This window comes from Ornithodoros turicata, chromosome 5 (assembly GCF_037126465.1).
Source record: "Ornithodoros turicata isolate Travis chromosome 5, ASM3712646v1, whole genome shotgun sequence".
Lineage (NCBI taxonomy): Eukaryota > Metazoa > Arthropoda > Arachnida > Ixodida > Argasidae > Ornithodoros > Ornithodoros turicata.
In genome coordinates, this window is record NC_088205.1 from 48,392,956 (window position 1) to 48,464,410 (window position 71,455).

At 46.1% G+C, this 71,455-nt stretch overlaps 3 protein-coding genes and 2 long non-coding RNA genes across 5 annotated transcripts; 3 read left to right on the forward strand and 2 right to left on the reverse strand.

Annotated features, from left to right (window-relative positions):
• Positions 1 to 2,518: 2,518 nt before the first annotated feature.
• On the forward strand, positions 2,519 to 3,063 carry LOC135395996 (uncharacterized). Its single transcript, XR_010423236.1, has 4 exons — positions 2,519 to 2,559; positions 2,638 to 2,736; positions 2,808 to 2,880; positions 2,937 to 3,063. It is a non-coding gene; the product is annotated as an uncharacterized LOC135395996 (long non-coding RNA).
• Positions 3,064 to 5,355: 2,292 nt separating this feature from the next.
• Positions 5,356 to 6,532, forward strand: LOC135395817 (uncharacterized). The gene is made up of 5 exons (XM_064626907.1): positions 5,356 to 5,423; positions 5,483 to 5,747; positions 5,814 to 5,909; positions 6,090 to 6,263; positions 6,332 to 6,532. Exons 1-5 carry the CDS (start codon positions 5,356 to 5,358, stop codon positions 6,530 to 6,532), a joined length of 804 nt encoding a protein of 267 aa, XP_064482977.1.
• Positions 6,533 to 7,715: 1,183 nt separating this feature from the next.
• LOC135395997 (uncharacterized) lies at positions 7,716 to 8,336 on the forward strand. The gene is made up of 4 exons (XR_010423237.1): positions 7,716 to 7,792; positions 7,852 to 7,931; positions 7,989 to 8,066; positions 8,265 to 8,336. It is a non-coding gene; the product is annotated as an uncharacterized LOC135395997 (long non-coding RNA).
• Positions 8,337 to 10,279: 1,943 nt separating this feature from the next.
• On the reverse strand, positions 10,280 to 12,006 carry LOC135395998 (P2X purinoceptor 7-like). The gene is made up of 3 exons (XM_064627076.1): positions 10,821 to 12,006; positions 10,534 to 10,749; positions 10,280 to 10,451 (listed from the first exon to the last, which is right to left on the reverse strand). The coding sequence occupies exons 1-3, from the start codon at positions 10,895 to 10,897 to the stop codon at positions 10,295 to 10,297; spliced, it is 450 nt and encodes a 149-aa protein (XP_064483146.1). The 5' UTR covers positions 10,898 to 12,006; the 3' UTR covers positions 10,280 to 10,294.
• Positions 12,007 to 26,652: 14,646 nt separating this feature from the next.
• LOC135395999 (uncharacterized) lies at positions 26,653 to 52,450 on the reverse strand. The gene is made up of 5 exons (XM_064627077.1): positions 52,349 to 52,450; positions 48,163 to 48,339; positions 42,134 to 42,301; positions 28,548 to 28,649; positions 26,653 to 26,946 (listed from the first exon to the last, which is right to left on the reverse strand). The coding sequence occupies exons 1-5, from the start codon at positions 52,406 to 52,408 to the stop codon at positions 26,857 to 26,859; spliced, it is 597 nt and encodes a 198-aa protein (XP_064483147.1). The 5' UTR covers positions 52,409 to 52,450; the 3' UTR covers positions 26,653 to 26,856.
• Positions 52,451 to 71,455: the final 19,005 nt, after the last annotated feature.

Below are 71,455 nucleotides of genomic sequence, written 5' to 3' on the forward strand. Positions count from 1 at the left end.
AACGGAGGACAGAAACCAGTCTTCAACGTTGTGAAGACGGCGACGGAACCACCGAAGAGATCGACGACCTGCTTTCTTTTCTGAAGGTGCAAGTTGAAACGCGAGAGGAGGTAGCCCTAAGTCACGACAAGGCGCCCACGTGCCTCGCAAACTCACCAGCCCGTGCAGATCCGTTCCTCTGCGACCAACAACCGCGTCTGCTTTGTCCGCCAAACGACTAGACGCAAAAAAACACTCCGGAGCATTGCAGGTTTTATGCCCGTTATGTTTTTCGACCGAGCATCGCCTGGAGTCCTGTTCCAGCGTCCCACCGGCGGAGAAGAGGAACCGCATCTTTCGTACCGGCCGATGTTTCAAATGTGGCAAGCCCGGCCATATATCCAGACGATGTGGCTCTGCCGCGCAGCTGTGTTGCTCCCTATGCCGTGGTCGTCATCTCACGATCTTGTGTGACGTTCAGAATCCGCAGAATCAACCGCAGACGTCCACCTCTTCTAGTACAGGGAGCGCATTAGTCTCGATCCAGTACGTTGATGACGCCTCGATGCCGCCCAATAGCCTCATCTCCCTTAAAACCGTTGTGTCAACCTTAACCACGAACGTCTGTCCGCGAAGATCCGGAGTCGTCCACCTGCAGACGGCAACTGTATGGGCATCGGGAACTGCAGGGAAACAGCAGATACGGGCTCTGCTTGACACGGGGAGCCAGCGGACGTTCATCCGCCGTGACCTTTTAAGAGACCTTCGTTGCGAGATTGACGGGGAAGAGGAGATGTCCATCTGCTCTTTCGCGTCAAGTCATCATCCGAAGTCATTCCGCTGTGAGCGTGTCCGGGTCCGCCTGCACGCGTTGTCAAATGTTTCATCCTTCGTCGACGTCGAGGCTCTGCATGGAAGACATGTGCAAGGTGTTTACGCCACCTCTGGATAAGACAACCACTCAAGCTATGCGGCTGCATGGGCTGGACTGAGCGGACACGAGTTGCACGAATGAGATAGGAGTTCTTATAGGTTCCGACCACTATTGGAAAGCTGTCACCGGTCGAGTGGAGCGTCTGTCAGACACCCTGACAGCAGTGGAGACTGTCTTCGGGTGGGTCGTGCAGGGGGTAGAGCGGCAGTCCCAAGACGTAACCGCACGCACGATTTCTCCGTGGGCTCCTCTGTAAGCTACGTGGGAGAGACGGTGTCGTACGCGCATGCTTTGTGCGCCTACCGAATGGATCATCCGTGGCACGCCCCGTCCAGCGTCTTTCCCGGCTGGAAGTCGACGTCCAGCCAACCCCCGCCGGGCATGGTGTTAGGGATTGAGAGGAAGCGATGACGAAGAGAGCATGGGGGCACGGGACGGTGGAGAACGGGTCACGCTCGGGGCAGTTACATGTTAGATACGGGCTAGTAAAGACGGTCGGAACCCAGAAGTCTGCTTCTTTTCGTAACAGTTTGCTCACAGAATCAACGAGGAGCTGATCAGTATGGCACGACGCTTGGGGTAAACACGTGAAACCGGTATAAATGGGGCACTGTGTTTTAGGGTACAACCTGTTTTTATCCCCACCCCCCTCCAAATCCCAATTGGCATCATCATCACTTAGGGTAAAACCTAAAAAATGAACTTTGCACAGTGCCAATTGAGCCACCGATACAGGCACTTAAAGGAACTGTAAAGTGAAATTTGCCCCCCCCCCCCTGTTTCTGTGTGCGACCTGGTAGTGTTTGCCCGTGTGATGCTCCAGACAGAGCCTAAGCGTTGAAAGCGCGTTAATTATTACACAAAATAAGTTCGAAAAGTTAAATTGGACGGTAGGTCGCGCACCACAACAGCTAAAAAAGTCATGATGGGAGTACTCCGGTCACGTGGTACTTAATTATTATACGATGAACTTATGACCGGTTGCTAATTACTAGTAAGCGCTATTTTGAGAATCACAAGAATTACCTGGACAATTCTTCAAAATATCGAAGAAGCAGTATCCAAAAATACTGTCGGCGCCCCCATTTGCTCTCCTCCCAACCATATCGCGCAGCGTAAATTGTGTCTGGCGAGGTTTGTGCGTGAAAAAAGTTTTTTTCCAGCCGAAATTGAGCAGAACTTCACCTGACAGCAATGCCAGGTATCTACTGTAATGTTCGGGGATGCACCAACCGTGCTCTTTCGACAAGGGATGTTGTGTACCACAAGATTCCAAGGGATAATGTGAGAAAACGAAAGTGGTTCGAAGCGCTTGGCCAGGACATTCGTGATTCGGGCCGTATCTGTTCAACGCATTTCTCTGACGAGTCGTACGAAGTGGTAACAGCGGACGGTCGAAGACGTCTCAAACCGACCGCAGTCCCAACACCAGTGTTTCTCCTTGCGCGGTCGTGTGACGACGCGAACATCAGTGCACACGAGGTATGTATTTACTGATACATAGGAATAATTGGTTGACTAAATTGAAACGGACTTGTGATGCGTACGCTGCGTTATGTACCAAACGGAATCATTGACTGCAGTTGTATTCATTCCTCCTTGAACAGACGAGCAGTGGCCCTGACCCGTCGCAGGAGTGGTTTCTGGTAGGTTTTGCTGTAGAGCTGGAGCTTTGACTCGTGACTGACCAGTGAAAATTTGACGTTGCTGTGTTCCTATTGCAGGCTGATAACAGTGATTTTAGCAATCTGTGCATGATTGTAGCAGTACCCACGGCAGATGACTGCACATTGGCCACTACATCGGCTGGTAGCAATTCTAACGTAGGTGTCTATGAGTAGAGAACAGTGGTTGGTGAAGAACAAAGGGAAATATAGTTATCTCAATTTCACAGCGTGTTACTGCAAATGAAGCTAGTCTCCCAGAGTGCGATCACACATACTGTAGACCTACAGTGTTTTCAGAATGTAAGTATGAAATAAATTGTGTGGTGAACACTGACTGTATACTTCATTTATATCAGCGACACAGGTTTCCATCATAGCGGACGAGAAAGTGGAAGTCAGAAGTGAAAGCACGCAAACGGATCATTCACCGTCAACACCTGTCAACATGTCTCCAGTGATGGTTTCAACACCTATTGTCCGTACACCATCATGCCCAGAGGTAGGGCATGCATTTGTTTCATTTAAAATTTATTTATTTATTTATGACGAAAACCCGAGACTAGGAAAAAGACGAAAAACAGACGACACAACACAAAGTCTCAAACACAGCTAAAGTCTAATCGACAACCGCACACTTTTAACACATCAGGTGGGGGAGGAGGGACAGTGCAAAAGGCTCGCCAAAGCAGGGCAGAAGGTCACAGACGCTTTGCTGACACAGTTCCCAGCCCCCAAAATTGACAACGTTTCACTCAAAAGCCTCCGACTGAGGTCGGTCTCCCTGGCCTTGACAAAGGTCTCTTCCCATATGGGAGAACAATTAAAGCAAACTTTGAGATGCTTTGCCAATTCCGACGACTGGTCCTCATTTTTCACCTTCGAAGCGTGCTCCCGGAGCCTGTCATTCAAGCAACGTTTCGTTTGGCCGATATAGAAAAAACCGCAAGCAAGAGGTATCTGATACACCACATTTGACTGGCATTGTACATAGCTATTTTTATGCGATTTACAAACTTTGTCACGCTTCTGGAAAGGACAGAGAGCATCAAGTCTAAAGCAGTTTTTAAAAACAACCCGGACCCCAAACTTTTTTGCTACAGCAAGGATGTTATGTGAGACATTGTGAAAATAAGGGATCGCAACACGAATCTCATTATCAGTGACAAGTGGGACACATGGGGAAATTAATCTGCTAAAAACAGACTCAAGAGCGCTAAACAGCATTGCATTAGAATAGCCTGCGAGCCGCAGATGATCACACTGAAAGTCTAAAGAAATACACAACTGATGTACACATGACTTCCTCAAAGTGCTAGACAGGAAGCCCGTGACAACACCACGTTTTACATTCTTTGAATGACAACTGCTAGCGGGTAAAAGTGGCTTAGCAGCCAATTTTTCATACGACCAACACAAAGAAGGTGTTAGCAAGAGCCTCACATCAAGGAACTGTAGTACAGCATTGGTCGGGTGTTCAACAGTGAAGGACAACTCAGGGGATGTCGCTCTTATCAAACGCTCACAGGCGGAAATATCATCTTCAAAAGTAGAGAGCAGCAGCAAATCGTCTACAAAGCGCCTAACAAGCAGTTGAGCACGGGGAACTGTCGACAGATATGATGTAACAGCATTATCAACAGTAGACAAGTAAATCTCTGACAACACAGGTGCGATGGCCGAACCAATGCAAACCCCCGTTTTTTGAATGAACAGACCCTTATCAATGCGAACAGCAGACGATCTCAGATAAAGCTCTAAAACACGTAAGAAATCTGACACAGCAATACCTGCTTTTGATTGGAAACGGACCAACTGTCTAGCACTTTGAGGAAGTCATGTGTACATCAGTTGTGTATTTCTTTAGACTTTCAGTGTGATCGTCTGCGGCTCGCAGGCTATTCTAATGCAATGCTGTTTAGCGCTCTTGAGTCTGTTTTTAGCAGATTAATTTCCCCTTGTGTCCCACTTGTCACTGATAATGAGATTCGTGTTGCGATCCCTTATTTTCACAATGTCTCGCATAACATCCTTGCTGCAGCAAAAAAGTTTGGTGTCCGGGTTGTTTTTAAAAACTGCTTTAGACTTGATGCTCTCTGTCCTTTCCAGAAGCTTGACAAAGTTTGTAAATCGCATAAAAATAGCTATGTACAATGCCGGTCAAATGTGGTGTATCAGATACCTTTTGCTTGCGGTTTTTTCTATATCGGCCAAACGAAACGTTGCTTGAATGACAGGCTCCGGGAGCACGCTTCGAAGGTGAAAAATGAGGACCAGTCGTCGGAATTGGCAAAGCATCTCAAAGTTTGCTTTAATTGTTCTCCCATATGGGAAGAGACCTTTGTCAAGGCCAGGGAGACCGACCTCAGTCGGAGGCTTTTGAGTGAAACATTGTCAATTTTGGGGGCTGGGAACTGTGCCAGCAAAGCGTCTGTGACCTTCCGCCCTGCTTTGGCGAGCCTTTTGCACTGTCCCTCCTCCCCCACCTGATGTGTTAAAAGTGTGCGGTTGTCGATTAAACTTTAGCTGTCTTTGAGACTTTGTGTTGTGTCGTCTGTTTTTCGTCTTTTTCCCAGTCTCGGGTTTTCGAGATGGATCTTAGCCACCAGCTCGCTTGCTTTTTAACCGTTTTATCTGTGTTATTTATTTATTTTACTTTATTTATGAAATACTGCAGACTCCGTTGGAGTCCGAGCAGGAGTGCTCTCTGACACTACACAGACGTGACTACACAGAAAATTTGAACTTCCGCATTCCTTACAGGTGCATGATACGACTATGTTTTCACCAGTGATGGAGCCAGCCGATGAGTCATTCCGCATGTCTGAAGACGACAGTTTTGAATGGTACATAGCCTGCTCATACAAGTTTGCAGATACATACTAAAAGCTCTTCCACTTTGCAGTGGTGTGCCCTCTGCTTCACCAATTGATCAGAAGAAGTACATCGTATTTGAAGCTCCATTGTTAGAACTGTTCGAGAAATGCAGGACTTGCGGTGCGGCGTGCAAAGTGGGCACAGAGGTTCGAGGGACACTTCTCACCGTAAAAGCTGAGTGCCCAAGTGAGCACACTTTATCTTGGAAAAGCCAGCCAGAGGTGAACAGGATGGCTGCAGGAAACATCTTGCTGTCTGGCGCAATACTTTTCAGTGGGGCTAGTGCAACCAAGGCAAGTACTCATAGGCTGTTACGTTGACACAGATTCAAATGACACCGTGTATTTGCTTTCGAGCAGGTTCTCCGGTTACTCGAGTCAATTAATGTTCAGGTGATCTCGAAGGTAGCATACAACACCTACCAGAGAGGGTGCCTACTCCCTGCCGTGACACAGGTAGGACTATCAGAATTCACGGCCATATTGCGGAGCATAGACTGGTATTAGAAATCATACATACTTCGTGCGATTGAATTTCCTGTTACAATAATCTTCCAGCCACAATGTCAACAGAATAACGAATGCAGTGATTTCATTCTTATTCCCGTCATCGCTTCCTTCGATCCACTATGGTAGGTCTCGACTACAGAAAGAGAATGCCTGCTCTCGTCACTTCAAGACAGGAACGTGGACCTTTTGGGTGATGGCAGGTGTGACTCCCCTGGGCACTCTGCTAAGTACCTCACATACAGCTTTATGGATGCAGCATCACAGAAGATCATCAACTCTGTGCAAATTCAGGTCGGGGAGGTGAATTCTGTCAGCTCACTAAATGTTATTTTATTGCAATATTCCTGAACATATCTCATCTGCACCAGTCAGAAGATATTAGATCCAGCAGCCACATGAAAAAGGCCGGGTTCATAAGGTGCCTGGACGAAGTGAAGTGCAAGGGCATCACAGTTGCATCTATCACTACTGATCGCCATCCTGCTGTCCGAAAGCACATGCGTGAGAATGAGCCAACCATTGTCCATGGATTTGACATCTGGCATGTTGTAAAAGGTAACAAGAACTAGATTATAATTGCTTATGATAACCAGTTGCGTCATACAATTGCCAAGCTTCAAAATGCTTATGGGCGATGTTAGCTCACAAGAAGATCTTGTAATGCAGGGATGAAGAAAAAGCTTGAAGCTGCAGCCAATTCCCGTGCATGTGCTGCCCTAAAACCATGGGTGCAGCATATTTGTAACCACCTTTACTGGTGTAGTGGCAACTCTGAGGGGAATACAGAGTTTCTGCTTAGCATGTGGAGAAGTATGAGCTTACGTACTCTAATGAACTGTATCGTCATTCAGGAGACAGTGTATATTAACTAAGAGATAATGCCTCTAGGTTTGACCCGGCATGTTATCAACATCCATGACAGCCATGACGGACCATACAACCGTTGCCTCCACGGTGACCTTGGCGACCGGAGACCCTGGCTGCAGCCTGGTAATTGGAGGGCGTGAGAGTACATTTGCTTTCTAGCCCATATTGACTAATGTGTGCATGGTGTTCTCACTTTATACGTCAACCATGCAGGCACTGTTGTTTACATAAAACTGTGCAAGATAGTGTTAGACAAAAGGCTACTGAAGGATATTGAACAGCTCTCTACAGTGGGGCAAACATCAGGCCTGGAATCCTTCCACTCCTTGCTTCTGAAATTTGCTCCCAAATCAACGGCATACACTCCAAAAGTTATGCGTGCAAGGTGTGTAACACTCAGTGTACATGATTTTTGTTTTTTTTTATTTATTTCAAGCATCACTTGAACTGTATATTATTAATGTTATTATCATGATTCAGACAGGTACCGCAAACTTTGGCACATAGGATACTTGTTTCACTGATACTGATAGTGCCATTTTTTCCCTGTGTCATTGCATGAACCTAGGACGCAAATCGCTATCCTGCATTTTAATGAAAATGCTGACCGCCCACTTGCACGTCGAAAGGATGGTGGTCTGATGTACAGGAGAAAGCTAGTTAAGACGAAAAAGGGCACGGAAGTAGTTTCTACCATGAAGACAAAAGCAACACATAGTGGGTTTCGTTTTAGTATACATAGTGTAGGGAAGAGATTTAGGCATGACCATATTTCCTTTTCTTGGCAGGGTATGTAGACCATCTTTTGAGGGAAGCAATGACAACTTGCCAAGATGTGAGCTACAGTGAAATGGTAGCAGCCTGCAAAAACCCTGAGCCTGCACCGATGACTGCACAGTACGAACGGCAACCAAAGGAGGTCCTGATAGCTAGAAGAATGCTGCGGTTCCCAACAGAGTGAGGTAATGTCCATTCATCACTTCATGGGTTCTCGTAGCAGCATAACTTTGTGATTTTCTAGCTGACTGCTGCCATGACGTGTGCCTCTAACTGGAACTTAGCCTGATTGAGAAAAAAAGCCCCTCCATCCATGAGAATGAGGTACTGTTTTTTCATCACTTCATGGGTTCTCGTAGCAGTATAATGTTTTATTTTTAGCTGACTGCTGCCATGACGTGCCTCTAACTGGAACTTAGCCTGATTGAGAAAAAAAGCCCGTCCATCCATGAGAATGAGGTACTGTTTTTTCATCACTTCATGGGTTCTCGTAGCAGTATAACTTTGTGATTTTCTAGCTGACTGTTGCCATGACATGTGCCTCTAACTGGAACTTAGCCAGATTGAGAAAAAAAGCCCCTCCATCCATGAGAACGAGGTACTGTTTTTTCATCACTTCATGGGTTCTCGTAGCAGTATAACCTTGTGATTTTCTAGCTGACTGCTGCCATGACATGTGCCTCTAACTGGAACTTAGCCTGAGTGAGACAAGAAGCCCCTCCATCCATGAGAATGAGGTACTGTTCTTTCATCACTTCATGGGTTCTCGTAGCAGTATAACTTTGTGATTTTCTAGCTGACTGTTGCCATGACATGTGCCTCTAACTGGAACTTAGCCTGATTGAGAAAAAAAGCCCCTTCATCCATGAGAACGAGGTACTGTTTTCTCATCACTTCATGGGTTCTCGTAGCAGTATAACTTTGTGATTTTCTAGCTGACTGCTGCCATGACATGTGCCTCTAACTGGAACTTAGCCTGATTGAGAAAAAAAGCCCTCCAACCATGAGAATGAGGTAATGTTCATTCATCACTTCATGTACGTGTTCTCTAGCAATATCATTTGTGTGATCTTTCAGCTGACCACTCCCATGACGCAAGCTTTAGCAGTGAAATGAAGCCTACTTGCAAATACTTGATTGCCCACAATGACCTGCCTTCGTTTCAAATATAAGAGGGAAGTACCAATAACTACACACACAGTGCAGTAGGCTCATACTGTATATGGATGTGTACATTCTAACATGCCTTGTTAAGTAATTTGTTTGGCGGCAGATGCAGTCACATGTAGATGCAGTTGTTTGTACCGAACAGGTACAACCTGTTAGTTTAGTTAGTACTTGTTAGTTTGAGTGACTGAGCCTGATTTCTCTCTGAATTTACCGTACTGGAAGTCCTTCCACTCAAATTTGCATAAATTCAGAGCACATGTTTGTTTATTCTCTTTGTGCTCCACAAACCTAGAAAAAAATTCCCGAAAGCTTTACGCTGTATTCATAGCCCCAAAAGCTCCATAAAATGTGAACCAGTAATGAAGCCCTGTGTCATTTCAGCCTGCATGCAGACCTAGTCTCCATCACGGAAGTTTTACAGGATGGGATATGACACTAGCCATCAGGGAGTGTTTGGCCATCCTTGTAGGCTCTTCATTTGAGGTATCCTGGTTACTTTGCACTGCTCGATATCTAACTCTCTGATTGAAGATGCTACTGTCCTTGGAACAGCTGAGATACATTTGCCTTGGCAATTTTTCTGGTGGCCAGGTTCTAGCATGGTGTGCCAACAACCACGCCATACACTGTATGCAACGGGATAGGATGACAAAAGCGAAGGATAAGTAGCCTATATGAAGTCCGTGGCCTATGGCATGGCCACACGGCTGCGAACAGGTGTGTCACATGGCAAACGTGCATTTCCTAACATACTTCTTTCTTTTTGGCAGGGCATTCATGAGTGCAGAAGTAATATGCAGATGCAGCTGTTGAAAGTCGTATTTATTCTGCCTTTGTAGCTGTACAAATCTACATAGGAATTGGGCAGCTATTAAGGAAACCATAAAAAATTTATAATTAGAAATAGAGAAAGGGTTGCAAAGATGAATGTGCACAAAGAAGGTGTACTATTTTTCCTTACATGCTTGTGGAGCCAATGATGACAGGGATGCGTCTGAAGAAAAGCCTATGTTGATGTCACTGGCATGTCCCAACCTGAGGCTCTTCTTATACTAATAAAGAAGTCATGGACTTACGTGGGTACTCCTGTAGAGCTTATGGACTAGGACACGTTTGTGGCACACATCTATGTACTGAAAAGGAAAACATCATGCATTCATTTGTTACTGATCGGTGGGAAGTGAAACTATAGCAAATTGATATACATCTTGTGTCTGTTTCTTGTTATCGGTCATGTGTTCTTTCAATAAAGCAATGTTTACATTCTTCGTTGTTTGTAGACTGTATTTTACTGTGTAGTGGCTGTTGGGTTACTACAGTACGGTATGTGCCCGGCCCAGTATTCTGTGTCAAAGGGATAGTGTTGTGATTTTGCAGTTTTCACGACCAAACCATCCTGTGTACCTGTCTACGGTGCAAACATTGAATACTGTCCACAAACACCTGAAAGAAAAATGAAAGTTTCACCTCAGTGAAAGGGAATGAATAATACACATTGTCAGAGAACACCTACTGCATCACACATCAGGAAGGCGAAAGCCTTTGTACAGTTCGGAAGGAAAATTATCCCTTATGGCATGTACAGCACATGCTGGGAGGACCTTCCTGCAGTGTTTTCCTAACGGTCCCCAGAGCCACCTGGTCAACTGCCTGTAGGCGACGTACCTAAACTTCCTGCATGTTCCATAGGCAGGTATAAATTATGACATGTAAGTTTCTGATAACAGAAACTGAACGCGCACGTGAATGAACTCACTTGTTTACTTCGCTGTTCCGGATAACGGCGTAGTCGTCGCTTTCTCTCACATAGCAGTAGGACACCTGGAGCACCTCAGTGTCCAGGCACAGTATCTCAAAATACTCATTTCTTGTTATGCAACCGCTGCGTTGCTTCTGTACCGCCTCGTTCACTTCGCGGCAACAAAGGCATTCCTCTGCTGTCGGCATCGGTACACATTTGCCGCAAGTACACCTGAACATGAAGAAGCAATACCGAATTTCCACTGTGACCCTCTCAACGGTTTCATTGCACATGTAACTAACCAAAGACTGTTCCCAACGCGGTCAGGCGACGGCGATGGAGGCAATTCGTCCTCCGTCGACGACTCCGCGGATGGCATCGTGTCGTGTTGACTCTCCGGCGTGCTGTCATACGAACAGAAGTTTTGCCGGCGTGACCGTTCGATTATCCGAAGCTCGAGGGCACTCAGGTTTGGTATGCTGGATGTTACGTTCCTTCTCGAAGGAACCCAATAGTCCAAAACTGTGTCCTCTTCTTTCTTCCTCGTGACCCCACCCTCTCGTCCTCCTCGTTGGCACCTTACATAGGCCCCGGGGGTCTGGAGTAATCCCTCCTGGGATTGTATTTCAGACTATTGCTGATAGAGGCAATGTGCAATCGGTCGTCTTCCGGAAGTCTGTATCCAATAGTCTTTAGTACCCCCTGCTTCGAGGCGGTTTGGACCACCACGAATGGTCCCTGTGGCGGCGCCCTGTCCAGTGTGCCTTTACGAATGAGGACGAGGTCGCCCACGACTATGTCTGGAATGCGGTGACTGTGACGGCGATCGAAGTGCTCCTTCATAGCCTGTCTGTATCGATGAATCTGTGAGGGTGTCCTGCGTTTCTCGTTCAGAGAGACGTTGTCGGCGATGCCCAGCAGTCGGTCGGCCTGTAGGACAGGTGAAACACCGTACATGGCAAAATGTGGGGAGCAACCGATTGCTTGGTTGTATGAGCGGTTGTGGTGGTGCGTAGCCGCTTCCAGGCAGGTCTTCCATCCTCCGGGGAAGTCTGGATATAGCTGAACGAACTGCTTCACGTCCCGAATCGCGCGTTCAGCCATGCCGTTTGCCGCGGGGTGGTACGGGGCTGTGAACTTCAGCTGGATGCCCTTCTCTTGGGGCCATGCGGCGAGGCGTTTGCTTGTGAACGCAGGGCCGTTGTCACAAACGATCACCTTTGTGTTCTTGAAGATATCCCTTGTGAGCAGCGTGATCACACTGACTGAGTCTTCCCCCCCTGGGCGGGTGTTGACTATGCGGGTGTGTTCATCGATGGCCAGTAGGAACGCTTGAGTTTTCCTTACGATGTCGGATTTCTTCCTGAGCTCGGCAAAATCAAGATGTATTACTTCGAATGGCCGGGATGAATGCTCTGGCAAGATCATCCGGTCAGCTCTTGGGGTGTACTTGGCCTTCATTTTTTGGCACATGTCGGCATTGCCAGGACCTACCACAAGCTCTGTCAACGCTTTACGTGGCCGAAAATGAAGACTGACGTCAAGGAATACATCTCCTCCTGCGCCAATTGTAACGTTCCTTCTCGAAGGAACCCAATAGTCCAAAACTGTGTCCTCTTCTTTCTTCCTCGTGACCCCACCCTCTCGTCCTCCTCGTTGGCACCTTACACTGGACATCGCAGGACGCGTCTCCCAAAACACTTTCGGTTTTGCCGCAAACCCGGACGCGGATCACTAAGCCGAAAGTAGCCACAGGCTAGCTAGCCGACACGAGCCGACCCAGTGTTGTTGCGAGGGAGTACTCAGCCTTTCGTTCGAATGCAATCTTTGAAATTCGATTACTCAAAGAAAACAGCGATTCCAAAAGAAATATTTCGGAACTGAGATGTGCAGTTCCTAAACTTTCAAAAGATCATAAGGTTTCCCTGGGTTAGAATTCACTTTACAGTTCCTTTAAGAACACTAAGCATTGGACTTTCAGCACAGCAGTTCTGCATCTTATGTCAATCTAAAGTCTGTGAATCTCTCTTTTTTTTATTTCCCACTGGAAAATCTACTTTTCCACACGATATTACCTGATTTTACCCTGTTATACGGCTCCTGAATTGAAACCCGATTTTTACCCCCGACACACACACACACACACACACGGCCTTAGGTACAAATGACGTGAAACGACGGATTATTCAGCTTCAGCATGGACGCTCCCTACCAGAACCTGGGCCAACTACGTAGCCATTGCTGAGCTGAAAAGGGGACTAGTAGAATGTCATAGGATCTTGTACACATTCCTGTGCAGCAGCCCTTCTGAATGGTCACCAAGAATTTGCTCATAGAATCAATGTGTAGCATGTTGCTCGAAGACTGGGAGCAAATACACTCACCAGATACAAATATTCAATGAGAATTAAAAATATTTTTGCAACAAATTCATGAAGCAGCATGAACATACTACTTTGGGAAGCACACAACACAGTGATTGCTAACACGGCAGATGCTTCTTTTTTTTCTTTTCGCCGTAATGAGACTGTCTTCTGTGATAATGAAACACTTTCGGCCGTAATGAGATACAATCCTCACCTCAGGGGTTTCAGGTTCCGCTGAGGAATTTACCTGTAAACCTGAAAGTAGATGAGTGAAGAGAAAAGAAAGGATACATATGTTCAATATATTATATAAATATTCTGTTAAAGTCTGGTTTTTAAACCCATGCTAAACGAAGTCTGTTTCTATCAACAGTGCACCACCTGAGTTTAGTGACTAGATTCGGTAACTTCTATTTTGTGTGTGTGTGTGTGTTTTTTTTTTTTTTTTACTCTCTATCTCTTGTGTGCCATAAGCGGCCGCAAGGTTCGAAGTCACGCAGATGAGAATTCACCCATTTACGCAATCCTGAAATCTGTGATAGCATTTAGATCACTCGGACTGAGAGATCTTTGCTAGCCCCAATAACGAAAACTACTCACATTTCTGCGCCGTTTAGGTGGATGTTCTTTCCCCGGTGTGGACAGGTACTGTGATGGCACTACACCTTGATTCAAACGACACTGAGCTCGGTATCCAGTACGTTGAAGAGACTCAGCGTCCCCTTCGTAATCGCAATCATGGAAATGTTCCATACAAACACGAGCAGATGGCACCGCACCGTCTTTCCATTCCGTCGGTCCGATTGCTTCGTGGTCTAAAAGCTCTCCGTCTCGTCACTGGGAAGCATATGACATTGGATGCCCGGCGAATGTTGACGTGAATTAGGGCAACCAACTATCCAACATCGTCTCGGGATGTCGACGGAAACCACTGGGTGCGACTGCGATAGACTGCGACCATCGTGCGGAAGCTGGCGTCATGGAGATTTCCACTCTCGATGAACGCATACGCAGGATCCTACGGCGCATGCTCCTGCCGGGACCGGCCGTGGTCCCGTCAAGTTGCTCGCTGTGCCTCCGCGCGGCACCTGGGGCCACGGAGCGGCGCCAGCTGTACTCCCTTCGGCGCTCCGTTCAAATTCGCTCCCGAGAATACCCCTCGCATGACTAAGGTAATTTCAAGCACAATAGGGAAGCTAACTTGGATATGCCTTATTCCAACACGAGACATATTTAATTCATCAGTTTATTATTACGTGAATAGCGCACACGTAAGAAAACAATTCGAATCAACACAATACAATCAATAGCTAGCACTAATAGAGAACCAAAACCGACGCATCCTCCAACATGCAAACAACAGATACATGCAGGAAAATAATAGCGAAACGATACTCAAACAAAATGACAAACATTACAAATTCCAACTTACAACTATGACTAGCACATACTTAAGGCTGAAGAACAAAGGAACGCAAACAATAGCCAGCACTAATAGAGAACAGACAGCAACATCAGAGCGAACTAGTTTCTCCAAGCGGCGCATTACCCAAAACGTAAACAACAGAGGGAAATGATCTATCATTGAACCACCATAAAATCATCCTCGTGACATAATCAAATCAAACACTATACAATGTTCATTCTAACAGACACTACAAAACTTACTTTGTTTTATGAATCAACTGGGGATATCCAACACACAGAAAATAGACATGGTACAATAAGAAACAACCACGGCAGCTACCTCTCGCTTTTCCTCAAAGCGGGGAGACCTTATCCTTATACTTGTTTCAGATGTTCACTCGATTGATATTAATAAAAATATTATCTGAGTTGAGAATTATGTATGCAGGATGTATGAGTTGTGTCTGTTGATTTCCTCTGTAGAAAACTTTTAAATATTTTTTGCTTGGTTAGAAAATGATTGCCTGAAGTAATTATTGCCTTGTATTTGTTTCAGGTGTTCACTCGATTGACATTAATAAAAGTAATCATCTTGAGTCGAATATACTCTGAGTAAGGAAAGCCTCATATTTCTGAGTTGCATTTCAGATGTGTTGTGTATGTGTGGTTCATCTATGTCCAACTTTCTGTTGCAAGATACCATAAAAATTCGAAGTAAATTAATTAAATTTGCAATGTTTCTCGTTTTGATTGAGTATTGTTTCGCTTATGACAGCATAATATTTCTCACCTGACTTCGTTGTCTTGTCAGGCACATAGCATGCATTGCGGTTACGTAGCGCTCCGCAATTTGGACGACGCATCCCTTTTGGCGCTCTTAGAGGTTTATAACACGTCATGGAGGGATGGGCAGGTCCCTGCCGCGTGGAAGGAGGCACGTGTAGTCCCCATCCTGAAACCAGGAAAACAACCCTCCGATCTGGCGTCTTTCCGACCCGTAAGCCTCACCAGCTGCTTAGGCAAGGTCCTTGAACGTATGATACTGCACCGGCTCGAGTGGTGGCTGGAGCGAAGATCTGTTTTTCCTCAGGAAATGGCGGGTTTCCGCAGGCACCGTAACTCCATGGATTCGGTGCTCGATTTAGCCTCTTCGGTCGAAGAAGCGAAGGCGCGAAGGAAAATAGCGATGGCTGTCTTCCTGGACATCAAACGGGCGTACGATTCCGTAAGCCATCCCTGTGTTATTCATGGGTTGTTGCAGGGCCAGGTGCCTCATAGGGCGCTGACGTGGCTCTCCGACTTCCTCCGTCAACGGAAGATTTTCGTCACTAGAGGCGAGGGGGACACGGAAAAGATCACTCCGGCACAGGGAGTTCCTCAGGGAAGTGTCCTTAGCCTCCTGTTATTCAACATTGTCTTGATGGGCCTCAAGGAGTGCCTTCCTCGGAGGGTGCATCTGTCCATCTATGCTGATGATATTTGCGTCTGGACTGGTGGCAAGTCCCGCCCTGCAATTCAGCGTCGGCTCCAGAGCTCACTTGATGCCATACATGCCTACTTCCTGAACGCAGGGATAGACATCTCCTCTGAGAAAAGTGCTACCCTTCCGTTTACCCGGAAAGAGATGCACCGGTTCCAAGTACACATAGGGGGGTCCCCGTTAAGGCAGGTCAGGCACCACAGGTTCCTCGGTGTTGTGTTGGACCGCAACCTGTCGTGGGCAAGACACATTGACTATCTCTCTTCAAAGGCGCAACGTTGGGGAAATGTGATACGTCACTTTGCCGGCTTGCGCTGGGGATGTACTGAGCGGGACCTTCTTGCACTCCACAAAGCGCTTGTTCGTGGCTCAGTAGTCTAGAGCCTTCCTGTGTTGCACGGACTATCACGGACGTCCGAACACAAGCTCCGTTGCGTCTTGGCGCGCAGCTTGCGGACCTGTCTTGGCGTTCCGCGTTGCGCTGAGACGAGGATGGTGGTAGCCGAGGCCAGGGAACTCCCAATTGGCGTCCTCCGCAAGAGAGAAACTTTCCGCCACTACTTGCGATTGCGCGCTCACCATCGCCGTCACCCACTGGTACAGAAGCTTCGTAAGCGAAACCGCAGCAAAATCGCGCAGTGTGCGCAAGAACTAACGGACCATATACCTGCCTTCACTGTTGCCCCATCCGCTTCTTCAGTAGCGCCATGGACACTGCCGAAACCATCCATCTTGTCTCACATCCTGGGGATCAAGGGGCCGAAGAGCCAAACCCCTGCTCCAGTCCTCAAGCAGGCTACTCTGGAGTGGATGGACGCTACATACGGAAACCAAACCGCTGTATATACGGATGTAAACAATGGCAAACCTAAAACAAAACTTCCAATTGAATGCTGGCAGTTGAAGCAAAAGGCACCAGCAGTGGGATTCGAACCCACACCCTGTGATTGATTGTCAGAGATGCCTGCCATCTCATGGGCAGGAGGCGGTCGCCTCCCCCCCCCCCCCCCCCCCACCGAGTTTTGGCTCCGGGAGGCCCCTTGGCCCCTCCCCCTGAACATTCGCTCTGAGGGTCCCGCCACCCCATCTTTCATCCGTAACTGTCGTCGGAGACAGATTTACTTTCATCTCTGTTACCGCAGAACGAAAATGAACACCGGTATAAAAAGTAGAAGATGCGATTAACCCGAGTAGGTACAGGTCCCGACAAAAGTTTACGGAACACGCGAGCGGTGTATTTTCTCCTCGGTACGACACCCTAGCGGCAAGCGGAAGCTGGCGAAATCAGGCCAGTTCACTGCCTCAGAGGGGTGGACGACTGCGCTCTTAGCGACACACAGCGGGAGTTTCGGTATGATAACTGTTGTATATGCCCGCAAAGTGAGTTGGATTTAACTGTTGTGCTCGTCAACAACTCGTGACTCACGTCAGTTGTTTATCAATCAATCAGTTATCAATGTCAGCGCCAATTGTTTATGAGCACGTCACGCGTCGTCCATAATAAAGCAACTGTTTACCAGATACCTTTCTTTCTCTTGTTACATATCATGGCTTTCCAATAAAAGCAATACACTGTAAAGTGTTGCCACTATGATTCATCCGTGTTATCACGATGATAGCGGCGAGCTCCCTCCCAAGCAGCAAAATGTACTGAAAGTCGAGTGCAATAGGGGTGGTCGGTATGTGTCTTATCAAAGTGCTTCAGTTTCACGAATCTGTTCAAGGCCTTCTACCTACCCGTCCACCCCTATTGCACTCGACTTTCAGTACATTGTGCTGCTTGGGCTGTCTCAACAATCGTTGAATCACGTGTTGTTGGCGAGCACAACAGTAAAATCCAACTCACTTTCCGGGCACATACAACAGTAATCATACCGAAACTACCGCTGTGTGTCACTAAGAGCGCAGTCGTCCACCCCTCTGATGCAGTGAACTGGCCTGATTTCGCCAGCTTCCGCTCGCCGCTAGGGTGTCGTACCGAGAAGAAGATACACCGCTCGCGTGTTCCGTAAACTTTTGTCGGGACCTGTACTATCCTCCAATTATCCTACGTGATACTGTATACTGTACTGCGATCTTCCACGCCAAGAGTAGCGACACGCCATTCGGTACCCTTGCGTGGACTGTACAGGAAAACGCAGATTTGCTCTCCTGCAAAGGAAGTCGCCTTGTTTTTTATTAACGCAAGGAAGCATTCGTGGCTAGAAAGGGAAGCTCTTCTCATGCAACGAGAGTAGTATACATAGGTGTCCAGTACGGACTGTAGGTGCCTGGTTCGAACCCCCACAGCGTCTGCGCCGACTTTTTTCGCAATTTTTTCCTGCGTGCGGCGGTCGGCGCGTGGCCGGAGGGCTGCGTGTGGGCTTACCCTTGCACATTTTTCAGCCTGGGCCGACTTCTTTCGCCATTTTTCTGCCTGGGTGGACTTCACTCGCAAATTTTTTCACGCTACAACAGGTGTGCAGTAGGCGGTTTACATGCAAGCATAGAAGCAAGGGATAGCCATACACAAAAGTACAAGTTAAAATATATTTATTAATGCCAGTGCTGTAATGCCAATCTGTGAATAGGGGAAATCTAGCCGCAAAAGCTGAAGCAGAAGAAACACAATACAATACACTTAATACACATCAAACACAATATTTTTTATTAATGGTAATCATCATGCACACAAGTTTTTAATGAATGGGAATAAAAATGGAGCAGCACATTTAATCAAAGAAGACATTCTTAATCAATACGATTACAATCAAAATTACAAGTTTTATTATAAAAAGTCTAACGTTCCAATACGTGAGCACCATCATTGCAATAGTGGAGCTTTAATCGCAAGTTCTGTTAGATGTGCATAATTTCAATAGCTAAGTTGAATATTCCAACATGACACAAATTTAATTAATCAGATTCTTATGAAGTGATCGGTGACCAGCACGTTGGCGGAGGACCGTGCGTTCATTTATCATCGCACATTTTTCAACCTGGGCCAACTTCTTTGGCAATTTTTCCGCCTGGGCCGACTTCGTTCGCAATTTTTTTTTTCAAGCGCGCGGTGGGATGGCGTGCGGGTGAGGGGCTGCCCGGGTACCTACCAGCGGGCGGGAGAGCTGTGCGTGCCCTTATCGTTGTGTATTTTTCACCCTGGGCTGAATTCTTTGGCAATTTTTCCACCTGGGTCGACTTTGTTCGCAATTTTTCGCTACAACAGTCGTGTGGTAGGCGGTTTACATGCAAGTAGGGACATGCACTCTGGAAACCCCACCAAGCGATGGTGCCGTCACAGCTGGGCCGACTTCATTCGCAATTTTTCAGCCTGGGCCGAATTCATTCATATTTTTTTTCACTACAACAGCCGTGTGGTAGGCGGTTTACATGCAAGTAGAGACATGGCACACTGGCAACCCTATCAAGCGACGTTGCCGTCACACCTAGACCGACTTCACTCGCATTCTTTTTTCGGAATGGGCCGACTTCATTCGTATTTTTTCCCGCTACAAGAGCTGCGCGGTGGGCGGTTTACATGCAAGTGTAGACATGCACGCTGCCAACACAGCCAAGCAATGGTACCATCACACCTGGGCCATCTAGATAGGTATTTTTTTCTCTTACAACAGCCGTGCAGTGAGCGGTTCACATGTAAGTATAGATATGCAAAGAATAGCCATACACAAAAGTACAAGATGAAATATATTTATTGAAGCCAAATAGTGGCAGGAATTATATTGTGACTGCGTGTGAAGGAGGAAAACCCAGCCAAAAACATGAAACAGAAAAAACACAATACAATACACATACTAAAGAATATACTTACTTATTACAGGTATGAAGCAATAGCATTGAAGTGGTATCACACATCAAGCACAATATTTGTGTTAATGGTAATTATACAAGCAAGTTTTCAATGAATCAGAATTAAAATGGAGTGGTACATTTAATCAAAAATCAATATACGATTACAATCAAATGGCAAATTTTATTATAAAATGTCTGAGACGCGAGCACCGTCATTGCAATAGTGGAGTTTCAGTTATAAGTTCTGTTAGATGTAAGTAATTTCAAGCACAATAGGGAAGCTAAATTGAATATTCTAACACAACACAATTAATCAGTTTCTTGTGAAGTGAATAGTGCACATGCAAGGAAATAATGAGAAACATGATCAACAGCTAGCACTAATAGAGAGCCAAACCCATGCATCATCCAACACGTTGTGGGGAAAAGAGAACGAAGAAGTTGGGAGGCTGGAAGACGACGTTAGAGACAGGTAGTAAAAAGGAGGACGACGAAGGGTTTCGACACAGTGTGGACGTGGAAGCGGACTGTAAACGGGCCTTAAACAGTGTGGACGTGGAAGCGGACTGTAACGGACCTTAAGCAGTGTGGACATGGAAGCGGAGTGTAACGGACCTAAAAGGAGCATGGAAATCATTTGGAACATATATTTTTTCACCGCTTGATATGAACATTCTACATTCATAAACTGTCACGCAAAATATTTCCTTCGAAAAGCGCGAATTTCCTGAGAAAATTTGTTTGAAGAATGTGCTCCGCGGCGACAGTCTCCCCCAAGCCGAGTCTGCCGTCTGGTGACGTCAGGCGGCCGAGCACTTCAATGGCTGCCAGAAGCGTCCGCTCAGAGCCAGAATCGTCTGCTATCTCCGGAATCGTGGCGACTTACCGACTGAGATGCTGTTGCTATTTATTTGCGTTTGACATTCACTTGCGTTCTTACATGATTTGTCTCGTACGTTTTGCATAAAACAAGACTGCGGGCAGTGTAAAAGGTGTGGCTAGGCCTCTATGTTGCCCTGACGGCCCCGGTTGGTGGGTCGTACGCGGTTGTGGTTTCTGTTCCGATTGTGCTGTGGTGTCGTTAATTAGTGAACAGTATTGTGCCTGTGTGTGCAGCATACAGTACATACATGAGCCAAATGCGCAAAATGCGCCAAATACCAGTGAAGACTAGTTAATTAAAAAGTACATGGTGCAGGACTAAAATTTGAGTAACTGTTAAATTAGTATTTAAAATCACAAATCTTTTAAGAACCCAGTATCTTTAAGAAACCTATACACGTTCTCAAAAGGAACAAGGCTGTCATCACCCAGCAGAAGCATTGGGTGAAGGGGCAAAAAGGTTCTGTAAAAGGGAGCAAAATGATGTTGACGAAGATGTTGATACACTGGACACATGATGAGGATGTGAATGATCGAAAGCTGTTTCCCACAGTGGCTGCATTCCGGTGGATCTTCTCCTCGTAGAAGAAACCCATGCGTCAAGTATGTGTGTCCCAAACGAAGGCGGGAGGATAGCACTTCATATAGTCGATTGGACATACCAGGTGAACTAAAGCCTACATAGGGCTTGACACTATGTAATTTATTATTGGTTTGCCGGTCCCAAGATGTTTGCCGGTCCCAAGATGTTTGCCAGTTATTATTGATGCATCTTTTTAGACGTAGTTTGAGATCTTGATATGGAATATCGAAATGGGTTATGTCATCTGTTAATGCAGCCGTAGCAGCATGATCAGCTCGTTCATTGCCACGTATCCCGACATGACTGGGTACCCAGCAGAAGAGTAGCTGATAGGCCCTATTAGCTATAGTGCTTGCAAGGCTCCTTGCACGATCAATTACCAGGTTTTTAGTGGGGCGTGTGTTACAAATAGCCTGCAGAGAACTGAGAGAATCTGTGTACATTATTGAGCATCTTATGTGGTTTTGTAGGATGTAGTTGAGGGCTAGAATTATTCCATACACTTCAGCAGTGAAAATAGACATGGTGCTTTGTAGCCTGTATGAACGTGTGACAATTCCAGTAACCATCGCACTTGAAACCCTAGTATTTGTTTTCGATCCATCTGTGTACAACGAACTTCATGAACATGTAGATGGTGCGAGGGAAGACAGAGAGAGGGGAATAGGGAATTGAGGACAAAATGAGTTCTGTCTGTGTCTTCCCTCGCACCGTCTACATGTTCATGAAGTTCGTTGTTATCAATTAAACGTCTTGCTGGTTTTGAGCCTTCGTGTTTGTGTTTGCTTACGTGTCTTGCCCATCGCTCAGGCTTGCCTATCCTGGAATTTATCCACCAGCTAGCCTGCATTTACGCCATGCTGTCAATGATAGTGTTGTCCCAACTTGTACCCTGAAAGTTGTACCCTGTAAGAAATTGGTAATACATTGGAACATTCTACCACGTATACCAAGTGCATGCAAGTCTCGAAGGATACCATATCGCCATGCTGTATCGTATGCCTTCTCTATATCGAAGAACACAGACATACAGTGCTGTTCCCTGACGAAGGCTCCTCTAATGGTAGCCTCCAGACGCACAAGTTGGTCGACTGTTGAGCACGCAGCTCTAAAGCCACACTGATATTTATCTAAACAATTATTTTCTTCTAGAAAATACATAAGATGGTTGTTGACCATGCGCTCAAAGGTCTTCCCCAGACAACCTGTCAGCGCTATGGGTCGGTAACTGCACGGGTGCGAGGGATCTTTTCCTGGCTTCAGCAGTGGAACTATGGTTGCCTCCTTCCAGCCAGAAGGGAGAACACCTTCTCGCCAGACAAAATTAAAGAAGTCCAAGACAGACTTTAATGAAGTTAAAGACAGATGTTTAAGCATGGCGTACACTATTACACTATGCGATCAGGTCCAGGTGCAGAGTTTTTAGGGGATGACAGGGCCCTTTGTAGCTCCGCCCTTGAAAAGGGTGAGTTGTAACCACACCTCTCATCTAACCCACTATAAAATGTTTGTCTTTCAGCAGGTAATTTAATTTTTATGAAATTTCTGCTGTAATGGGATGAACTTGACACTTGTTGGAAATGTTCCCCGAGGGCATTGGCCTGCTCCTCCATACTTTGACACACGGTACCGTTTATTTGTAACAATGGTACACAGAAGCTTGTATAGTCGCCCTTTATTTTCTTTAGTCTGTCCCATATTATTTTTGATGGAGTCGTAGCATTTAAGGATGATACGAAATTTCTCCATGATTCTTTCTTTGCTTGCTTTCGCGTCCAACGTGCTTTCGCTCTAGCTCTCCTGAAAGCAATTAGGTTTGTTGTAGTGGGGTGCCGTCGAAACACACCCCACGCCCGGTTTTGTTCTTTGCGTGTGCTTCCACAATCGCTCGTCCACCGAGGCTTGGAGCGCTTGGGGAGTCGGCCAGATGTTTGTGGAATGGACTGTTCAGCGGCATTTATAATTGTATGACTGATCAACTTATTTGCCTCCTCAACATTCAAACCCTGAAAAGCAGAAGATGGGAAACTGCCTTGTCTTTCAAATATTTCCCAATTAGCCTCTTGTAATTTCCACCGTGGTGGACGTGTTCTTATGTTGTTAGTGTGACCACGAAACCTAATAATGAGCGGAAAATGGTCGCTACCTCGGGGATTCTGGTCGACTGTCCAGTCAAGAAACTGGAAAATGGATGGGCTGCATAGTGAAATGTCTATGCAAGAAAAATTTTGTGTTGAAGAGTTCACATAAGTAGGTAGCCCAGTATTCAGAAGACAGAGTGACCCCCCGTGCATCTAGTTTTGAACTTCCCCACAAAGGATTGTGGGCATTCAGGTCGCCCAAAATCATAAACGGCTGGGGGAGTTGATTGCATAGATTTTCGAGATATCTTTACTCTATTAACACTGATGGGGGCAGGTAGAGTGAACATATTGTCAAACTCCTGTCGAGGCACACTTCGACTGCTACTGCCTCCAAGTCTGTAACGAGTGGAAAGTGTTTTGCAGGTATGCACTGCGGAAGGACTACAGCCACGCCACCAGATGCACGTGCGCTGTCTGTGTGGTCCTTTCTGAAAACATTATGGCGACGGAAAGGGTTTATGTTTTCTTTGTGTAGGTATGTTTCTTGCAGGCAGAAGCAGACAGCTCGGTACTTTTCAAACAGATCGTGTACATCATCAGTGTTACTGTAGAGGCCTCGACAGTTCCACTGAAGGAATACCTGTCCCATAATTAAGGAAGAGCAAAGGGACTGTGCACATTGTGTGTTAAGGGGGTGTGACCCTCGGCAGGGGAGGCCTCTGTTTCTCTCTTGACTTGCCTCTACCTCGACCTCCATATTTTTCTCTTTGCTCCTTCCCTTGGGAAGGAGCTCTCTGGTCCAGTGTACTTGGAAGACTTGACGATGATTTCTGGGACATGCAGTCATCATCGTCAAGCTCCATTGAGTGTGTGGCAGTCTGTGATGAGCTCCCAGTGAGCCCATCCCAAACTGAAAGTCCGCCATCAACCTCCGCAGAGATTGTGGCGGGAGCCGGCGGAGGCAAACTCTCCGCAGACGTTTCTTGTGTTTGGGGAGTGTGGAGTGGATGCCCACAGGTTTGGGTCCCCACGGATACTCTGAGCGATGCCACTTTCCGGCGCACCGCTTCAGAGAAAGATCCTCTTTTCTGAAACTCCATTTGCGTCTTCGCTGCTTTGTATGTCAGCTGCTGTACAGTTTTAATTCTCAAGATTTCCTTCTCGTCGCTAAAGCGTGGGCAACTTCTTGAATAGGATGGATGATTGCCTTCGCAGTTGACACAACGGAAAATGTTTTTACACGACTCTGGAGTATGGTCATTGCCATCCCCCGCGCACTGGGGCAGATCAGGTGTCCACGGCATAGTTGGGAATGGTGGCCAAATCTCTGGCACTTGAAACATCGACGCGGGTTAGGTATATAGTGTCGGATATGGCAGCTTACTTACCCAGCCTTTATTTCTGTGGGAAGCGTGTGAAATTGGAAGGATAAGATGATGTGCCTGGTTGGTATTTCTTTGTTTTCCCTGCGGATGAATATCCGTTTGGCACTGACCACCCCTTGGTCTTTTAAACCCTCCTTGATCTCAGACAGACAGAGAGAGGAAAAAAGGCGAAGAAAGCAAAATATCCGTTTATGCATTTATCGGTACTCTTAGACGAAAAAGGCATAAATAGTAAAGGAAGGCAAAAAAGGCAGGAACAATATATGCTTTAAACACGTCCTTTTCAACCTGATGCGTGCTTAAAAGTGTGCACGGCACTATTTGAATGTTCCCCGACATTTGCTTGAAGATCCGCTCTCTTGTGGCCCTTTCTCGGAGCTTCCTCACTGCAAATGTATCGATTGCCGACGTCACAGAGCGAAGGTGGCGAAGGCGAGACAAATTCATCACATTCCAATACTCTTTGTCGCCAAAACGCCTCAACAAGTCCAGAGCTTCTTCGTAACCTGCTTCGATAACCTGAAGTCCTGCAATGGCTGCTGCAGCCGATCCCGGGAGGAAGGATCGTAGGTAGTGAAGTTCCTCTGTCAGGGATGGCATCACAAAATTGCTCCCAAAAAGGTTACCCGGTGCATAAGTTCCCACAAAACTTGGTTATATCCAGCTTCGGAAGTCTCGCCCGACTTCTCCGGTGCTCTCATGAGACTTCCCGACATCCAGTGTAAACTGGCAAAAATGCATTAGATGTCGCGGCCCCCAGGGAATGCAAAGCAAAAAACCAAGATTGAAAACATAATAATAATAATGCAATGGAATGGAATTTTTATTCCAAACACACACATAATAATAATAATAATAATAATAATAATAATAATAATAATAATAATAATAATAATAATAATAATAATAATAATAATAATAATAATCAATGGTTCTACGTCACGAGACAACTATGATCATGAGCGACGCCACAGTGGCCGGTATGTGTATCAATTTTGCCCTCCTGCCTGCCTGCCTGCCTTTATCGTACGCTGAAATCTCAACACACGGCACACCGTATTTAACGTCTCGGAACGTAACGGAAAACGGCGTGCCGATAAGATGGACAACAGAGCGTAAATTGGACATCATTTTGTAGCGGTTCGCAACGCGTTCAATGCCTGCAGGCTGTAACGAGACCAGTGTTGTACCCGTTACCGAAATATGGTATCGCGACACCGATACTCGTTACTTGAGTAAAAAGTATCGAAATACCGATATCGATACTTCTTTTTTAAAGTAACGGAGTACCACTACCGTTATTAAAAAAAAGTAAGCGATACTTTGCGCGATACTTTTGTTTGAAATACGAAGATGATGCACATAGAAATATCGCTTTACGTGAACAGTTTTGCAGTAAAAAGACAGCGTATTTCATAGGTAGCTCGGACACGTTATGCTTGACTTTTATCAATAGCTGGTTCTCGAAGTTGTCTTCTGCCATCCTTGCAGGCCGTGATCTCTCCGGCAGCTGACAGAGGTCAGTGTGACAATTACGTTAGGGTCAGGCCCACACATACCGTGGAGTCCAATGACCAAGGAATCCTATATCCGAAGTTAACAATGCCACTGTATATGTGAGCATAACTCAGTGCGACACGTCAGCTTAGCAGTGGAATCCAGAGCGCATTGTCAAAGGCTTGACCGCTGTTCATTGACCTCAACTCTTTTGTTGAACACAGCCTGGTTATTTCCTCGTTTCAAAAAAAAACAAAAAAAAAAACAGAACATGTGTTTGGTATAATTCCATAACTCCCGTTACTGAGCACGTAGGTGTGTCCACAGGCTTCTTGTCGAGGGCTAGGCGGACCATTGACAATGAATAAGAGTGAGAAATATGGTCGGTGAAGAAAGGGTTGGGCATTAAAAAGTATCGGTATCGGTAACGATACAGAGATCGCGCTACCATAAATTTGTAACGGAAATACTTTTCCGATACAGATTTCAAAAAGTATCGCGATACGCACTCCGATACCGAAAAAGTATGGATTACTGTAACGGCGATACGTACAACACTGAACGAGACAAACGACATGATACTGTACGTTTCAAACTGCTTTCAATCGAGTACGCGCAAGGAAGCTTGGATAAATGCGTTCTGAAATAATGAGTCGGGATGTATTTTTAAGAAATATGTTCATTCATCAGGGCAACTACATTTCGTACAAGAGAGTTGGGAATATATCTGCAGAGAAGCGCACCAAGTTTCAATGGATTTGTTGCCAACGTGAGTAAAAAACGGTGATCGTCACATACAAAAAAAAAAAAATCAGTTTGTCGAAAGCGTAATAAGCCTCAGAATAAACCGCTTCATAGTTGGAGGCTATGCAACATCTTCCCGTTGATCGAAAACTCGTCTGAGCATGCGCCTTCCATGGATGTAGTGGCAGCCGCCAGACAGGAGGCCTAATATCTGTAAGAAAGAAATTGCAATGCACGAAGTCAGTGTAGTCAATTTTTACACAGACAGTCGTACATTGTGTGCCTTGCGTGTGTGATTCCTTAAAAAGTGTCACGTAAACTACCTGAGTTTTAGAGATGCCGAACGTCTGAACCATCCAATCAACGACAGCCGTCGGGTGGAGCAGGGACGCTTATGGGTGTCTGTGTGATTAAGCTTTGCGGTGGAATTCGGTGCGTCGGGGTTATGAGAATTACTGCCGTGATTCAAGTAGTATTCTGATATATCTGTCTCGTCATTTCGCTCGCTCGCGATCCAAGAAACGCCTCATGTGAGAGTTTGTTTTGTAGCGTGCGCAATCGCCTTGTACTCACACTGCGCGCGCGCTGTAGGCAAAGACACATTCGTCGCATGCGGAGTACGCAACCGCCATTTGCGTTGCGTACGCAAAGCGATTACGTACGCATTGTCGTGACGCATTAATGCCTGCAGGAAAGGGGGGAGGGTCATCTAAGAAATCGAGAGCAGAAGGTTGTTGGCAACAGTGAGCTACTCGGCGGGGTCGGTTGACGGCAGTCGGCAGTTGCTCTGACCGTTTTTTTTCTTCGGTTTGTCAGGACGGTTTATCTTTTAAAACTTCGTCGACTTGATCTCCTTACGAATACCTCATGGATGTATACGGGACCTCATTTGCAACACCTATGGTACATCAATGATTGCTTGGCTTGTGTGATTTCAAAAGGCAAATTTTCAACGGTTTCGGTTTAATAAATGCAGCACCTTCCTTCAAGCAAATACATTCCTTCCAAACAGAAAACGGATACTGTACATTGGTTGTTATGTGGTCTTCCGTAAACTGAAGAGTCCTGCTCGCCTCTGAGTAAAAATGAAGGGTAACGTGTCTAAGTTTAATTGGATTACGTACGCAAACAACACGTACAGAAGTGAGGAATTGCTAGGGGTGATAACTAGCTCACTATCAAGATAATCTCTGTTTCTTAGTGGTTTGACTGATTTTGGTTTGAGACATTCAGAGGTTCATCGAAAGTCGAGCTTGAGCAGTGCTACACGAAGGCGCGTCTCTTTCTCTCTCGCAAGAAATTCTCCATGTGACATCGCGTCCGGGACTTCATTCGGAGAATCCTTGAAACAGGAGCATGAGATGTCTGACGGACATTTATTGCCAGATGGACATTGGGATCTACTATTTCGGACATTCACAAGGGAAAGTGTTCCCTCTCGGAGTAGTTTGGGGGCCACAGCGGGAGACACGTAGATTGTCCTATGTAGTCCGTTTTTAAGAATGAAAGCCTTCTTCATATAGAAATATAATACTAAAAGAAACATATAGAAATATAATACTATTATATACTACTATTATCGTTCAAGCGGTATACAGACTAGACTAATAGACCACTGAATTAATGCGTAGACAACGTTGGACGCGCCATCCTGCACAGCGAGCACAAACGGGGGGAGGAAAAAAGACACATTACCCTCGTGGATACGGTTATAACACTCAGGTCACTCGATTAACTGCGGGCACACGAGAGCAGACAGGAACAAGCGACAGCACAGACCATTAAAAGATGCTTCCAAATCAGAGCACTTACAGCTCCTACTCTAGAGAAGATGTCGTCATCGTTCGCTGCATAAAGTAGCCAGGCTGCACTCATAAAGTATACTGTAGACGCTGCAAGATGGAAGAGGAAAACCTGCGAAATATTCAAGTACAAGAACTTTATGCTGCTGTATGTACAATATCCTTCCGCGCTATCCTATCCTATAGCGCTTCCGACGTCCGTGACAACAGGGGCGAGTAACTGTTCCGCGCGTTGGGGCTGCTCGATGTATCGGACGAGGCGAAGTTTTGATGTAAAAGTAGAGAGATAATGAAAGAATTGGGCTCAGAGTATTATATAGTTGGAAGTCAGCGTTAGCTTTGAAATACCAGCATATCAGAGTGACACGATCTGGACTGTAACGAAATCAGAATGAATCAGGACACAGTTTATCAATGGTGTGCATAATAATCTCAACATGGATGTTCGTTAAAAGTTATGGGTGTCTATTATCAAGCCCATGAAACCGCTGAAGTACAGCTAAACAGTAACATGTGTGTAACTTGACTAGAGTAATGTAACAGTAAGTTTTACTTTAACCACGAGCGCTCTCTCGCGTTTCGAAGGGCTCAACAGGGAAGTGGATTTCCGGCGACCAAAAGCTTGTATGACTGAGGAATGGGAGCAAGCAAAGAAGCGTGCGCGAATGTGTGTGCCAGTGCGTCTTTCACTGTTGCGCATCTCGAACGTCCAACAGCGTGTTGTCCACCTGTACCAGCACTACTGCTGTGCTAGAGCTAATTCTGGCCGATCTGTGCACCATGAGCTGGTTGTGCCCTTATGGAAAAAAAAAAGAAAAAGAATGATTACTCTTCGTCTGGGACGTTGTCCGCCGGCGCGTCAGGCTCACGTTGGGATAAGCCTGCACTAAAGTGCTTCCGCCCGCGCCTCACAGATGGCACCTCAGTCTCACGTTGTAATGTCGGTTCCGTCCACGGTGTAAGATAAAGGTAAGAGCTGATGACACACTCTTGTCTCGCCATGCGAAGGCGGCGTCCAGATAATGTTCGCTTTCCAGGACCCGTCGCCTGATCGCCATCTGACGGTGCGCAAGCTGCCGCACATGCGCACAGCTGCATAGCTGCACGGTGCGCATAGCTGCCGAGGCCAAGAGCACAAGACATTCGCTCGCAACGCCAGGAAAGGCATAGGTAACCTTTGGCGGTCCTGTCAGTCCTACTGCGCGGGGGGGGGGGGGGGGGGCGACGTCTGCGAGCCAGTCGCTTTCCATTTGGGTGCGAGGGGGGGGGGGGGGGGGGTTCTGGACACAGGCTCAACCTTTTCTCGCACGAAATCCTATCAGTGGTAATCCATTTTAGGTATAGTGCCCAGCATAAAGCCTGTTGTACTCTACCTGGACCGCACCTCTACCTCCCGTCTGGTGTGTGTTGCGGTCCGCGGGAAGGATTGGTTTGCTAGACGATGGGAAGTCTTATGAGTAACAAGTTTGGGGATGCGCCCTCTTCGCTCTCCTTAAGAGCATCACAGGGAACGAGACGAAAACTGGACCAGGCTATGCTTTTGGGAGGGGCGACCGCCCCCCCCCCCCCCCCGCCTTGGGACCGCCACTGCGTGGAGCATGTGTTTATAGGTCCCAAACGTCGCAACACCAGCACTGGACAGCTGTTTCGGCCTTATTGGGCCATCGTCAGCAGTGCGCAGGTGTTCAGTGCTCGTGTGGTGACGTTTGGGACTTGTAAACATATGCGGTTGTTACGGTCGTTGTGCCGTTGTGCGATGAGTTGTCCGGTTGAACGTTGAGACGTGTTTTCGTGTGCTTCCTCATCCGTGTGCGTGTCTTTTCTGTGCTCCTCATGCCCAAGGAATATGATTCTTACAAGTTGACCTTTCATGCGTCTTCTTCTACAGTTTGGAGGCTGCTGCATAGACGCGAGATCTACGAAGCCATGTACTACATAGAATCATGCAAAGTACGCATAGTAGCTACAATGGAAGAAAATCAACGAAATGTTAAGGGAAGAGCCTCATGCACAACCATAGCAGATAAATACACTTGTCATTTGGGTGGTTCTTCCGCCCCACTGTGTGGACAGGATTTTTTTTATTCCGTGTTAGCGCTGCGAAGCAGCTGTCGCTATGAGCGGCGTACAGACGTGGACACATGAAGGAGGGGGGGTTATGAGTCATGGGCCGACTTGAAAATAATGTCACATTAATTATGCTACACGCAACACGTTCCCTGTAAGCAGGCAGTTGTTTCTTGTATATTCCATTCAAGTAGTCCCTGTTATCTTTAAAGTAAATAAATAGATAACGGGTCATGTATGAACGTCTGCACCAACATTTCTGCGGCGGGAAGAATGCGAAAGCTGCAAGAGCACTGGTGCGAGCGAGTTGGCCTGGATCAAACGCAGACATGATGCGGAAAGACAGGACGGTACACAGACAACCGCTTTGTGTGCTTTGTGAGCTGTACATTACGAGTTAACGCACACACTTCCGTCTATACCCAGTGTGTGCCACCATGTGGTCGCAAGAGTCACGTTCGTCACCGTACAAATGCAACATGCCACCTTTGGAAGTTTTTGAGTGTGGAATCATTTTTCGAAGAGGCGGAGAGACAGTGCACCCCAGCTCTATCAACACCACCTAGATAGGGAAAGCATGCTTACTCGTTGACGGGACGTAGCAACTAAGAGTCAGCCAACAGGATCATGTTTTACAACGGCGGTAGCCAATCACGATCGTGTTTTCAACGGCAGTAGCCAATTACGAAGTGCTTTCAGTGGTCGTCGCCATGGAGACGAACCACCGACATCTGCAGGTATAGCGATTGTACGTCCCCTATCCCCCACTCCTTCCTGCTGTCCTCTCATAGCACTGTCCTAGCGCTGTCCTCTCACGCCGCTCATAGCCACAGTTGCTTCGCGGCGCTAACACACAATAAAAAAACGACATAAGGACACTGCCGACATAACGAGAAACGTTCTAGAATGAATACGTAGCACATGAACAGAAGAATAAATAGAGAAAAGAAGCTACTGTCCACATCGTCGTGGTCGTTCTCCTTTTCCACTCATTCACTTTTCGTAACGTCCTCCCCCCGGAAATGAGCCACTGAACTAGCTACTTTCTAACAGGTTCCATTGGGTACAGTAGCTGCACTGGTCGCCTCGTGGTTCTACCCATGGGTAACAGGACCTCACACGCTCTAATGTGTCCATCTCTTCCTCGATACGTCGTTGTGACTCGCAGAGTCTTCCACATAAGTCGGGGATCTTTTCTTCATGCATAAGCATATCTCCTTCCTTGATTTCGTTACAGCCGGTAGGTGATCAAAAGTGGGCAGGTCTCAACTGCAACAAATATTCCGATCGCCAGCGCTTCCAAAACTCATCCGCCATTGCGCGGCAGCGAGACCACTGTTTTGTGGGAGCATCGGCTGACGAATTCGTGCTTTTCGTTGTCGATGAATCCAGGAGGGACGTCATGCGTCTGCCGATTAGAAGATGTGCTGGCGTTAGCGCAGTTGGCTCGTCAGGAGTATCCCATAGGTAAGTTAGTGGACGTGAGTTTGGCTTCAGCGTCCTGTAAAGCTGTCTGTAGTTGCTCAAAGCCTCTTCTGAGCGCATTTTCGACGCTTTTCACAAGTTTCTCCCACCAACCACCCCACGCATTTCTTTAGCGGCACGCTTGAACGTGAGTGCGTTGTCCGTGTATATGGTAGTGGGAACACCTCAGCGGGAAATAAAACGACGCAAAGCGAGCAAAAGGGAGCCCACCGTCATGTCCTACATTAGCTCTAGGTGTATCGCTCTAGACACAGCGCAGGTGAATAACGCTATGTATGCCTTGCTGGTTCCGCGCCTGTTGGTAGTGTGGAGCGGTCCAGTAATATACCGACGATCTCGAAAGGATAGTGGCGATTGATGCGGTCTCGTGGAAGTGGTGCTGTTGGAGCTACTGCCGGCTGTGTCCGGGTTGGCACGCCTTGCAGTTCTTGATCACTCTCTTGACCAGTTGCAGAGCTTGTGTGATCCAGCATTTGTCTCGGATGTCGTTCAGCGTAGCTTGAACACCTCCATGTAAGGTTTGACGATGTGCGCTATCGGTAATAAGATAGTTTCTCAAGGGAAACATTATTGTTGCGCGATCTTGGTCCAGAATTGCTCGGCACTTTGGATGTCTTCAGCAGTTAGGCATGGTGAAGGTGCAGAGTTAAGGGTCCGATATCTATGGATGAACCTTGTGACTCATGCGGTGACTCGAATAAGATTTGAGTAGCTGCTGATGTCGTCGAGATTGAGTGGGGGGCCCACCTTGTTTAAAGTAACTTGCATGACACGTGCTGAGTTCTTGACAGCCTCGACACCAATTTCCTCTGACCGATGCGGTGGTTCGAAACATGGCCACTTTGATTCCTCGCAACTCAGCCATGATGCTCCTTTCCACCACAGTGTAGCGTTCCGAAGGGCGTTGACGGCCATGCCTCGAGCTAAACAGGCAGCAGGGTTTTCCTTTCCCGCGCAATACCGCCACTGATCTGATTCCGTTGTTGTCTGAATTTCGTTTACTCGATTGCACACGAAAGTCTCTCACGTTACTGCTGGCTTCTTTATCCAGCTCAGCGCGGTGCAAGAGTCCACCCAGAAGTACGTAGGAAATGCAGGCATCTGGATCACTTGTTTGACGAACGTGGCCACCCTGGCCGCGATGAGTGCTCCCATAAGTTCCAATCTGGGAAGAGTTTTTTAACGGCGCTAGTCTAGTCTTGGAAAGCAGTAAGGTACATGTAAGCCTCCGTCTGTCGTTGTCGTTGAATACTGCCGACCGCTGCACATCTATGTGATCCTGTACTTGTGTGGAATTTGGTGCCCATTTTTTCATTGGCATGGCGGCGGCGTTCATTATCGTTGTCGCTCCATCGACGACGCGTTTCGCTTCTTCCACGGTGGCTGCGCCGGTAAGCAGGTCGTCTACATAGAATGACCTAGCGATTAACCTTGCTGTGTCTCGTTCTGCCTCTGCCACGTTCTGAAGATGATAGTGGATGGTTGCCCCCAACAGGAAGGAGCTGGAGGACGCGCGACATTCTCCACTCATCAACGGGTGGCCAAGGTTCGCTCGCTGTTGGTAACCGCTGGAACCAAAGGAAACGTAGAGCATCTCGGTCGCGATCTGTGACGGCTACTTGCAGAAAACGCTTTATATCGGCAACAAGTGCCACTTTGTAAGTGCAAGAGCAGAGTAGCGTCGAAAGGACATCCGAGTTTAGCTTTGGTCCTGTTTGCAGACAATCGTTGAGGGATGGACACCCTTCGTGCGTGTGAAAAAGCATCAAAAACGACTCTCACTTTCGTCGTTGCGGACTCTTGTAGTATAACCGAACGGTGAGGCATATAATACGACCTCTCTCCTGCTGCTGCTCCTGGTCGTACTTGCTCAGCATGGCCATCGTTGACATTGCGGATTGCTTTGTCGTATTCTTCGTGATGTCCTTCTCTTTGTAGTCTTTTTAGCAAGTTCTTCAATCTGCTATCTGCTATTTTGCGGTTGTCTGGTAAGTGGATGTTAGACGCTTTCCAAGGTAACGCAACAACGTACCTTCCATCCTCCTTGCGTACCGTGCTCGAGAAATGTCTCAGCACACTGTCGTCAGCTTCCTTCTGACATAACGGGTCTTCTGCGATGCCGATGCTGTCGAGCTCCCACATTTTGCGCAAGGAATCATTCACTGTATCTTCATAACTAGACTCTGTTCTTAGGACGCAAGTCATTGCATTCGATGTTGTACAGTTCGCGTCGTGGCACGAAGTTCCCCCAGCACGTCCACCCCAGCTTTGTCTCGATTCCGACGAGGTTTGCCGTGTGATTGCAACGATCTATTTTGCCCGTGACGAAATTCCACAACTGATCTGAGCCCAGAAGTAGGTTAATGCTTTGTACGATCCGTACGTTAGGGAACAATAATTCGTCGACCACGAATCCACCGTTAGCGTGGACCCTCTTGATTAGATCGATATTCATCGGTGTTTGAACGGTATCCTTGCAGATAAGAGGCACGACGACTGCTTTGAGTGAGTATTCTGCTTGAGTGAACTGGCTTCGAAGTGCGCATTCGACGACCGCGCACCGCGGTGGCACTTCGGGTATGCAGAATTGTCGTCGAAAGCGTTGAGAGTGAGCGTGACGTCGCCGACTGCCTTCAGGTTTAACTGCTCAGCTAAACTCTTACTTATGAATGTCTGCTGGCTGCCTCCGTCGAACACACCCCTGACATAGATGCACTTTCCGTTCGCTGTCACCCAGCACCGAAAAGTTCGTAAGACTACGGTGGCCCTCTGTCCGCAAGTTCGATCTGGAGCCAGTACACTGGTGAGTTCTTTGGTAGCGGTACTTGTCGAGCATTTGCTCCCCGGCGTCCAGGAGGGGTCACACATGACAGGAACGTGCCTACCGTTGCATTTTGTACAGCGCATCTTCCCTCTGCAATCCTTGGCGCCCCTAGTAGCACATATTGTGGCCTCGACGTTGCAGCAATGTTGCGAATGTTGTCCAATGTGGGGCAACGTTTATCAACATTTCGCAACGTTCCTGCAACATTATCAAAAGTGGACCAACGTTACTTGACATTCAGCAATGTTCAAGCAACATGGAAGGTCAACATTTGAGCAACGTTGCGGCCGAACGTTCCTGCAGCATTGTCAGAAGTGGACCAATGTTACTTGACATTCACCAATGTTCATGCAACATTGCAGAGCAACGTTGGAGGAATATTGCGGCTCTACGTTTCCTGAACGTTGTTTATTGACTTTCCAGCAACATAACACTGCGTCACACTCTTACCCACAGAGGAAACCTACCGGTTTTACAGCTCCAAACAGTAGGTAATTACATTAGAGACGAAAGCTTGAATTAAAAACGCAGTACATGACAGGGAGGGATGTCAAAAATGTTGAGTGCACTTGACTCTTGCAGATGCAAGGGCTAACTACAAGGACGCATCCTGGTCACCGTTGCAAACGTTGTACGCACTGCTACACTTAATGAGCATGCCCCCAACACTTCGCATTTTAGTATATGCCTCATCCTGTTCGCAAATACAGCCTACTGCTTGATGACAGTATCTCTATATCCAAACGGGATACCTACAGGGATACCCAAGCGGTCTCCCCTAGCCCCACTCCAGTATAAGTGAAGCGGAGATTTGCAGAGCTCAAGTCGGCTAACAGTGGCGTGCAAGTGCTTGCAGTCAGTATGCATCTCTGATCCGACGCAAAAAAGAAAAGTAAGAAGAAGTAGAAATAATAGCGCACAAATACCTCCGCCAACCTCTTGCCAATATTACCTAAATGTTGTCATAACGTTGCCCTTATGTGGAATGTTGCAGTTGTCATGTTGCCGCAATGTTGTATAACATTTTCTAGCAACGTTGCTAGAACGTGGCCTGAAGAGGACATTAGCGACGTCTATGCAACGTTTGAAGAAAACATTGGGGCAACGTTTCGGCAACATAATGTGCTACCAGGGGCTGTGTCCCTTCTTCGTGCAACGAAAACATCGTTTATCGCCAGCTAGCTTCTTCTTTTTCTCTTCTAGAGCTATGGGTGCATCGAAGTTCGCAGTCAAGTGAGAAGCACATTTGCAGAAGAAACAGACAGGTAGCTTCGCGGTGGCAGTCTGAAGTACGGCCGCAGAAGGAAGGCGACGATCTGAATCGCTTGAGCTGCCCCGCCGTCCATGATTTTCACCATGCCTGTCAGAACTTTAGTCGGATGGTCGACTTTTCCCTCGGCTTTCGACTTCGATTTGAAGAAACCTAAGAACATTCTGCAGTTCGCTTGTCGGTCCAACTGGCGCCGATTGGGATGCTAAGTTTGGGCTCACCTCTGCCGTCATGCTATCTTCGGCTGAAGTTGCCACGTGTTTATCGTATTGAGCGGTGAAAATCGACTACCACGTCCGAAGGGAGAGTTAACAGTATAATCTCTTATAGCATTGCAGAATACGTGTCGCCCCTCACGCCGAGTGAGCGCAGCCATCGTACGTTGGTCTGCACGTAGTCGTAGAAGGACCAACGACGTCATCCTGACGCACTGGTTTCAAACTCCCGAAACTCAAACTTACCACGTTTGACGGCAATCTGTGTGAGTGGCACGGTTTTTGGGAACAATTTAAAGTCACAGTGCACGATAACGAAGATCTAAAAAAATCGAGAAATTTCAGTAACTCCGTTCCTTAGTGTCGGGAGAAGCAGCGGCCGCTATCGCAGGGCTACCTGTTTCCGAAGCATCTTACGACAACGCCACAGAAATCCTGACTGAGCGTTTTGGAGACAAGGAAAGAATCGAGAAGCAGCTCTTGCGAAAGCTCCGCAACCTCCCTGTGGTAAAGTCACCGAACGACGTCGCGGGATTTAGACGCTCCGCCTGGGTGCCCAGTAGTCGTTGCGATAGTTGAGTTAGAAGTTATCTGTAGCTGGGACAGCTCCCAGTTCAGGTTGGCCATAGCTTCTGTCACTTTATCTTCGCAGTCGAGAACTGTATTGCATTCAGTTTCGAAGTGTTCGTCTTGTACAAGGGGTTCTATTGCTGCATTGAGCGCTAGGAGTTCGGTGTGGCTTGCCGTGAGTCGTTGAATGAGTGCATTCAGCACTTCCGGTGCAGCAGTTCCGTCTTCCAGAGTTGATGTGACCTCGTTCATTCAGAATTTTCGTGGTTGAGTTCGTCGGCTTGCACGTTTTTCTTTCAGTCGAACCATGTTTGCGATGAAGGGCTCTTCGTCGATCTGGACACGGTTAGATACGATGCTGCAGACTCGTTCCCGGGTTTCGGCACCGGGTTTCGGTATGATCTGGTAGCGATCAGCGGATCAACCACATCCGATTAATGACTGCGGATGTGCGTGCCCGAAGAAAGAAGGGACGCCTTATTTACTTAAAAGACCACAAACACTTTATAATAACAGACTTCCATGCCTGCCGACATAACCAAGAACGTTCTATAATGAACACATAGCACATGAACAGAAGAAAAGAGAAAAGAAGCCACTGTCCACATCGTCGTCGTCTTTCTCCTGTGTCACTCATTCACTTTTCGTAACATGGGGTTGCGTAACATGGTTTCGTAACATGGGGTGGCGGGCTCTGGTTCCTCCATGTTGCTGAGCCCCCCTCTGGATGCACTCCACCGTTTTTGTAGGTCACTTTCACACTCGCACAAGTCGAAGATGCCCCGCTGGTAGAGGGTAGGGGCTCGGCGTGCGCGCAACCATTCGAATTTGCCTCTGCCGCTAACCTTCTTCGGCGCTCCCGCAGCTCTCTCGATCGCTCGGTGCTAGCTCTCGAGCCGCCCATTCTTCTCATTGGCGTTTCCTTCGATTCTGATCACATTTTAGTTTCATACATGCCGACAATCTGGTCAAATGTTGATATTTCAACTTTACAAATTTATAAAATTTTTGTTATTGTTGTTGAAGCCTATATCACTTAAGGCCCGGGCAGAACCTCTCCAGCGCTTTCCAACGACACCTCGATCGGCGTCCCAGCTGCACGCGTTTGCAGATAGACTACTCGCCAGGTACGCGTGCCCCTATATTTCAGTCTCTCTCGCACGCGCCCGCCACACCCAGAGGTTGCGTCTGCCGCCGAAATGACCTTGTTAACTAGAAACGTACACGTGTAAAATATCTTGATTTAGCCGGTTGGTTCCTATAGGTTTCTTACCACCGAGTTTTCGCGTCATGACATTCGCACAATTTCGTTCCATCGTAAATTTTGACCTGGGTACCAAACCGAACTTAGACGTTTCCACGGCAATAAACACTCCTTGACTGTGACCATGTATATTGGTCGGCGGCCGATAAACACGCGTCTCGCTTCTTATGCAGTTCCTTCTCTGCCTTTTGAAACGCGTGTGTGAATTATCCTTTAGTGATAACACTGGCGTACGACTAAATTCAAAGTTGCCGCATAGTAACAAAAACACAATTTCACATTCAAACCATCGTCTCGCCCAAACGAGACTCATGTTTCATTTCAAAATTAGCACATAGTAAATTTTAAAAAATCCCATTCGAAACTTCCACAACATGCAACATGTAGAACAGTACACGCTCAACCCCATTACCGCGCTCAACATGAGAACAGCTGCTCTGTTCAACGTCTTACCTCCTGCTCATTTGTCAGCGATTGCAGTCGGGAAAACAGCAGACGAACGCGCAGCAGCAACGTCTTGCACTTCATTCCCACCCAAATTGTGCACGGATACGGCACGGAACGCTTCCGAGCAAGCTAAACGTCACACTGCCGATGGCATGACAGTATTGTACAGGGGTGATTTCATCTCAATTCAGCAAGCCCGTCCGTCGAGGTCCTTCGATTTTGTTACATATTTTTTGTGTGAAAGCCACATCTTTGTGATGAACATTGGCACAAATTTCGGACTCCAAATTGGAGCGGATGCCGGGGAAAAAATTGAAGCGTGCACGACAGTGCCTGATCAGCGAGCACTCGGGCCGAAGTTTGAGACAACCCTATGCGCCCTATGTGCAAGTGACGGGGGCGACATGTTTTCTACCCGTTCTCTACATACTGGACTGTAACTCTGTGGCAGAGCCCGATACCTACTGCTGCCCGTTCGCTTGAGAAAAAATTGCAAAAACGCCATAGAGCACGATTTTGCGTGAATTTTGTAGCCTTCCTGTCGGGGAAGTGGACATTAGACCAAAGTGATTTTTACACTGAAAGATAGCCCATTAAGGTGAGGTGCTCTTTCTAACGGTATGCTGTTAAAGATTGTGAATGATAAAGCTAAGGCGGTATGAGGGAGCAAACCGGGATCCTCCTTGAAAAATACGCCGATTTCACGGATCGATTTCTCGGAAACCCCACGCTTTGTTTTCTCGAAAAAAATATCATTCATTCATCATTCTATTGCCTTTCAAGTGGTATAAAGTTTGTAGGGACTAAAAACATTTGACAACCACAGGGGAGCGAAAAGGCGACACATGATGCGCAGTGACATCTCACAGGCGTACGGCTGGATTAATACACCACAGGCGTGCTCTAACGTCTGTATACCCACTTTACCATTTATTTCCTGCGTTCGCACATGCAAGCCAATAATTACAAACTGTTTCTTGTACCGTCGGGCGTATCCCCATTTCCGCAGCACGAAATATCATGTTAAGAGGACACAGGTTGACAGACAGCTATTTAGTATTTATTCTTTACATGTATATTACTCTCTGTTCCGCGTACTAAATGTATTTCACATGACACGTACAAGGTGGCACTGGACATCACGAGGCTCGTGCGTCTATGATTTCACGAGGCAAAAGATCACAAAATTGAAGTAGATGAGCTGCGTGTATCACGAACCAGCGGGTCCGGACTACGGAATGTTCGGGTCCTGAAACCAGGCCGAATTACTCAGGCGGATACATGTCGACGACACTTCTTGCTAGCAGGACGTCTTCATTGCCGGACCTTCTGTTGCATTTCTTATACCACACGTGGGAGGAACGAATGCCTGGGACGGGTCGGACCGTCCCCCACTCATCCTTTCTTGCTTCTCGAAACGCCGTGATGTCGCTCGACGGAATTTCCAGCAGGTGCGTTAAGTGATTTTTCTTCGCTTCGCTTCGCTGACAGGGTGTCCCCTGTACTTCTCGGGCATTGCCCACACACCGTGCTCCGTCCTTAGAGGTCTTGATTTCTCTATGACGTGTTTTGTGGCTTCTGGAATTGGTCTCAACGCTTCTTAGTCTGTCATCCTTTCGTCATGAAGTGTTAGGAGTTGACACCGCTGTTGATGTGAGGTGCACTTCTGGTACGCGCTTCTGATATTTTGTACGTAGGTAGAGCAGCTCGAACAACTTGCATCGGACGTTACAGGCTCATCCACATTAAATGCCTAACTGATTTTGCGGCTTATTGTCTTGCTTAATGCGTCGCCAGCTTCTTTCTTTTTACGCGAAATATGCGACGCTGCTCGTTCCCGTTGTACTGCCGTTGGCTTCCGCAGTGGAGTGACATCAATATTCGCAGTGGTCTCGTTAATTTCAACAACAATTTCTGCGCTCTGAACGTACTCTACGTGTGGTGGAGATGTGGGAGGAGACCACTGAGAAAGTTCACCTATAGCTGAACGGAAATACCATGCGCAGTTCTTGCACAACTGGTCTTCATCATTGACTGCACCACTTCCATCCGAGCCGAGGGCTTGCTTCAGTGCATCGATGTCGAGGCATGAAACAGACACGAAGCCGCGCTGCTTGTAGATCCTCCTACGATGTCGTCGCGCGTAATCCGCACAGTAGGCACGTTCCGTACTGTGGACGAGTCGAGACATGGTACCATATCGAACAGGGACACGGAATAGATCACTTCGGACACAACCAAGAACACGCGTTTGTTTCAGCTCGACCCGCTCCCCTGGTGATTAGTAGCCACAAGGTAAGATGGCAAGGTCATATTCGTTAGCACGTCTACGAGCACACAGGAAAGGAAGTGTTTGGTTGTAAAGTACAGCAATCCGGCGACAGACCTAATGAAAACGATCTCCCAAGACGTGGTTTTGGAAGCCGGACGTGTGTTAGTCAAAGATGCCTTGACGCGCGATAGGTGGATGAATGCAAAGCGAAGCGAAATGCAAGGAAGGAGCCAGAAGGCTGGCAGCATCTACTTGGACTTTTCACGTGAGATCTCTTTTAGTTAAAAAATATAAACACGCCTACACGGTGACGGGATATACACACGACGACAGGAAATAAACGGTAACGTGGATATACAGACGTTAGCGCACGCCTGTGGTGTATTAATCCAGCCAAACGCCTGTGAGATGTCACTGCGTACCACGTGTCGCCTTTTCGCTCCGCTATGGTTGTCAAATGTTTTTGTCCCTACAAACTTTATACCGCTTGAAAGGCAATAGAATGATGAATGAACGATATTTTTTTCGAGAAAACAAAGCGTGGGGTTTTCGAGAAATCGATCCGTGAAGTCGGCGTATTTTTCGAGGATGATCCCGGTTTGCTCCCTCATACCACCTTAGCTGTATCATTCACAATCATTAACAGCATACCGTTAGAAAGAGCACCTTAATGGGCTATCTTTCAGTGTAAAAATCACTTCGGTCTAATGTCCACTTCCCCGACAGGAAGGCTACAAAATCCTCGCAAAAACGCGCTTTACGGCGTTTTTGCGATTTTTTCTCAAGCGAACGGAGGCAGTAGGTATCGGGCTATGCCACAGAGTTACAGTCCGATATGTAGAGAACGGGCAGAAAAAATGGCGTCCCCGTCACTTGAACGTAGGGCGCATAGGGTTGCCTCAAACTTCGGCCCGAGTGCTCGCTGATGAGGCACCGTCGTGCGCGCTTCAATTTTTTTCCCGGCATCCGCTCCGATTTGAGTCCGAAATTTGTGCCAATGTTCATCACAAAGATGTGGCTTTCACACAAAAAATATGTAACAAAATCGAAGGACCCCGACGGACGGGCTTGCCTGAATTGAGATGAAATCACCCACAGTATACGCGGTAAGTGTATGGCAGTATATATCGCAGCATCGCGAGTATACAGTATGCACGGCTCTGGAGTTTGCTATACCCTTACATAAAGGCAAAGCGTCAAGTAGACCTCTGTGAAAGGTGATATAAGACAGGAGGCCAGGACGACGGTGGACACATAGCCAAAGGCGAAAGTGGTTACAAAGAGAAGGCGAGACGCTGTGGTGTCCAGGGGGGACAGAACCAGTACCAGTAAGGCACACGTGGGGATCACCTGCATAACGAACATAACGAGTCAGGGTTGTACGAGATACTTAAAAAAAATACTTCAGAAATCGCTGCACAGATTTCCGTTGAAACGCGGGCCTCACCGCGGGCATGTTCTGTGGCCACAGTTTTCGCTTCCGCAACGAGCTCATACTGCGCACATTACTACGCACCAATTTGTGCCGTAATTTTGTTATGTGAATAGTAAACACCGTTTCGTTTTGTAGTACGTATTTTTATTAAACTGGTCGAAAGTACTCTGCCCTATTGAAAAAAGAACTAGAATCATTCTGGTGTTTTTGGTGGCTGTGATTTGGGACATTCCTGGTGCTTTCTTCTCTGATGTTAGCACCAGAATTCCCTGGTGTTCCTAGTGTCTGTTCTCTGATGTTCCACACCAGGGCCTCTGATGTGTGTGCTCTGGTGTTGCACACCAGGATCCCTGGTGTTCTGTGACGCTCCACTGTTGAACATTATGATGTCTCATGCGTTCAATCCCGTGATGTACTTGGTCCGTCAGGAACCTCACAATGCACTAAAAGCTGTGCATAGCTGTAGACGTGTGTGTGTAAGAGAGAGAGAGAGAGAAAACGCAGGACAGTGCAAGCGCGGCACCACAGCACGAACACGGTGTTAGTGCTGTCCTGTTTGTTTTTCTCTAAGCGTTCAAAACTATGCACAGCTTTCAGAGCCTCATGTGGGCGCTGAGGAGCCAAGTACCTCACGAGATCGAATGCGTGAAACAGCATAATGTTCAATAGTCGAGCATCATAAAACACCACGAAGGGATCCTGCCATGCATACATGAATGTGCAACATTCAACCAACACGGTCTGCTCGTTATTCCGGTACTAAACCTGCTTGGGATGTACTCATTAATGTTAGCGACTCATCAAACCAGTCAACAATACAACAAGATATCAAAGGTTTCTTTCTACAGCAAAGGTGTCCCAGCTGTTAGCAGGCTACTAATTGTTTGCATAATGTATACTGAGAATCAAAAATAGGAACAGCCAAGCACGTGTAACAAAACTGTCTATATTACTGCTATCATTGATGATACACATTTAGGAGAAGTATCCACTCCACACTATAAAAGTACAAAAAGGAGCAATGTTATTTCTTCTGCGAGTGTGAATACATCACGTGCGGCACAGTTATAATTTAGAAAACCATACTCGATCAACTCTTCAGTCATTTTCCGTCCTCTCTTCTTGTAGTCCGTATCCCATGAATAATCAGTTCACATGATGCCGGACGAAACGCACATTCAAAGACGTCACACCAACGACCAGTCGTCACATCTTCCCCGAATGCATCTCTTGTATTTTCTCATACTTTCACTTGTGCACAGGTTGGAAAGCAAACTACGACATATAATGCAGAACTTCAGAAACACATATTCAAAGTTGTTCACATTCGTGCGCAGTTTTTATGTTGAAAACCAGGACGGAACGCTACCTCAGCCACCTCGGCCAGCTCGTTGAGTTCAAAACAGACACTAATTCCGATGGCGCGGTCGCTGTCTTAGGTGACAATGAGAGCGTAAAGTTTCGTTTTCAAACTCGAGTGAAAGTCGCAAAGCGTGTCAATTTCGACACTCGGGGGAATTATTTGCGATGCGAATTATCATTCCTTTGGAAAAGAAGTTGCGCTAAGGAACTCATGATCATTGTAAATAGCGGTTTTCATGGTAACAACCTGTAGTGCTTGTACCCTGGCGCCTGTAGGTCTGGTGTCTGTGAACCACACCAGACCGCTGTAACGGTCACGTTAAAACACTACGTCTGTCTAGTGCGCACACCAAGCATGCTAGAAGGCACCAGAATCATTCTGGTGTCGTAGTAGTCCACTCTGGTGTTGACATCAGGAGAACTCGACAGCACCAGAATCACCCTGGTATCATGCCAGAAATTTTTGATGTGCACATTACAAACGCCAAAAGAGTCCAGTGTTAACGCCAGGAGCATCAGGAAACACCAGAATAATTCTGGCGATTTTTTCAATCGGAAGGGAAGGTAAAACAGGTTTACACTTAGTACAATTAACATGAACAAGACACTCGTGCAGAGTCTGCACTTCATCAGTACGATGAGTATGCCTTTTAACGCCTATGTATATTCGGAGTTGCGCATAAAGCCCACATGACTGGTTCCATACTGATGCCAAGGTTCAGGGGACAAACCCGGCCGAGAGCGCCAGAAACTTGATGGCGGGATACAAGTTGCTTCGGCACGCCGTCTTCCGCAAGGGACGCTAAATACGGTGTGCCATGCGCTGAGCTTTCGCCGCACGTCAAAGAACCCTCTGGTGGAAAAAGTTAAGCCACAGAACGACCACTGTGGCGTCGCTCATGATCGCAGTTGTCTAGGGACGTCAAGCCAACGAGCAGGACTTCTAACCCTTGGATTGCGTTGTCCTTGTATTACCATGATAGGCAAGCCTGAGCGATGTGCAAGACACGTAAACAAACACAAACACGAAGGCTCAAAACCAGCATCATGGAATTTATCCACCAGCTAGCCTGCATTTACGCCATCGCACAGTTGTCTCCACTGACACTGATCCTGCCACCACCCCTATGTAATCGTCCTGCAATATTTTTCGTCCCCAAGATCTTACTTAACTTCGTCTGGCACGCCCCCTTAGCCTCTCGCATTTTAGTGGTAATGACAGTTGGTAGCTTTACGTCGGGAGACAACTGTGATCATGAGCGACGCCACCGTGGTCCGTCTCGGCATTGATTTTTCCTACCTGATGGTTCTTTAACGCGTCACGAAATCCCAGCGCACGGCACAGTGGACTTAGCGCCCCACGCGGAAAACAGCGTGTCTAAGCAATGTCGAATGCTTCATCTATTTAAGTGGGAACCGCAGGTGCTCCGCTGAACCATAAAATAATCGTGCATGATCATATTTAACCTTTCACCGGGGAGGCTGCGGCTTTCACTATGAAGAAAGCTGTGAAGAAAGCCTTTTTCAGATATCTTTCTCAGTGAAAACTAGGGAAAATGTCGAATTAATTAACACATTAAGGTGGCAACAGACCAGCTTAGTGGGTGCGGATAACGTGCCTTAACCCGCAATACCCGCGTACGCATCCGGGTACACACGCATTTTACCTACAACTCGCAGCAACACTGAATTCCTACCCGCAAATAGGAAAACTGCGCGGGTATACCCGCACTCAGGTCCTGCTCTAGTTTGCGCTTGAAATACCCCAAGCCGCTTGTCTTTCATGATGTGCGTGATGTGGGTGTGCCGCAGGAGGGTGGAGCTAATGTGAACTGTGTTATTGATATTATACAGGGCGTTTTTTTTTTATCCTTTACAGACCTTCTGAGAACAACGTAGATGTCGTTTTTGCAGTTGAGTTATACGGCCAGGCGGATATCATATCAAAGAAACTATGCTCATTGAAAGTATACTGAAAAGTTGACTAAATTACCTACACTTAATTAACGCTTTAATTATGGGATTTCGGGTAAAAGCGAGATAACATAATGGGAGGCATTCTTCGTTGAAAGGCATTCCACGTTTAGAAACTACTGAAATGCGCACGCGCGTTAAAATATATATCCTCGAATTTTGATATGCAAATAAGCCGAAACCGAAACCGCGGCGACCGGGAGTGGAGGGAGCACAGCGCTCATTTCATGTCAGAAGGTCACGTGCTTTGGAGCAATAGAGATGATTGGAGCGGGTGCTGATCTGCTGGCCAGATCAACCACTTTCGGGCCCAGATAGGCCCCGGTCGGCGCCCCGTCGGCGTCCTGATACGCGCTTTTTCAATTTAAGCTCATTGTATAGAGAAATTAAGTTATGGATATTTCACGGCATGCGCTTTTTTCTTCATTTTTAAAAGAGACAATGGCTATCAATGAGGATTGTCTCTAATTCTGCTATCTCGCTTTCGCCCTGAATTATCTAATTAAAGAGTTACCTAATGGATGAGGTAATTAGCCATCTTGTAGTTACATACTCTCTTCCAGAGGATGTCCGCATAGCCGCATAAGTCAACTGCAAAAACGGCGTTTACGCTGCTATCATAGCTTTTTAATAAAAACTCTGTACAAGATTAAAGAAATACGCCATGTATAGCGAATACAGAAAGGGATAAAATCAAATCAAACAACTCAGGAAACATGTGCTGATGTGCAGAACTCGAACCAAGACCGTCCTAATTCCCAGTCAGTGATGCTACCGTTACACCACGCCCAGCAGGAACCCTCATGTTGTCTACCGTAGGTTAAGTGGCCCATGTCAAGCACCATAACACGATTTCGAAGAGTGCCGCTTGGAGTAAATATTGGTCAACAGGAGAGATATGGCTATAGATGACGCAGTTGTCAGCAAAGAGACGTACTGTTTAGAAGAGATCAGTGGGAAGGTCGTTAATGCAGATTAGGGGGAGGGAACAACAGGGGACCTAGGACAGACCCCGTAGAGACGCCTGACTTTACCAGGAAGAGAGAGAGAGGAGATATCACTAGCGAACGTGAATTGTTTTCGTGATACGAAATAGTTACTAGCCCACAGCAGAAGTGTGCCAAGTACAGCAACTGAATAATTTTGTTCAATTAAGATTTCCTCATGCCCGCAAGGGTTGCTGTAATCGCGCTCAGGAACGAGACCACATTTTTTCCAGTGTTATTATTAAGGTTGACCGGAGCTGTACATCTAATCAAGAAAGATTAGTGATCAGACATCGGTGAGGGCCTAAGAAGAAAACATCACTCGGTGTGCCTTTTTCTAGCTGGGGGAAGGCGGTTATGAATGAAGGCTGTCCGATCAGCAGACTTCAGCAGGCTGGCTACGACGGGGATTTCATTGCGTCTAGGGCTTCACCCAGATACGCAAGCTCACTGTTCCCCGAAGAGATGACTGCGATGGATTTTCACGAGTTAACACCGCCATCATTCCCTATTATCACACTGTTTTTCATAATATTCTATCGGTCGCTAAAGATTTTGGTGTAAAAATTGTATTTTCAAATGCTTTCAAGTTGAGCAGGCTGACTCCCTTTAATTGTCTGTTTAAAGGGTGCACTGTAAACCATCGGAGTCCCCTTGTAACATGCTCCAACACTGTTGTGCACCATATTCGTGTTGTCTATAGTCTTATCATGTGGGCCAGTGGAAAAGCTGTCTGAATGAACGCCCACGAGAACATAATCTCAATACAGGAAAGAACCACATCACCGGCGAGTTAGTTCAGCACCTTCGTGAATGTAACAATTGTCAGCCACGTTTCCATGAGACGATGGTTTTATTTAAAAAGAGGGACAAGTGAAAAAGGACTTTGAAGCAGTCAATGGAGATACTCAGACGCGGGAACGTTGTAAATAAGCCGTCTTTTCTCCTTCTCCCTCCAATTCAGATTGATAATTTGTTGTGTTTGTGCCTATTTGTCCGTGTCTCTCGGTTTTTATACCTTCCTAATCATGCACCAGTTAGTCTGCCCGCTCCATATTATAAGGCTGAGAGTTAGGATGTACAGGAATAACCGTGACGAAAGCCATGCTGGAGGGAAGGACTGTGATTCAAGGAAGTCAATAAGATGAGAAGAGATTACGCGTTCCAGTAGCTTGTATGGGGTACTGATCGGTGTTATGGGATGATAGCTAAGCGCGCATAGCTTAGAGCCCCCCTTGTGTATTGGAATTACCTTCCCTATCCTATCGTATTCTATCCTACCCAGGAGAAATAATTTCGGGTTTTAGTTTCACCCGTTGGTCATGCATGTCAGCTTGCACAGCCAATACAGTCGCTCCCATTGAGAAGAGCAATGGGAGGTACCTGCTTTGATTCGTACAACACAAACAATATGGCAATAACACTATCAAATTTTGACAGCTCTACGGGCTTACCACTTGTACAACGTTGAGCGATCCGACGTAGGTTGTTGTGTACCAGGGGTTATAAAGGAGATAGTCGGAGTCTTCACTTGCCCAGAGAACCACATCTGGTGGAATAATTGGCTCCGTAGACGGCTCAACTAGCGGAATGCTGGATTTTCTTTGTGCCTGTTGTTTGCTCGCCGTAGCCTATAATAGGAACAGCCCAGTGAATCCAGAACGCTTTCTTCATAATTAAACACGGAAGACGTAAAGGGACGGTCGCATCCGTCCCAGTCGATTTCGAAACTATGCCGTCATTTTGTTGCTCGTTGACGACTGACCACGGTACCGAATATCCCACGCGAAACAGTTGCGCGATTTGACTGCTATTCGTTGGAATACAAGACAAGAGCACGCCGGATGTTGAGAGTGTGCCGGAATTCCCCTTCTGGAAATAGGCGAAAAGATTATTCCCTAGACCACCAATCAGAGCAGGACCTTGAGTAAAGTGATGCCGCGGCGGTGCAGGTGTATGGACGGCACCTTGCTCGTCTGAGCGAGGCCCTCTCACTCCTCCTGCTATTGAGTGACGTCACGTTGATGTCGTCCTCGCCAGAGCCTCCGCAGCTACAGAAGCAGCGTTGATCTTTAAAATTCGTTTATTTAATATCAAGGACTTTCTGGACGAAAGCCAAGTGGATAGTCGGCGATGCCGAACAGAGCGGTATCTGTTACATAGATGGGTGTATATCAATGCGACAATACCTTTAAGGAAAAGCGGACCCTCTGGAGAAGTTGGACGAATTTGATACTCTAGAGTAACCTAGAAGTCCTTGCGCATCGTAGCATTGTATCCATCTGTCGACGCCCACGTAAGTTGCGTACGCAGAGTTATTATGACGTAGTATGTTCTCTACTGGGCACGTACGTTTTCAGAACAGCATACCATGTGCTGTGATGTGCTTATGAATGGCCTTCATTTAACAGGAGCCGTATTCCACGTACCATACCACGAAAGTCACGCGGACACCATCGATGTAGAGCTTACCGTTCTAGACTTGCGTGACTTATGTGACAGATGGTACACAATTCCTGAGAGACTACGATTGGTACCGCTACACCGCACCGATTACCTTATAAATGAAGTCACTTGCGCCACTTTACTGGGTTTGGAGCACAATGTCATTCCTACAGCGTGCATACATGAGCTCTAAACACCGTATAACACGCTGCAACCAGCACTCGGAAACCTGTTGTTCTATATTCCAATTGATGAAAACGGAAATATTTCCTGTAACATTTTACGTGTACGCAAAGTGTCAAAAAATGGCGTCAGTGAATCAGAAGACGATATCATTCTTGATATTGCACTTGAGCGTGTACGTTTTGTCTTTTGGGGTTCAGAACATATAAGGTCCGTCTGATGTGGTCGACAGCGAGTGAACAACTGAAAATAAATTGTATCCAGCCTTTTTGTGGTTTTAGCGCTGCCGACAGAACAGACTGTGCAATTGCACCTCTAAAATTCGGCTTCAAAAGCCAAAACATTTGAGAGCATGAGACAGCAACACAGAAACCTGTTATTTTGACATCGTTACGTTGTGGTATGCGGACTCAATAGGCCTGCTCGGTTCGGCCGGTCAGTTCGCTGCCCACAGAGCCGGTCGCGCCGACGTTTGTCAACTCTCTCAAGTATAAGGAGTGTGGGGATACACGAGGTGCCGCGATGGTTATCATATTTTCTTCGCCACACATTTTGCGGGTGTTTTACGCGATCAATAAAGTTCAAGATGTTGAAGTGATTTCGCTACCGCAAATGTCTAGAAAGGAAATCTGATCCAGCGTGTTCTTCCAGCAGAAAAAAAAGTGAGTCACGACGAAATGACGTAAAGTGCGAGTCTGCGAAATGAAAGTGTGGTTTACCACCTAGACGACATCAGACAAGCTTCTCTCTCTAGCTTCTTCACTCTCTAGCTCCTGTTGTCAAAGCAGTCTACCCGGGCACTTTCCTGTATTTGGATGTTTCATTAAGGTAACCCAGGGTTGACAGAGTAATATTTTATCTGTTTCTCTCATTCTACATTCGATAAAACTTAGAGGTCTGTACGTAAGCTATGGGAGCTTTAATGAATATAAGGATCTGTATAGGACACCAAAACTGTACCACATAAGTCATACCAGTCAATACGGCATAGTTTTTCCGAAGTTGGAGAACAACAACTTGCCAACAGCAGATTACTCTCTTGACCAGAAAACTGTTGTAGCGATAATATTGTGACCTCCTGATTCAGTTACATTGCAGTGGCTAAGCGGGAAAAAGAAAGAACGCTCATATAGGTGTGATCCTCGTACAGCGGTACGACCCAGAAATGTACTTAACATAAAGTACAAAGCAGGCAAAGTATCATACTTCAAGTATTCATCAATTAGCTGTGTTACTGTAACGTATCATTGTGCAGCTGACTTATGATTCTACCCAGCGTGTTCTGGTGCTAATCTTTTATACAAACAACAACAACAACTTTATTGTGAGATGATGAATGGGGAGTTTCATCGCCAGGGGCTCTACCACATTACTGGTGGAGCGTTTTAACACAAAGACAGAACAGGTTGATGAGACGCAGTATGTGCAACATTTTAGCTCAACAAATCATGATTATACCTCGAACAGTTGTTGTTCTTAAGGCGTGGAAACGGCGTCCACACATGCAAACGCAGGCATTGTGTATGTTGCACAGTTGTAAGGATAGCCCGGTAGGGGAGAGAGCAGCGCTAGCGTCGCATTCTCCAAACTCGAGCCAAACGAGCCTATAGCCTCATCGTGTCCATCCGTTGCTACTTGTGTGACGGACATGGTAAGCGTCCCTTACTACATATTTTCATGGCAATCGGGATTTTTTTCAGCCCCCTTCCGCACCCCCTAATGCCCCAAGAAATACTCGGCAGAAAGCCCCCTCCCCCCGATTATCCCTGATCGGGGAATGTCGAAACCCCAAGCCAAGTTCGGTCAACACAAGTGATAAAAAGATAAGAACTTTTTTTTAAAAATCGTTTCATTAGATATTTTCATGTGAAGCATCTCACTGTTTACATTTGTACTTGCCCTCGAGTGGCAGCACGTTCTAAAAGCACCATATTATTTCGAGCGACACTCCGTGGTGTCGTTTCTGATGCAGTTGTGTTTCTACGCTATATTACGAGCACTGGAGGCGACCGCGGATAATATTGATAGTATCGGCGTCCGCGGGGTTTCAATGCATACATAAGATCGGCGACCGCGCAAATCGAAATACGCATATTCGCGTCTGCGCGGATATTGAGTATAGCCGCACCTCCGCGGTTACTATATTTGTATGCTACTGAACACGTGTATATGACTGGATACTATTCTTAGATGGGTCACCAGGGGCATGGCCGAGCGGGATAAGGCGTCCCGCTCGTCAGTGGTAGCCAGGGTAGTGCTGAAGACTGGAAGGTGCATGGTGGGTTCAAATCTGTGCTGTCTGATGTTTCGCTGGGTTTTCAGACGAATGTTGGCACAGTTCCCCCTGAAGTCAGTCCAAAACGTATACTAGCACCCCACTCCTTCCTGCTGTCCACAACTGTACGCCACTCATAGCTACAGTAGCTTCGCGGCGCTAATATGAAAAAAAAAAAAAAATGATGGTTCAAATGACCTTCCTATGTGCTCGAGAAGACGGCTAGAAGCCATTTATTTAAAAAAAAACAGAAGGGTGTGTTCTTTGAGCCGAAAGGTAACATTAAAGGACGAAACATGCTCAAGTGGCAAATAAAGGTTGCATATCTGCTAATAACCGCCGCATATCAGTGCCACACCAAAATAAAGTAGTTATTATTGTTGTTGTTGTTGTTGTGGCGATTCGACCGCTTCCAGCGCGGTACAGCTAGCCGTGGCGTCAGTATAGCAGGAGATCTCCCTTATTGGCGGACTGCCTTGGAATGCTAGCTCGTTCGGAGGACCGAGGAGCCACTCGAGTCTGTTTTCGAACTGCCCCCAGTGGAGTGGAATGTGGCCATTCTCTGACGAGAACTAGACGTTTACGAGAACTTCTTTAGCGCCTAATCCGACTTCCCTGTGAGTAAGTTCTCCCCTCACATTGAAAGTGTGCCCTTGTAGCTCACACTAGTTACTTTCCGTACAATAATTCCAAAATTAGTCTAGATATACCGCGACAACATATCAATCAAAACCCACCGTTGGCTGCCGTGGACTGCCGAGCGATTGAGCGGTTGCCGACCGATTTCGTTTCTGCATTCTTTTCTTCTACACGTTACGTTCCTCGTCACAGGAAAACCACACGCGCCCAAAATACAATTGATACCGATGGCAAATTGTCTTTTCGAAAATTGTCCGACCAGTAACTGAAGCGCTGTTGAAGCATACACAGTGACGTATCGTGAGGTGGGGGGGGGAGTAGGGCCGTCGCCCCGGGCGCAAGACTTTCTTGGGGCGCAAATTATTGACAGAGAGAGGGAAAAAAAGTTCAAAATAAAAATTGTAAAAATCTCAATTTTTTAACGTAGGGCGCTCTTGGAACGATCTTCTGGGCTCCTCAAAGACGGAGCCGATTGAAGCGAGGTTCGATATAGCACGCCGGTGTAAAATTGCATCCCATGGGCTTCGGCAGTAGACTGTGTGCTTGAGAAAGCAGCGCATATTCTCAAACTAAAGCAACAGAAGAGCAAAGTTCATGAAGCGCTTCCTGCTGAATGGGGGAGGTGGTGGTTGTGATGCATTCCTGTTACGTGTCTTGTTTGGGGGAGGGGGGGGGGGCGGTCGATACTCGTTTCGTCCCGAGCGCTAGGAACCCACGCTACGGCGCTGAGCATACATGGATAGATGACGTCATTCCCACATCGTAAGTAAAAAAAGAAAACGTACAGACTAAATTGAGATTAACTATTACTTTTACCCTCTCTTTACTCTCTTCCCCCCGTCTTTCACCCCGCCTTACACTTCCGAGACTCACTTTGCTCTGCCAAGGTCCCTATTGCACATCGAACTCGTTAAGAAGATACACTTGAAGGACATGGAGATGCGATACGGGAACTGTCGCTCTTTTACACTTTTCTACGCGGGTATGCTCTTCTCTTGCGCTTCTTGCTGTAATTCACACTTCTGAGATTCCTATTCGTAGTCTGCGATTCCGAAAAGTCCTTTAGGCTTTGCAATCCATCGCACGGATTTTTTTCTTAAACAGCGCCAAACGTGGTTGTTTCAGTAGATACCGTAATTAGACAGGCAACATGATTTCTTTCAAAGTCAGTTCCTCCCGACGACGCGCTTTGCTCCTTTCAAATTGAGCCAAGATAAATTGGTATATTATTCACTGTTGTGATTGCGCCAATGTAAAAGTAGCCTAAAACTTCGCTTTAAAATGCACACGGTTTCTAGATGTATCTTCTAGCACATGTTCTGAAATGTTGCTTGCGGTCTAGCTGTCGCAACATAGGACCGCTTCGTATGAAGGTGGTACACTGGCTGGGCAGTACAGTAGCAATGGCACAGTAGGAGGCTCTACTTTGAAGGCAGTTTAATTATTGTAACAGCTGCATTGTTCTACACGCTACCGAGACGAAGTAACGAACTATCCCTACTATTCATATATGAAGTAACGCAATACCAGCGTCGTTCCGAATTTGAAAAAGTAACGCTTTACTGCTACCAAATGAAAGTTACGCAAATACTGTTCCGCTCTCTTCCCGCTACTATACCTTCGTCGTTCAGGCAAATCATGCTCTAACGTATCACACGAAAGTTCACTATACTATAGGTTCCTTCGATTAGCCAAGATACAGTCAATATACGCCACAGCCTGGAAGCTGTTCTGCTGTGTGCAGTGACAGTTCTTTAAGTCTTAAAGTTATGTAGTTCTTCAGGAGAACCTTAGCTAAGGCTGTATGCTATGCTTAGCTAAGTACAGGCAGTATGTTTGTCCATGAAGTTTTGAAACGCACGTGTGACAAGTGTATGCACAGCATCACGTGTTCTGATCTTGAATGCACGTTCACCGCAGCAAAGAAAGGTTTAGCGCAAACAAAGAAGGATAAACTATGCTCTCACCGGCTTTCAAAAAACGAAACACGCTCCTCTCGCTGTTGTCAACAATGGTGTCAATGCACCCTGAGCAGGTAATTCGTTTCGCGGCAGAGGTGACAAACTGCCCACCAATGTATTTGAGGATTTCAACACTAAAGTCTGTTAGCCCTGTGACATTAGAATAGTCTAGGTCAAGAAAGATGGCACTTGCGTGAATTGTCTCACTGCTGTCGATGCTTTCATTTTCTCCTTCGACATTTTGTTGGTTGTTTCTTTGCGTTCCCTGTGGCGTTGCATCAGGATGCCATCTAAATATGATGCAAGATTGCCCGATCCTGGGCTCTGGATGTCTGCGTGCAGGAGAAGGGTCCTGTATGCATATCGGAATTGTAGTGCCGAGGGGTTGTTATTCCAGCCAACTCGCTGGCGAATGTACCCGAAAAACATTTCCAGGTGGTCCTGACTTAGCCTGTAGGTGCACATGTGCCTGCGTATGATAAATATATTTGGTTAGTTTCACAGACTGCCGTACGACTACAGACGGGTAACCATTTGCGGTATAGTAAGGAATGAGACGTTCCTGAGCAATTTGCTAATTTTGTTGTCTTGCTGTTAAACCCTACTGTTATCACAAGATTATATCATAGGCCACAGTTGTGTTGAGGGTAGAGATTAAGCATACTTTTACTGAGCATCCCCAGTTAAATCCATCACAAATGCAAATCCACAAAAAAGATGTAGTTTCTCAAGAATTTCCACATATTACTACCTGCGCAGGCTTTCGTTGAACAGATACGGAGCAAGCTCAGCTACACTTTTCAAGGTGAAGGAAAAACTGATCAGTGACATCCTGCGACCATCCTGCACTGCCATTCTTCGAGAGGGTAGCTTCAATGTCATGAGTTTCTTTGAAATTGCAAGCATCCTTTGTTTTTGATGCTCAAAGGACGTGAGTTGAAGGGCTGCCTTTGAGTCTCTCGCATACAGTGTCTGAGAGTTTAGCAAGTCAAAAGCCCTGCAAAGAAGGTTTTCGTGCATTGTAAGCTATGGAGTTACATGAAACGCTAATCTTACTCATTGATGTCTTCAAGGAACATCTCTGTTCCTTCACCGCCATGAAAGGATGAGGTGCCGAGGTTCCTTGCGTTGCGAGCTTAATTGCACAGCTTATAGATGCACTGAAGGTCTGGGCTGCCAGACGCACCTTCATAATTTGGTATTTGTATTCTATGTGTGCACGGCTCAATCTGTTGGCAGCTCGGAACCCTTGTTGAACTTGTAATTGGTTAAGCTTCACGATGTTGTCCCATTCCACTACCTGCAAGGAATTTTAAGCTTATTAACAACAACTCCAAGAAAATTTTGATGATGACTTACTCCATACGCGCTACCGCAGAATGTGCTTTTGTCAACCAAGAAGATTTCGCAGCAGTTTTACACTCTAAAATCTGTACCTCTTAAAAACCCCTTTTATAAGGTACATTTTTGCAAAAATGTACCCTTTATTTTATGCGGTACGAAAGCACCTAAAAAGTACAGCACTGTTAAGGTACTGCCGTCTAACAGGTACCCCCGTATAAGAGGTACAGCCGTGTAAGAGGTACTGCCGCCTAACAGGTACAGCCATTTTAGAGGTACCGTCGTCTAAAGGGTACAATCGTCTAAGAGGTACTGCCGTCTAACAGGTACGCCCGTCTAAGAGGTACTGCCGTCTAAGAGGTACGCCCGTCTAAGAGGTACTTCCGTCTAAGAGGTACGCCTGTCTAAGAGGTACGCCCGTCTAAGGGGTACAGTTGTCTAAGAAGTATACAGTCCGCACACAACAGAGAGGAACATGTTTGTGGTGACATCATCCGCACGTGACGTATGGCACGCACAGTAAAATGCACGACGCGCATCATGTATTGTGTGCTTATTCTTTGGTATCGGTAGTAGTAATACACACTCGCAGAAGTGTGCATCTGTGCATCATATGCGAAGGCAACCAACGTGTTGCAAGCACATGCGGAACAAAGACAAAAGCCGATCTGAATACTGATTCGCTCTTTATTTGACCTTCAGCGATTTCAGCAGCTGCGAAAGCCGTGGCTTTCTGTACGGCTTCGGGAATTCGTTGTCGCCCACGACATATATTTGCAGCAGGCCTAACAACTGGCCAAAAGCAGTAGTAAACTCTCAAGCAGCACAGCAGCACAAACTCATACAAGCATGCAGTGGCGTCGGAACTATTTTTCCACTGGGGGAGCGAAAAAAGGTGCTACCGTAAACATCATCATCATCATCATGACTTATTTTCCTTGAGGGCTCATGCTGGCGTTGTACAGGGTTGCTACATAAACTGTAAACGTGCTCCCAGCAAACGACATGTGCATATTTGTACAGTAGATCTAAAATAACATTGCAGAAGTGTTGTAATTAAATAGCGCTTGGTGGTGGGCTAGTTGGTATGAGTTCAGTGCGTCCGGCTTTTTTTACTTCTGCGCAGTGCCTAGACCTCATGGCAAGTAATGTGTAAGGAACTTCGGGCACCTGTTCCCGGGAATCGTCGCGGCATGTACATGTGTGGGGACTGGAAGCGAATATCGTCTGATCCGCAAGCCTTCTGCGAATAAACCAGACTTTCCTGGGGCGGTCTGGAGCTCAGCAAGAATGTGTCCCTTTGACTGGGTGTCACGCTGTCGTTATCACTCCAGAGTGACTCAATAAGAAAAGCCGGATAAATTACAACAGCGGGTAACTTTGGGCACCGGTACGGTGGAAAGTGAGGAGCCAGCAACCAGGTTAACAGATAGAATATTTTACTATGACAGGTGAACATAAACATACGTAATATGAAGACAACACGCAAGCTGCGATACATATCTCTTACCAGAGGTGTGGCTTTCTCCGATGTCTATGACGTTTGATAATCCTGTAACGCTGCTGCAGGCGAGGCCTTGATGGCGCTCCCTCGACGTTGCCACTGCCGACACATGAACACAACAACAGTGCGACGTTTCGTCTCAGTCCATCGCACTTGTCGTACTACAGGTCTTACACGCCAACTCGAAGTGGGCACCCTGGCCACAAACCATTGAAATCTGTGGCTGCGCCTCGCAAACCGCCATTATAACAACCCTCTGTCTTCAACCGGGCGGTTTCTTGGCATCCTTATTTCCCCCAGATGGCTGGTGTCTTGCGTGCCTCTCGCAATTCCCGTTTGCGCCTCTGTCCCCCCACCCCACCCCGTGGATTGAGTCTAGTAATGCTCGCGCCTACCTTTACACACTTTCTGACTGATTTATTGACAGGGGCCACCGGCTGACCCTCCAATGGGTTCCTAGCCACATTGGCATAAGAGGCAATGAAGAAGCGGATCGGGCAGCTGCTGCGGCTCACCATCGCCGCTCAGCAGTCCCCATCATACTTTCGAATGGGGATAGACGCTCCCTCTTGTCCGCATTGACTTCGCCTTGGGCCTATCAGGAATGGTGTCATGACATCACCCAGTGGTCGCTGCTGTATGCTGTTGACCCAACACTATTATTTGAAATGCCAGGCGGTTTCCCTCGCCTGTTTACCTCTCTCGTACGTCGTTTACGACTTAGCGTCGCATTCACCCCTGCACTCCGGTATAGGCTGGGCCACAGCAACACGGCGCTGTGTACAACTTGTGGTGTCCCGGCAGCAATCCGACACATTTTAGAAGACTGCAGCCAGTACGTATGCGAGCGACGGGCCTTTAAATGTCAACTTGAAATGCTCGATCAGAGGCCATTCAACATCTGCAAAGTTCTCGGCCCATGGAGTAACCCTGGACATCAGTGCCGTGCACTTGGCGCTTTTCTTTCCTTTCTGAGGGCCACCGGCCTCCTTCACGAACTGTAGGGATTCCCTTCCCTCGTCATCCTCTCATATGAACCTCTTTGGAATGGGATAGGGTCCTGCACCCAACGCAGGGAAACATCCCACATCATCATCATCCATTCATCTATGTTGTTGTTGTTGTATTGCACTTCGAAACTTCGACGGTGCACTTCGCCCCAGAAACCTTGCCAAGGTCAACTCCAGAACCCTGTGAACCGGACATCATTCGTATGTAGCTCTTCTCAAACGGTCTCCGCACACAGTGACCAGTGGTAGGCTCTCTGTTTATTTCTCTCTAAATTTATGGCCGCCGAAAGAACACACGCACGGGCCATTCCGTTAGACCGTAGAACATCACGACACTGGGCTGACACTGAGGGAGCCGTGCTCCCCCATTCGTAAATGAGGGGGAGCCGTCGCTCCCCTTGCTCCCCCTGTTCCGGCGCCCCTGCAAGCATGTCCGATGGTTCCAGCTGCACAGCCTCTCCGTCACTACACCAAACAAGGCTCTCCTGCCCGAAAAAGAGTTTCGGTCCCGGAGAGGCCACCTCTTCGGGGACGGTCTGGAGAGGAACGCCGCAATTAGTTCGTGTTTGTGCCTTCCAAAAGATTTGTCTCAAACAAAGGAAGCAGTCCACATACCGTTGATATCAGGTCATACTTCGAATTTTTTTGGACGTAAGAATACGTCCACATCGACGAACGTCGGCGATTCTTTTCCTTCATGGCTTAAAAAGCCGCCAGGATGTCGGTCATCACCACCATAGCTTGATCAAAGCTTTGCGGAATCTGACGTCGAATTCCAGTATCAGCTGAGAAACAAATGAAGTTTAGATATTAGAGATAAAACTACACTGTCGGCTTGAGCAGTAACAGAATAGCAAAACCGATCACATCGCTTGATTTATTTCGATCGTATGTATTGGCATCATCGTGGAAGACCAGCCATATTGGCGTATGAATAATTAGTGTTGACAACTACATCGCTACGCCGTTAAGTGAAGACGTCATTCTGACCCATGGGTGTTTTGCTGACTGGCTACTCTTGCTGGTGCCTGACTTTCCGGCACAGCAATGTATAAAGGTGATCAGATTTCCCTCCAATATAGAATTATAATTTTATTCCTTACTCGGGGAGCTGGATTCGAAAGGGTCCATTGGAGGTGGCCATGCCACGGGGTAGTAGCGTTCGTTATACTGACGGGAGGTACATTGGCGCGCAGACTTGTCTTAACCAGTGGAGCGCGTGTCATTGGACGCTGAGACGCAGCTGGAAGCGAGGTTGGGATGATCCACTATCCCTTTGAAGGGAGGTCGATACGCACAGCGGATGAGGTCGCGTTTCGGCATCTCCGTTGTGCGTACCGACCCTCCCTTCAACAGGATTGTAGATCATCCTGATCTCGTTTCCAGCTGTCCATCAGCGCCCGATAACACGCGCTCCGCTGGTTAAGGCAAGTGTACGCGCCACTGTATCTACATCGGAAAATATTTCAGATCTACAACTGGGACGATAACCTGCAGCGCTAGAAAAGCCTGAAATAATACACTAACGTGGAACGCTTCTAGGTTGTTAGAACACCCAATGCAATCGCATACGCACTCTGGCAAGCTAGCGTTCACAAAGCTCACCCCACATGCACGTAGTTGTAACGAAAATGAACAACGTTAAAGAACAACTTACCGTCAGGTGCACCTTCCCGGCCTCTCCATGTCCCTTAACCGGTCAACTTAAGGCCCCTTCCGACATACAGCGCTTTGCTCCAGAGCACTGGAAAACAGCGCTGTTTTTCCCTCCTCTCCCGGTTGCGACGCGATGGAAAACAGCGCTTGGCGAAGTTGAGCTTCGGTGAACTTTCCCATCGCTGTCTCCCAGCGATAGGCTCCCTGAACCAATGAGAACGCGGCGCCGCGTTCACGTGACGGGGCTGCCTACGATACGTGAGATCACCAAGTACAGCGCTGGGACAAGCGCTGCAAGTGCGAACCCCACAGTGGAAATACAGCGCTGTTTTGCAGTGCTGTGGTGCAGCGCTGTGGAGCAAAGCGCTGTATGTCGGAACGGGCCTTTAGCCGTGCGAAGACAGCAGCTTCCTGATCACAAATAACCTTCACACGCGGACGCGGCTGCACTTATAACGCATGTTTCTTCCGTAGGTATCAAAAGTTCGATTCGCTAGATATGAAGCAAAATAAAGAAAAAATAAGAAACTGACCCGCATGACCTCATGAAACCACTGGAAGGTGTGGCTTGTCGGTTCGTCAACAGCTTATCTGCTCCGGAATGTTCTTTTTCTTTTCGTTTTCATGTTGGCCAAAAGAATCCTGCCTCCTTCACGAACACACGGAGAGAGTTCAATCTCTTTCTGTTTTATCGATGTAAATACCCAATAAGCAATAAACCACGCCTATACAGAACGGCATTTTCCTTCCTCACTGTCTAGCCTGTGTTCGTAATATACTTGAAACAGACGCAGACAATTTAAACAAAAGTTCCACGGTTGAGACTCTTTAGCTGACGACGCAGACAGGAACGTTTTATCATATGCCGTGAATGAAACAATCATAGTAGTAAATCAATCTTTATCTCCAAGTCCGTGCGATGTACATGCATTATCTGACTGCATTGAACCCTTTGGGGCGTCACTTGAACGTAAGAAGTGCTGAAAGCAGTGGAAAGCACAATAAGATTTTGCGCAAGAGGTACTGCTTTATACGGTACACGACACGGTACCCCATAAATATGCTTGTACCTCATACATACAAAGCGAGATCCTTTGTCTCACCCAGTACCTCTTAAAGAAACTGCGGAAAAGCACTGATGTACCTGATATTTACCAGGTAGAGCTCGATATAAGGTACGTTATAAGGCACCGATTTTAGAGTGTAGCATCAAACATGAGAAATATTCTCTTGCCTGGTCTTGTCCTGTGAGAGAATCATGAGGGAACCATGCAGTCGTTATTGGGGAAATAGCCTATAGGAAGCTTCAAGTGTGCTGTCGCACCGACTGCCATTGAGGTCAAAGAGTCGGTTGCAAAAGGCACACCATCACAATCCTCTGGCGACTGAGAATGACCAAAGTATACGATTAGCGGGCCATATTCTTGATCAAATTCACACCTCTTCCGAATGCTCATGCCATCCGTCATTATATAGCACAATCCCTCATGTTCAGGCACGTTGCTGTATTTCTTGCTCAGATGCCGTAAAGACTCCATTGTGAAGCATGGCAGTGCCTCGAGAACCTGTAGCCAGTTTCTGATAGTTAACGGCTTTGGCATGAGAAAATTATCAGAGAAACTTACAACCTCATTGAGAATAATAATGGAGCGTTGTTGCAATTTTTTTTTTTAAGTTTTCGGTGTATCGTCGTCCAGGTGGGGCCCTTTTCTAGTTTTTGTTCCATTCTTTGAGAATCTCACTAGGCAGCTCTCCAAATAACTCTAACTGTTGCTCAACCTCCTATTAAATGAGTTTTCTTTGTTTCAGGTCTTTCATTAGCTGTTTCAAATTTCGAATCCTTTTTTCTTGTCTTCTAACAACTTGCTTTGCTGCGTATAACTTTCGTCTTGCTTTTCCCAAGTGCTGATGAACAGCCTTCATTTTTGCACGTGGTGTTGTTCTTGAAATGTATGAGTGGTCTTGAGCGGCAAATCTTTTTCTGGTGTTACGATCTGGGATCTGTCTTGTGATGTAGTGCCATCCTGCGAAATCACCAATGTGTCTTTATTGCACGTGTGGAGTGCCACTTACTCTAAAATCTGTACCTCTCGAAACCCTGAAGAAATATGTTCTCTATATCATGCAGGGCAGGGAAAGTCATACCCGTAATCCGTAACGTACACTCTTTAGAAGCTGCACATGCCTGAAAGAATATATGCTGGGCATGCTTATGCAGAAAGTTTGCTGCCGCAAGTTGCTATCCTTTCGATAGAAGTATAGCTGTTCTGTGGACTGTGTTTTCAGTGAAGTTACTTAATTGCAATCAAGTGGGAACTTCTTGCTGAATATTTATCGTTGTACCTGGTTCATAAAACATGGACGTGAGCCCGTTGGTAGATGATATCTATTAAAAGAGCTGAAAACAACATGTTAGCTGTGTGTACAGTAGTATATATAGGTTGAGAAACAACGACATTGCCACCAGGGCTGCGCCACCGTCGCGTCTGGGCCGACTTCACGCGCGAATTTTTTCCCGCGCGTGGTGGGTGGCGCTCGGATGGAGGGCTGCTCGTGCGCTTACCGGTGCGAGGCGCGTGGCTGGGGGTTACCCATGCGCTTATCGTCGCACATTTTTCCGCCTGGACCGACTTCACTCGCGAACTTTTTCCCTTGCGCGGCGGGCGGCGCATGGGCAGAGGGTTGTCCGCGCGCTTATCGGTGGGCGGAGGCCTGTGCGTGCCCTTACCATCGCGCATTTTTCACCCTGGGCCGACTTCACTCACAATTTTTTTTTTCGCTACAACAGCTGTGCGGTGGGTGGTTTACATGCAAGTATAGGCATGCAAAGGACAGCCATACACAAAAGTACAAGTGGAAATATATTTATTAATGTCAATGGTGTAATGCCAATCTGTGAAGGAGAAAAACCCAGCAAAAACAAACAAACTTGGAACAGAAGAAACACAATACAATACACATAATAAAGAATATACTTACTTATTACAGGTACGACACAACAGCATTGAAGAGGTATCAAACAGAAAGAATCACACAGTATTTTTATTAATGGTATTCATACACACAAGTTTCAATGAATCGGAAATAAAATAGAATAGCACATTTATTCAAAGAAGATAATCTTAATTAATATGATTACAATCAAAATTACAAGTTTTATTATATCTGAGACGTGATCACCATCATTGCAATTAATTAATTAATTAACAGTTAATTAATTAACACCATGGAAGACCATGGGACACATAGAGGGACGACACGAACACAAGAGGAAATAAAATCTATAACAAAGGACACTACACTTAGTTAAAGAAGACAATCTTAATCATTACAATTACAATCACATTACCAGTTTTCTTAAAACAAGTCTTAGTAGCGATCACTATTATTGCAACATTAACAATTTCCTCATTATCATGTTTCAAGTTTTTTAAAGCAATTTCGAACACAATAGGGATACTAAGCTGCATATGTTTTGTTCCAACATGACACAACTTTTAATTATTCAATTTCTTATTAAGTGAATAGCGCAGACGTACCGAAATAATTCGAATCAACTCAACACAATCAATAGCTAGCGCTAATAGAGCGCCAAACCGGCGTATCCTCCAACACGCAAACAACAGTTACATGTAGGGAAATCATAGCGAAACAATACTCTACCTAAATGAGAAATGGACGCGACTTTTAATCAAAGAAGATATTCTTAATCAACATGATAACAATCAAAATTTCAAGTCTTATTATAAAAAGTCTGAGACGCGACAATCGCCATTGTAATAGCGGGTTTTAATTTCAATTACAAGTTCTCATAGATGTAATTAATTGTACACAACAGAGACCCTGTAACACCATGGGCGCGTAGGGACGACACGAACACAAGAGGAATTAAAATCTAGGGCACCGCATTTTGTTAAAGAAGGCAATCTTAATCAACGCGATTACAATCAAACTTGTGTTATTATAAAAAGTCTCAGACGTGATCACCGTTATTGCGACACTAACAATTTCCTCCTTACCAAGTTTCTTATTAAGTGCTGTAAGGAATTTCGAGCGCAACATGGAATCTAAGTTGCATATGTTTTGTTCCAACATGACACAACTTTTAATTAATCATTTTCTTATTAAGTGAATAGCACAGACGTAAGGAAATAATGAGAAACAATACAACACGATCAACAGCTAGCACTAATAGAGATCCAAACCCGCACATCCTCCAACACACAAACAACAGATACATGCAGGAAAATAATTGCGAAGCAATCCATCAAAACGAGAAACATTAGAAATTTAATACCGTGACTAGCACAGACTTAAGGCTGAAGAACAGAGGAACACAAACAATAGCCAATGCTAATAGAGAACAGACAACGAGATCGGATCGAACCGATTTCTCTAAGCGGCGCATTCTCCATTCTGTTTCAAATGATAAATTATTTTACTCTGTTGTTTACGTGTGACACGTAAACAACAGAGTAAAATAATTTATCATTTGAAACACTATAAAATCATACTCGTGACGTAGTCTAATCGAACACAATACAATATTCATTCTAACAGACACTACAAACCTTACATTGGCGGAGGTATCCAACACACAGAAAATAGACATGGTACAACCAAGCCAGCTATCTTTCGCTTTTCCCTCAAAGCGGAGAGACATTCTTTCTCTTTCTCTATACAGCCCAAAGCGAAGAAACTGCACATCCCTTGTCACTCCAAGCAGTGGGGGTCACTCTCTTACACATTCTTTCCTCCAAACGGGGATAATCTTAAGACCAGCCAAGTTTGTACAGTGGCAATATATTTTATTCATCAATTATCGCCAATAGATGCTAGCAGCATTGGCAATATATTTTATTCATCAATTATCGCAATAGATGCTACCAGCGTTCAATTCTGAGGAACACAATAAGAATTCTATCAAAACAACCACTAGCAAGCAAAAACTAAAACAGACATCAATATCAGAGCAAACCGGTTTTTGACAAGCGTTTTCTAAGCAAGCGAGAAATATTATGCTAACATCTGCGAAAACAATACTCAATTAAAACGAGAAACATTGCAACTTTAATGTATTTCAGATTTTTTGCAATGTCTTAGTAGTAATAGGCCAAGTACAGCTAGCCCATATAAACGGCCCCCAGGCCCTTAGCAACGGCCAGGCGCGTCTCGGCCGACTTCACTCGCGTATTTTTCTCCGCGCCCGGCGGGCGGCGCGAGTGTGGAGGGTTGCCCGTGTACGTAACGACGGGCGGCGCGTGGCCGGAGGGCTGCGTGTGCGCTTACCCTCGCACATTTTTCAGCCTGGGCCGACTTCACTCGCGTATTTTTTCCAGCGCGCGGTGAGTGGCGCTCGCGTGGAGGGCTGCTCGCGCGCCCGGCGGGCGGCGCGTGGCCGGAGGGCTGTGCGCGCTTACCCTCCCACATTTTTTCAGCCTGGGCCGTCTTCTTTCGCCATTTCTCCACCTGGGCCGACTTCGCTCACAATTTTTTTCCTCCTACAACAGGTGTGCAGTAGGCGGTTTACATGCAAATATAAATATAAATAGACATGCAAATAGAATAGAAATATAAATAGACATGCAAATGGTAGCCATACACAAAAGTACAAGTGAAAATATATTTATTAAAGTCAATAGTGCCGGGAATTATGTTATGACTCTGTGTGAAGGAGGAAAACCCAACCAAAAACCTGAAGCAGAAGCAGTTACGTGTACAATATGGTACACGTAACAAAGGTTATACTTATTACAGGTATGATGCTATAGCATTGAAGGGGTATCACACATCTCAAACAATATTTTTTTATTGGTAATCATACACAGAAGTTTTCAATTAATCAGAACTAAAATGAGGTAGCACATTTAATCAAAGAAGATATTTTTAATCAATACAATCACAATCAAAATTGCAAGCTTTATTATAAAAAGTCTAACATTATTATACGTGAGCACCATAGTGTAGTTTTAATTACAAAGTTCTGATAGATGTACGTAACTTCAAGCCCAATAGGGAAGCTAAGTTGAATATTCCAATATGGCACAAATTTAATTAATCAGATTCTTATCAAGTGATTGGTTGTCGGCGCGTTGGCGGAGGGCTATGCATTCGTTTACCGTCGCACATTTTTCAACCTGGCCCGACTTCTCTCGCGAATTTTTTTCCAGCGAGCGGTGGGTGGCGCGCAAGTGAGGGGCGGTCCGGGTGCTTACCAGCGGGCCGAAGGGCTGAGCGTGCTCATATCGTTGTGCATTTTTCACCCTGGGCCGACTTCTTTGGCGATTTTTCCGCCTAGGCCGACTTCGTTAGCGTCTTTTTTTTTTCAGATGGCGCGTGGGCACTTTACATCCATGTAGCGACATGCGCACCGGCAACCCTACCAAGCGATGGTGCCGTCACACCTGGGCCGACTTCATTCACATTTTTTCCCGATACAACAGCTGCGCGGTGGGCGTTTTAGATGCAAGTAGGGACATGCACACTGACAACACCTAGGCCGACTTCATTCATATTTTTTTTCGCTACAACAGCCATGTGGTAGGCGGTTTACATGCAAGTAGGGAAATGCACACCGGCAACACCACCAAGCGATGGTGCCGTCACACCTGGGCCGCCTTCATTCGCGATTTTTTTCCCGCTACAACAGCTACGCGATGGGCGGTTTGCATCCAAGAGGGACATGCGCACCGGCAACCCTACCAAGCGACGATGCCGTCACACCTGGGCCGACTTCATTCACTTTTTTTCTCCTGGCCCGACTTGATTCGCAATTTTTTTCCGCTACAACAGCTGCGCGGTGGACGGTTTACATGCAGGTATAGTTATGCAAAGGATAGCCATGCACAAAAGTGCAAGATGAAATATATTTATTAAAGCCAAATACTGGCAGGAATTATGTTGTGACTCTGCGTGAAGGAGAAAAACCCAGCCAAAAACATGAAATGGAAGAAACACAATAGAATACGCATAATAAAGAATATGGGAAAGCTAAGTTGAATATTCCAACACGACACAATTAATCAATTTATTATGAAGTGAATAGCACACATGCAAGGAAATAATCAGAAACACGATCAACAGCTAACAGAGGGCCAAACCTATGCATCATCCAACACGTAAACAAAAGATACATGCAGGAAAATAATTGAAAACAATCTATCAAAACAAGAAACTTACAAATTTAATACTGTGACTAGCACAGAGCTAATGCTGAATAACAGAGAAACACTCTGAACGACGCATCTGCCAACGTGTAAACAACAGACACATGCAGGAAAATAATAGCGAAACACGATCAACAGCTAATCGAGAGCCAAACCAATGCACCATCCAACATGTTAACAAGAGATACACACAGGAAGCAAATTGAAAAACAATCTATCAAAACAAGAAACTTACAAATTTAATACGGTGACTAGCGCAGAGCTAACACTGAATAGCAGAGAAACACTCTAAACGGCCAGACTTTTCGGGTTTTCGCGGAATTTTGCTTGGTTCTGTTATCCAGAAATTCGTTATCCGGACGAACAGACACGACTACCGAGGTGTCCGGATAATCGAGACATGACTGTACTTTCCATTTCAACTGTTAGGTGCCATTTCAACAAATCCGTAATGAATCGTGCGATAGAGGCTGCTTGTATATGATAATTTGATCTGATTGCTTTCTTGCTTAATGCAATGCCCACTGCAATGATTACAATTACATCTGGTTCAGTGTATTTCAATTCTTCGTTAACAAACTATCAATCCCAGTGGCCTTCCGATGTTGACGTGCAAATATTTTTATAACTATTGTAGATTTGGCATACAAGTTCTTGCACCTTCAATTCCGTAATTTGTACCATATCTCCAAATACGACCATGTCTAGGACGTATTGAAATGATGTGATAATAGAATCATTTCGCAGCTGTTCTTTTTCGAAGCAGCTTTTCATCATGTCCTCCGATGACCTATGGTAGCGAGTACAAAATCCGTCCATCTCTTCGCTGAAACTTCCTTATTTGTTCTGTTTTCTAGTACGCTTCTACACTTAATTAAATTATATCTGTGCTAATTTTCTTGATTAAAAATTTATTATCTCATCAGGTTTAGAATATTAGTAGTATCCCGCTGTGGAAATGATTTATGGAAATGGAATTATTTAGAATTATGGAAAATGATTTACAAAAAGATGCGATGTGTAAGGAAAATGTATGCTTCCTTTGTCTCTGCTGTCTACAAAAGTCACACTAGAATCCATCCCTCCATAGCTTGACTTGTGTGTGCTGGGGGTGAGTTTATGGCTTTCAACTACATTGTGTGCCAGGACCATGGGAGAATCCCCCTACTTCTGCGGGCGTAACCTTGACGAACGTGTGCGGGAACTTTATGGTTAGCGGCTTCCCTCTCTTACTCGAATCCACTGGTGGGTCTTGGATGAAAAAAAGACAGGTTTCTGTTGTGTATTTCCGCTGCTTGTTTAAAAAATGTTTGCCTGAATTAATTACTGCTTTGACTTTGTTTCAGATGATCACTCGATTGATATTAATAAAAATATTCTACTAGTTGGGAAGGTATTTTTGAGATGTGTGTGTTGATTTCCGTTGTAGAAAACTTTTACATTAGTTTGCATTTCAGATGGGTTGATTGTTTGTGGCTTCTGCGTGTAGAAATTACTGTTTGCAAAGTTATCATAAAAAATGATGTAATTAAATTTGATTCTCGTTTTCGAATGACTATTGTTTCTATCAGTGAATAAACTTGACTTCCTCTCTTTGCTTCAGGTGTTCACTCGATTGACATTTTGTGAGTTGAGAATAATGTATGTGTGATAGATGAGTCTGTTGATTTCTTGATTGATTAACAATAATCTGAAATATGTTAAATTTGCAACGTTTCTCATTTTGATTGAATGTTGTTTCGGCTAATGCATAATATTTCTCCGTATAATATTTCTCGCTTGCTTACATAATGTTTGTCTAAAACCAGTTTGCATTGATATTGATGTCTATTCCTAGATTTTTGCTTGCTACTGTTTGTTTTGTTGATAGAATTCTTATTGTGTTCTTGAGAATCGAATAATGCTAACGTCTATTTGCCATAGTTGATCGATAAAAAATTTGGCCTCTGTGCAAGCTTGACCAGTCCTAAGAATATTCCCCTTTGGAGGAAAGAACGTGAAAGAGAGACAGAGAGTCCCCCACTCAGTAGATTGGGCAAAGGACGTGCGGTTTCTTTGCTTTGGGCTGTATAGAGGGAGAGAGAGAGTGACCCCCACCAGGCTCACGTACCAAAGATAGCTGGCTTGGCTGTATTGTGTGTTGATACCTCCATCAAGGCAATGTTTATAGGGCCTGAGTAGGATGAAAATTGTATATTATTCGACAGGATTAGGTCGCAAGGATGATTTTATGATAGTTCGAAAGATAGATTATTTCCACTTCACGTTATTAAATGTGTAATGTTTCTTGTTTTGATAGTTTGTTTCGCTATTATTTTCCTTTGTGTTTTGTTTACACGTTTGGGAGATGCGCCGTTTAGAGTGTTTCTCTACTATTAAGCGTTAGCTCTGTTCTAGTCATCGTATTAAATTTGTAAGTTTCTTGTTTTGGTAGATTGTTTTTCAATTATCTTCCTGTGTGTATCTCTTCTTAACATGTTGGATGGTGCATTGGTTTGGCTCTCGATTAGCTGTTGATCGTGTTTCGCTATTATTTTCCTGCATGTGTCTGTTGTTTACACGTTGGCAGATACGTCGTTCAGAGTGTTTTTCTGTTTCTGTTATTCAGCATTAGCTCTGTGCTAGTCACAGTACTAAATTTGTAAGTTTCTAGTTTTGATAGATTGTTTTCAATTATTTTCCTGCATGTATCTTTCGTTTACGTGTTGGATGATGCATAGGTTTGGCCCTCTGTTAGCTGTTGATCGTGTTTCTCATTACTTCCTTGCATGTGTGCTATTCACTTCATAATAAATTGATTAATTGTGTCGTGTTGGAATATTCAACTTAGCTTTCCCATATTCTTTATTATGTGTATTGTATTGTGTTTCTTCCGTTTCAGTTGTTGGCTGGGTTTTTCTTCTTCATGCAGAGTCACAACATAATTCCTGCCACTATTTGGCTTTAATAAATATATTTCATCTTGTACTTTTGTGCATGACTATCCTTTGCATAACTATACCTGCATGTAAACAGTGCACCGCGCAGCTGGAAAAAAATTACGAATGAAGTCGGCCCAGGTGCGACGGCACCATCGCTTGGTGGGGTTGCCGGTGTGCATGTCCCTACTTGCATGCAAACCGCCTACCACATGGCTGTTGTGGCGAAAAAAATTATGCATGAAGTCGGCCCAGGGTGAAAAATGTGAATGAAGTCGGCCCAGGTGTTGTTGTTGTCAGTGTGCATGTCCCTACTTGCATGTAAACCGCGCAGCTGTTGTATCGGGAAAAAATGTGAATGAAGTCGGCCCAGGTGTGACGGCACAATCGCTTGGTAGGGTTGCCGGTGCGCATGGTGCTACATGGATGTAAAGTGCCCACGCGCCATCTGGAAAAAATGTGAACGAAGTCGGCCCAGGCGGAAAAATCGCCAAAGAAGTCGGCCCAGGGTGAAAAATGCACAACGATATGGGCACGCTCAGCCCTTCGGCCCGCTGGTAAGCACCCGGACCACCCCTCACTTGCGCGCCACCCACCGCGCGCTGGAAAAAAAATTCGCGAGAGAAGTCGGCCCAGGTTGAAAAATGTGCGACGGTAAACGAATGCATAGCCCTCCGCCAACGCGCCGACGACCAATCACTTCATAAGAATCTGATTGATTAAATTTGTGCCATATTGGAATATTCAACTTAGCCTATTGTGGTTGAAGCTATGTACATCTATCAGAACTTTGTAATTAAAACTACACTATGGTGCTCACATATAATAATGTTAGACTTTTTATAATAAAGCTTGTAATTTTGATTGTAATCGTATTGATTAAAAATATCTTCTTTGATTAAATGTGTGCTACCTCATTTTAGTTCTGAATAATTGAAAACTTGTGTGTATCATTACCAATAATAAAAAAAAAATATTGTGTATGATGTGTGATACCCCTTCAATGCTATAGCATCATGCCTGTAATAAGTATAACCTTTGTTACGTGTATCATGTTGTATTACTTCTGCTTCAGTTTTTTGGTTGGGTTTTTCTCCTTCGCACAGAGTCATAACATAATTGCCGGCACTATTGACTTTAATAAATATATTTTCACTTGCACTTTTGTGTATGGCTATCCTTTGCATGTCTATATTTGCATGTAAACCGCCTACTGCACACCTGTTGTAGCTGGAAAAAAATTCTGAGTGAAGTCGGCCCAGGCGGAAAAATGGCGAAAGTCGGGTCAGGCTGAAAAAATGTGCGAGGGTAAGCGCGCGCAGCCCTCCACGCGAGCGCCACTCACCGCGGGCTGGAAAAAATACACGAGTGAAGTCGGCCCAGACCCGCCTGGTCGTTGCTAAGGGCCTGGGGGCCGTTGCTATGGGCTAACTGGACATGACCTACTTATCTTGCAACAGAAAGTTCTACATAGATGAACCACACAGAAACATCATATCTGAAATGCAACTCCGAAATATGAGGCGTTCCCAACTGAGAGATTATCGAGATCAGTGGAGTGAACAACTGAAACAAATACAAGACAATAATTATTTCAGGCAGTAATTTTCTAAGCAAACGAAAAATATTTAAAGGTTTCATACAGAGGG

Excerpts from the sequence above, each read along its gene's own strand:
- LOC135395817 (XM_064626907.1), top strand. The coding sequence starts at position 5,356 with ATGTTTTCACCAGTGATGGAGCCAGCCGATGAGTCATTCCGCATGTCT. Across the intron at positions 5,910-6,089 it reads TACTCCCTGCCGTGACACAG|GTCTCGACTACAGAAAGAGA; the intron begins GTAGGACTATCA and ends CCACTATGGTAG. Across the intron at positions 6,264-6,331 it reads TGCAAATTCAGGTCGGGGAG|TCAGAAGATATTAGATCCAG; the intron begins GTGAATTCTGTC and ends CATCTGCACCAG.
- LOC135395998 (XM_064627076.1), bottom strand. The coding sequence starts at position 10,897 with ATGCCATCCGCGGAGTCGTCGACGGAGGACGAATTGCCTCCATCGCCG. Across the intron at positions 10,750-10,820 it reads CGCGTTGGGAACAGTCTTTG|GTGTACTTGCGGCAAATGTG; the intron begins GTTAGTTACATG and ends CTTCATGTTCAG. Across the intron at positions 10,452-10,533 it reads CGGAACAGCGAAGTAAACAA|GAAGTTTAGGTACGTCGCCT; the intron begins GTGAGTTCATTC and ends TGGAACATGCAG.
- LOC135395999 (XM_064627077.1), bottom strand. The coding sequence starts at position 52,408 with ATGCAGAAACGAAATCGGTCGGCAACCGCTCAATCGCTCGGCAGTCCA. Across the intron at positions 48,340-52,348 it reads GCAGTCCACGGCAGCCAACG|GCTACGGCGAGCAAACAACA; the intron begins GTGGGTTTTGAT and ends TTCCTATTATAG. Across the intron at positions 42,302-48,162 it reads CGCTCAACGTTGTACAAGTG|GTGATCCCCACGTGTGCCTT; the intron begins GTAAGCCCGTAG and ends TTCGTTATGCAG.